Source organism: Cornus florida, unplaced genomic scaffold, assembly GCF_030987335.1.
Source record: "Cornus florida cultivar Cherokee Brave unplaced genomic scaffold, ASM3098733v1 CherokeeBrave_3.0.0_Hap2_Chr10, whole genome shotgun sequence".
In the NCBI taxonomy this organism is placed as follows: Eukaryota; Viridiplantae; Streptophyta; class Magnoliopsida; order Cornales; family Cornaceae; genus Cornus; species Cornus florida.
Genome location: NW_026775580.1, coordinates 80,823,720 through 80,895,808, shown reverse-complemented (window position 1 = coordinate 80,895,808; position 72,089 = coordinate 80,823,720). Strand labels below are relative to the sequence as shown.

The following is a 72,089-nucleotide window of genomic DNA, read 5'->3' as shown; positions in this document are numbered from 1 at the left end:
AAAATAAAATAAATAAAACCCCTTTATTAAAACATGAACTAAAATTTCTAAATTAATTCATGTAATTTATCCAATTAATTTATTTAACGAACCTATAATTAATCTAGCATGCATAGAGTATGAATCAAAGGAGAAGAGAAGAATTAGAACTTGCCTTTAGGGATTTGATAAAAAAAACCCTAGCCTCCTTCTTCCTTTTTCAACCCTAGCCTCCTTCTTCCTTTTTCTCTTCCTTCTTCTTCCTTTTTTTCTCTCTCTAGAATATATTACGTGATTTATGTTCTAACCCCTTTTACAACCCTATAGTTATATATTTATAGGCAACTAAAATAACCCTAAAATCCTTTTCCCAATCCAAGTCAAACTAATAATAAAAATAAAATGAAATGTAAATACTAAAAAGGTAACTAAAATATATCTTTACGTATAATCTATGTGTAATCCCTATATAAATATACACATCAGATTATTCCTAAATGACTTTCCTTATATATAAAAATAAAACAATTAAATTCCCAAACAAATACACATCATCATATATAATTTAATTTACATAAATAAATCAAGTACACATACTTTTAGCACACCATTTAATTTAAACAACCAATTCAATTAACACATAAACAAATACTTAAATTAATTAAACAAGTAAACAATTAGCCAAGAAATCAAAGAAATAATTAAAACGCAATTAAAATAATTTAAATAATACCGAGACTATCCTTTCAAAATTAGGGGTATTACAGAAATTAACTTTAATTTTTTTCCCGAAAGTTTAAACAAACGCACATGCATCTACAATATTGGCCCTAGCAGGGCTTGACCACTTAACAGACGGGAGAAAGTTCATACCATCCAGGCTAATGCCATTGGTATAATTGTCTGAGACAAATATTTCACAATTGGACAAGCAGGCTCCATAAGTTTCAACAAAGAGACAGTGATTGGATTACAAACTAATTTGGCATAAAAATGTTATAAATATACAGAGTCATTAAACACAAGTAAGTGACTCAATGTATTGACCAACACAACGGCATAGAATTACATCTTTTGCATTGTGGGGAAGATTTGCAGGTATTGTATCAAGAAGCTCCTTGATAGTCATATCACTAAGATCATACAAGATAAATTTACCAGGTATTGATAGCACAAGTTTTATCTTGCCTTCCTTTTCCTCAAGAAGAGAAAATATACTAAATCCTTTGGGAGTCATCAATGGAAACGGACTAGTAGTAGGTGCATCAAGATCAATCCGATACTTGGAAAACCATTTCGAGTAGTCTCCCTCCATCTCCAACACATCAAATATAGTCCTTTGAGGCTCATATATCTCAATAAGGTGCAAATGTCCTCCGGATTGTCCGAAATACTTGATTATCCTCTTGCTTCTCCCATCTGTGATTGGAGTAGAGGGCATTGCTTTAAAGCACTCATTATCCACATCAAAGCACAAGAAAGGCTGAGACTTAAAAACCCAATGAATCGCACCATTCCAATACACCCCTTTCTTGAAATTATACCATATATCTTGTTCACCCACCAGACACTCACCGGAGTGTCTCCACAGCTGGGTTTCTGATGTGTATATTGAAAAATGAAACATTCGAGACTGATTATACAACAGCCAAACGCAAACAACTCTGTAGTGAGGTGACTTTGACGGATCAAAAGCTAAATTGAAAGCCGCAACATGAGATGGATGATCTCTAACTAGCAGGGGAAGTTCTACAGACTGATTGATTGTTGGGTCACAGATGAAACAACTCACATCATAATCAACCTTCGCTTGGACACAAAATAAGCCATTGCAAGAATGCACGTTGCGTACCTCGGAAAATTTGCCGAAGAAATCCAGAAAATGGAAGGGTATGGTGGTGGTTTGGTTTAGTTGGGTGTTGAGAGGAATGAAGCCGAACTCGACAAATGGGAGTTTTTTGTAATAGAAGAGGGCGGTGGCGACCGAGTAAGGGTTCCGGCGGGAGTGACGGCGGTGGAATTGGGGGTTGGAGATGAGGAGGCCCCGGATGACATAGGCCAGATCCGACTCGCAAACATAGCATTCAGTCCGTACAGCTGGGCCAGCCCATAGAAGGACACTGCCATATGGGCCGAACGAGAGTAAGCCCATCAAAGGTGACCAAGGCTTACGAAGGAATAGGCCCAGATCCAGCAATCAGTAAATATCTTCTAAATATCTATAAATAGGAGATGGAATGAAATGGAGGGGGATCTTTTTGGGTTGAGGTGTAAGAATTCTAGAGAGAGAAAGGATAGAAGGAGTTTTTTGCATCTTCAATTGGCGCCGTCTGTGGGAATCGAACCCACGACCACGTGGTTAAAAGCCACGTGCTCTACCGGCTGAGCACCCGGCCCAGAGACCCGGGTCTTTCTAATGAGAGGCTCCTCCTCAGGATCGATTTCACTGTCAGGATGAGGCCTTTTGCCTCGTTCTTTGTCCCGACCGCCCCCCGCAGCAGCAGGAGCTATGGTAGCTAGGGAGGGCGCGTTCTGGTTGGCAGCAGGGGCGCTGGCAACAGGGTTAGTAGCCACTGCGCTCGGGACAGTGTCAGATATGGTGGCAGAAGAAGAAGCTGATGCTGGAGAGGAGGTCGCCCCAGCAGCAGGAGTGGCTGGGGGAGTATTTTTCCTCCTGCCAAAAGAGGGAATCTGAAGTCTGCTCATGTTGTAGCCGAGTGATGAGAGCGCAAAGAGGTTGTCTGAAGTGAGGAGATCTGAGCAGGAAGGAATATCGTTCAGGACGTATCTCTTCAAGTAGTTACTCCTATCCCTGCAAACACTATAGCTCAAGTCATCACAAGGTATTCCTAAGGAGCGGCATAAGAAAGTGCAAAAACGAGGAACGCATGTTTCACAGGGGCAGTCATGTTTATGGGATTTGAATTTTTTATAGGAGGAGACAGAGCAGACACCAAAGGCGCTCGGGATTGGGTAACCCTCTGCAGCCGGCGAAGACCAAGCCCCACTAATGCCCACTATGCTATCTCTCCAACCCTTTTCAGATTTAATTGTGTCAGTACATATGGACATCTTCTCGAACGGGTAGAGGTGGTAGAAGGGCTCGTTAGTACGGATCTTACTCACCTTATAGCACAGAAGGAGGTCTATGAGGTCGAGGTCCAGATTTCTGTCACGCATCAACAAGAGCATAACAGATATGATTCTAAAGAAGTTGGGGTTGACCTGCAGAGGGGATATCCCCACTCTATTGAAGACATAACTAAAGAAAGGGTGCAGAGGGAACCTAACAACATTCAATTGAAGGTTCGTGAATAAGACTTCGCCGGGCAGGAGGCCGGCGCCGGTCGTAATATTAACGTCTTGGGGGCAAACCCTAACTTCGATGTTGTCAGGAAGTCTAAGTCTCATACGAAGAACATCCAGATCTACAACCATGGTGGAAGTGCTAGAAGAATCTACAAGAGGGTAAATGGAAGCCTGCCGAAAGTAAAAAGAACTAAACTAACCTCGGAGGACTGCAAGATCGCTGGAAGAATGACTCTTGAGGGATTTCACCAGAGAAAGCTTAGCACTGTTCTAGAAAAGAGAGAGACTTGGCTGATGATGGAGACGGTAAAGGGAAGTGAAGTGGAATTCTAGAGCATTATAAAGGCGAGGGGGCCCGAGGGCCGAAGCGTCGGGAAGGCGAGAAATCCCTCGAGCCCCGGAATATTGATTCTGGATCTGGCCGTCCGCTCCCCCACGTGGTTATCTCGAGCCGTCAACGTCATGATGAGACGCCATCAATAATTACCCCTTATTAAATAAGGGGCAATTATGGGGGCAGTTGAGGAGGCCCCGGATGACATGGGCCAGATCCGACTCGCAAACATAGCATTCAGTCCGTACAGCTGGGCCAGCCCATAGAAGGACACTGCCATATGGGCCGAACGAGAGTAAGCCCATCAAAGGTGACCAAGGCTTACGAAGGAATAGGCCCAGATCCAGCAATCAGTAAATATCTTGTAAATATCTTGTAAATATCTATAAATAGGAGATGGAATGAAATGGAGGGGGATCTTTTTGGGTTGAGGTGTAAGAATTCTAGAGAGAGAAAGGATAGAAGGAGTTTCTTGCATCTTCAGGAGATGAGATAGAGCCAGTGTTTCGATACACATTTGAACCTTAGGAGGCACCTTGGAGGTAAATGGAGGAGGATTTCCACTAAGAGGTCTTCATTGCCGGCTATCACATCAACCAACGGCGTGTTCTTGATTCTTTTGCTGGAGGTCATCGCTGGAACTTCAATAGCTGAGGAGAAATGGGATCAGCCAAATTTTTATGCATACACAAAACACTGGCGTAACAAGGTTGGTATACCACTAGGTCAAATTTTTTTGGCCAAATTACACATAGGACCCTCAAGTTTTCAACTTGTACATGTAAATAAAAGATGGCTACAATATAACATAAAGGCCCAAATTAACTGGTTTATGATTAGTAGATTGATATGAATTTATACTTTTATTCTCAGAGTTAAACTATTTGTTTAATGAAAAAATCTAAAAACTTTTGTGTATTGTTAAAGTTACGGTTTTGCCCCTAAAACTCCATCACAACCGATAGAGACCAAATTGTAAAAACTACAAAACTATCTACAACAAAACCAATTACAGACCCAAATCCAACCACAGAGCCATAAATCATTCCAACCTCATCACAGCCGAGTGGCCCGAGTCCTCTGTTCCAAGCTCGCCGGTCTGTCACCGCCATCACTGCACAGCTTTCCACCATCCGAGCTCAACCTCGCTCATCGCATCCGAGCTCGCTGCCACCTCCATCATAGCTGACATCCGCCATAGCCAAGCTCATCCCATCCGAGCTCGCCACCGCTTCCATCACTGCTGACATCCTCCATGGTCGATCCCATCAAAGCCGAGCTCGTCGCCATCATCCTTAAGCTTACAACTGAAGCCGCAACCAGCCCATCGCCGTCACAGCCAGCCCATATCCACCTCGGTGTGCACAAGCTGCCGTCACCAAAGCCAGATTCGTCTCACCGTGCACTACTGCAGTTCCCCAATCGCCCCATTTCTGCTATCCGCCCTTAATCTATGACAACTCAAACCCACCATTCAATAGCAATCGCACCACCACCTTACTTTTGGACTTGTATTTCGATACATGGTGTATTTTGGGTATTATAATTGATGATTTGCTTGTAATATTCTTTTTGAGGAGGGAAATGACTTAAGAACTCACCCATCTATCTTTTGGAGTTCTTATAAAATTTCCTCCCTTATCTTTACTAATGTAATCCCATAACATTATTTCTCATTTTGTGGATTGCAATGAAGCCATGGAGGCTATAACTCTTATTTGGATTATATGAATTGTTTAGAAGCAATGTTCATGAAGCTACAGTGAATGCATGTGTTGGAACCCAATTACTAGCATAATTTCATTTGGAGATTTTATTACAAGTTACTATTAATTCTATTATCATTATAATTATATCTATATAGTTAGGTTTTAATAACTTTATTATTACTGTTTGGAGGCTTTGATGCAAATATGTATCACATGGATTATATATATATATAAAACCAAGCCAGGTGGCAGTGGGAGGCTTAGTTTGTGCATTTAATTCATAGGCATTTCCGTGGTTGACTAAGTCAGTCCAAGACCATGATTAAGTCATGTATTGCTTGTTTGCCCGTGTGTTGTATTTGAATCTGTGAATGAGATTCGCATCCCATTTTGGCAGCTTCACTCCCTCGTCCATTATAGGGTGTTGATAGATCATAGGTATATATATATATATTCTTGGTGACCCGAATGGTGAGCCGCACTGTGTTGTCGCCCAGGTGGTGGGGTTGACAACCAGATTTTTATTATTATTTTCATTTACTTATTGTTTATTCGCCCAATTGAATTGGGTTGCACCATCATGGCCTGTTATTGGGTTGTTTATTGTATTAGTTGGGTGACATTCATTTTAGTAACTGGGCAGGGATTTAAGAGTTTAAATAAGTGGGCTTCATTTATTTAATTAGTTAATTATTATTTTTTATTTTAATAGTGAATTTATTTATTTATTTACTTATTTATTTTTATTTTCCTTTCCTTTCTTCACGACTCGAGTAATGGGATTTCGGAGCGTGACAATGTGGTATTAGAGCGTCCGGATTTGAAAACCTAAGGACGATGGGTTGGGTTTATTTTGTGTTCCATGTTTACATGATAATTATTTGTTACGTGCTTATGTGCTTAATTGTTTAAGACATTTTATTTTACAACTTAGCATGATTTACATATTTGTTCGTATTATCATGCATTGCGTTTCATGCCTCCATTGAGTGAGTTGCATGGGATTATGAGCACTTTTATTTTATTATTGACTTACATCTATATTCATATGTTTCCATTGTACTTATAGAACCATGCCGCCTAAACGTGAGACTGGAAAGACTTTGCATCCTAACCTTGGGGAGCATATGGATGAGACACAACTTCTTAGGGATATGGTTCACTCCAGGAGGGATAGGAGCAGAGGCGTGGGTGTTGACCCACCACCTCCTTTTAATGGCACACAGGTGATGATAGAGATGACACGTGGATTTACAGTGGCCATTGAGGAGATGGTTCGAAGAGTTACCGCAGGATTGAGGCCTCCAGAGCTGGTAGTGGCTAACCTGGCTATGGATTACCTTGTGACGTTTCAGAGGCTAAAGCTTGAGCCATTTGCAGGGGGTTTTGATCCACTAGTTGTAGAGTTTTGGCTTGATCAGGCGGTTAAGAAGCTTAACGGTATAGCGGTGCCCACAGATCGGTTGAGGATATTTCTAGCATCTTTCTCATTCACAGGTGATGCCGAGGTTTGGTGGAGATCTATCACCAACACCCATGATATTGAGACGATGACTTGGGTCTTCCAGGGGCTCTTTTATGAAAAGTATTTCCCAAGGACCGCAATGAGGGAAATGAGAAAGAAGTTCAATGGCCTCTACCAAGGGAGTATGAGTGTCATAGAGTATGAGAACAAGTTTACGTCTCTTTCTCGTTACGCACCGGACTTGGTGCGGACCGATGAAGACAGGGCCTTGAAGTTTCAGGACGACCTACACCTTGACATTAGGCCCCGAGTTTCAGTCTTGAATTTGAGGGTCTATAATGAGGTAGTGAGGTGGGCATTGTTTGTGGAGGGACAGGGACTCACAGCGGATTAGGGAGCCCAAGAGGCATTTCAGGGGTGAGGCTTCATCTTCAGGGAGTCAGTTGAAAAGGAATAGAGGCAAATGAGGAGGAAATGATAGTTCATACTCACGGGGGTCCCAACAACAGGCACGTCATGCACCCACAGTTCTCTTATCTTTGGGATCCACACGTGAGGTGGTCTGCCACCATTGTCATCAGTCAGGACATATTAGGCCACGTTGCCCACAGCTTCAGACACTTACCGCACAGTCTTTTGCTACTTCGACTGGACTTCCGAATGTTTGATTCAGTTGTGGTCAGACGAGACATTTCAAGAGGGAGTGCCCATAGAGGGGGAGTGGATCACGTGGTGGTACAGGATCACAGTTCAGGCAGTCACAGTCATCCGTGGTCTAGTTTGGATCCAGGGTTCCTCAGACACCATAGCCTGCAGCTTCAGTTCAGGGCTCATGACCTGCTAGGGGCTCTACACCTAGTATGTCTTCACAGTAGTCAGGGTATCAGGGTGGTGGACATTAGGGTTCAGGAGTACAAGGCAGAGTTTTTGCTCTTCCTCAAGCGAGTACTTCAGTGGGACCTTCAGTTGTTCGAGGTATATTTCCTATGTTCAGTTCTTGGGCTAGAGTTTTGATTGACTCAGGTGCATCATATTTATTCATTCCATCATCATTTGCACATTTATTGGGGTTGGAGATCACTTCCTTGGATGGGGTTCTTTGTGTTGACACACCGGTTGGGGGACTAGTTAAGTTGGATAGGATTTGTGGGGGTTGTGCTATTGAGATAGCCGGACTGACATTGTGGTTCGACTTCATTCCTCTTAAGATGACGGGTTTTGCCGTCATTCTTGGGATGGATTGGTTGTCTTTTTTTCGAGCCACCATTGATTGCTTCCGAGGGAAGGTGACCGTATGTACTCCCAATGGAGATTGTTTTTGTTTTATGGGAGATTGGAATGATTCACACACTTTGACCGTTTATGGTATTGGTGATTGGGGTCGTCACAGGTTCTACTTGGTCAGCCTTATAGCTGAGGAAGAATGGAGTCTGGGTGATAATTTTCCAGCGATGGTTGGTGAGTTCGTTGATATCTTTTCAGAGGAATTGACAGAGTTGCCTCCCATGCGGGATGTTATGTTCACCATTGACGTCATACCCGGTACTGCGCCTATCTCTATGGCGCCTTATCGCATGGCACCGGCGGAGTTAAATGAATTGAAGAGCCAGTTGAATGATTTGAAAGCAAAAGGCTTTATTCACCCTAATGCTTCACAGTGGGGAGCACCGGTCCTTTTTGCGAAGAAGAAGGATGGTTCTTTGTGACTTTGCATCGACTATCGTAAGTTGAACCATGCTACGATCAAGAACAAGTATCATTTGCCGAGGATAAATGACTTGTTTGATCAATTGAAGGGAGCTAAGTATTTTTCGAAGATAGATTTGAGGTCAGGCTACTATCAGTTGAGAGTCAGGGATGAAGATATCCTTAAGACCGCTTTTCGTATACAGTATGGCCATTACGAGTTCCTTGTGATGCCATTTGGTTTGACCAATGCTCTAGCAGCTTTTATGGACTTGATGAACTGTGTATTTAGTGCTTATTATAATACCCCTCGGATCCGAGACATGGGTTGATCAGGCCTAGGCCCAAACCCGAGGGAAATCAAACAATTAAAGTATTTTAAAACGAACACAGATGAAAAAATGAAATAAGAATAACTATTAAAAACTGAACAGAATACTAATATAAAATCCTCAATAGCCTGATAAAACTTAATAAAATCCAACTTCCAAAACTTTCATGAATTACAACTCGGGAATCCATCTAGTGGACCCCTAAATAAAAATCTCAACTGAAACGTAAACAACTGATATAAAACTAAATACTAAAATATGGAAGGACATCCTACGTCGTCGGTGGAATGAATGATAATCCCTGCACAGCACGATCAAGCCTAAGATTGGAACCGTCCAATACCTGAAAAATAAGAGTGGGTCAGGCCCACGAACAAGTTCTAATCTAACTGCAATCCATACAGTGACTCGATACGCAGATACACCTAAATACCTCACAATATCTATCTAGTCCATATATAAATATATCCACACTAGAGGACCTTCACTGGACTATAATGGGGTCTCAACCTGAGTAGAAGGCAACATGCAAAAACGCACCCAAAGGTGGGCATGAATACCTAGACCTAACAGGGTACACCTCAACCATCATATCCAGCTATGCATCCCAATGCATATACGCTCCCTAACCAACGACTCTGAGACTCATGCCCATATCGTGGTGCTATAACATATATATAAAGTCCGTCTAACCCAAGGTATGGCATTTTATTGTTTATTGAATTGACATAAGAATCCAGTTTAGTCATTCAACTTAATCAGTCGATCTGACTTAAACACAACCAACATTTAATTTAGGTAGTCATTCAACTTAATCAGTCGATCCGACTACACACAAACACAATTAATCCAGATAGTCTTTCAACTTAATCAGTCGATCTGACTAAACAAGGTTTAGGATTCAATATTTTACAATCCATCCCTTTCATCCGATAGGTTAGGTATTAGCATTTTGAGCTAAACCGTCTCTAGTATGCCACCGTCCCATACCGGTGCATACAATCCTCCATAACCATATAATTGACAGAATATATTAATTCAACAATTAATATATTCCACATCTATATAATCCAAAACCAATATCCAAGTAATTGCAGGAAAACAGTTAAAGTTCCAGCAATTAAATCCAAGCATTAAACCATATAGTTGTAGATTGTGATTTCATAACTCAACAATTAACATCCAGATATGCATAGATCAAATCTAATATATCATTGACTCTATCACGTATTTAAAATCAATTCTATAATCATATTATAGTCCTGTAAATTGTTAAAATTAATTTAAGCAATTTATTTCCTTCCATCCGGTAACAGCGTACTGAGTTGTATACTTGTACTCTGTTTTATCTTTAGCACAGAGCCCTAGCCTATCCATAAGTCTAATTCATCAATTAAAAGACTTCTCCGTGTATCTAAAATTTAATTTAGAATCCAATTTTAGCACCATAAATTAGCAAATTAGAACTAAACAATGAATTACCTTCCAGCCGTTAACCGCATGTAAAGTGGTTAATTTGCGCACTGTTAATTCCATTAATAAAAAGAGGGTATTTTATGCAATCCAAGACTTTGATTTCATGTTAAAGTATTTGTTTAAAACCCCCATTAAAGTTTCAAAACTTTTCCTGAACCCCAAGTGCCCAAACAATAGCTGAAAACCTACTGAACGCATCAACTGGAAAGAGCCTGCTCTTTTAAAACATTGAGCAGGCTCCAAAATGGAGTTGAGCCGGCTCCTTTAAACCATGGAGCCAGCTCTATTGGGTTAGAGCCGGCTCTATGTAACCTAGAGCCGGCTCCATTGTAGGAGGGAGCCGGCTCCTTCTCCATGGAGCCGGCTTTCTCCCTCTGTGAGAGCCCTTTCCCCCGTCTGAAGTTTCTGCAACCTTCTGCCTCGTCTCCGGCCAGTTACAACCTATCTAATTGGGTTTAAACTTTTCTTAGGAGTCCTAATTATGTTCAGTATAGTCCCCAAGATGGGTTTACAGTAGTTAAAAACAAATATAGAGTCTACAAGTTATACAGATTCCTCATGCTTTAAGAACATAACTAAAACAAATATGGACGAACCATCAATAACAGATTTCCAACACATCTAGGTTATCAACATAGCATCTAAGATACATGTAAAACTCAGTCCAGTATAGTCCCAAGATGTGTTTACAGAAGTTACAAACAAATTACAAATCAACAAGTTCCACAGACCACGCATGCTTATAACACAAGTACTGTAATGAACTTTCAGAAACCCATCATCGAATTAATTCACGGCAAAGATTAGGTTAATTTGACATATAAAACATGCTTGATTCAATTATTATTCCATTAAAACCCTAGAGTATATCTAGGTGCACAGAACACAAGCCAAAGGGAAGGAGAAAGAGAAGAACTTGCCTGTTCAGCCCTTACTTGTTCCGGCAACACAACCCTCTATCCAACCTTCTTCTGGTTCTAGGTAGTCCACCACCACTACACCTCCTTGGTCCTCCCTATTCTTCCCTTGACAAACCTTACAATGCTCTGTCCTTACAAAATCCCTCTCTGTTTTCACTCTGTAACTTTGAGACGTGACAGAGCTTTTGGTAATTTTAAAACCCTAGGCTAAGACACAACAGAGTATTTATAGGCTTACCATTAAAACCCTAATCCGTGTATAATTATAGACAAAGCCCTAATGTAGTCGGCCCATAACAACACCTACGTTTTAAAACAGTGTCGGCTACATACGTGAATTCCATTATACAATTAAAACTATACCCTAATTTAATAACTAAAATCTTTAACTTAACTTCCTTAAATAAATAAAAGCCAAATAAAAATACAACTAAATAATTAAAGACAGAAAATACATATCATAAAAAAAATAATTTACCAAATAAATCAACTAAAATAACAAAATCCAATTAGGTCAAATAAATCAAACAAAATAAGCAATTAAACAATTAATTTAATAAAAATGCACACAAATAATTTAAATTAACAGCAATCAATCAATTAATCAAATAAAAACACAATTTAAACAATTAATTAAATTAAAATACTATTTAAATAATACATTAAATACCAGGAATATCCTTTTAAATCTAGGGGTATTACACTTATCTTGATGAGTTTGTGGTGGTATTTGTTGACGATATACTCGTGTACTCATCTTCGGAAGAGGAGCATGAGTCTCACTTGAGAATAGTGTTGTAGATCCTTAGGGATAACCGGTTTTATGCCAAGTACGAGAAGTGAAGTTCTTTGGACATGTTGTCTCAGGAGGAGGAGTTTCAGTTGATCCTTCGAAGATTGAAGCAGTGATGGATTGGGAGCGTCCGAAGAGTGAATTTGAGATTTAGAGTTTCCTTGGCCTAACCGGCTATTATCGAAGATTCATTCAGGATTTCTCTCGTTTAGCAGCACCTATGACTCGACTTACCCGCAAGGGAATCAAGTTTGTATGGAATGAGGCTTGTGAGCTAGCCTTTCGGGAGTTGAAGACCAGATTAACTACAACTCCAGTTTTGGTGATTCTTGAATGTGGTTTGGGTTATGTGATCTATTGTGACGCTTCGCGAGATGGTTTGGGTTGTGTCTTAATGCAGATAGAACATGTGGTTGCTTATGGGTCTAGACAGTTGAAGACTCACAAGCAGAACTATCCGACTAATGATTTGGAGTTGGTGGTAGTGATTTTCGCATTGAAGGGATGAAGACATTACTTGTACGGGGAAAAGTTTGAGGTTTTCTCTGACCATAAGAGTCTCAAGTATATTTTCTCATAAAAAGACTTGAACATGAGGCAACGACGATGGGTGGAGTATATGGAGGACTATGATTTTAATTTGCAGTATCACTCAGGAAAGGCTAACGTTGTGGCAGATGCCTTGAGTAGGAAGTCACATGGAAACTTGGCTAGCATTGCCATCCGGGAATAGAAAATGATGGAGGATTTTACAAAAATGGGTCTATATTTCAGTGATGATGATACACCGACCACCTTGTTTAGTCTTATGGCTCAACCAACCCTTGTTAGCGGGGTAATTGAGGTAAAAAAGTAGGATAACGCGATGGAGTCTATTCGCACACGGATTTCAGGTGGCGAGTTTGTGGATGGTTGGACATTACATTCAGATGGAGGTCTTAGATTCAAGGGAAAGATGTATGTCCCTTTGCCTTGTCGTGATAGTGTCCTTCAGGACTTTCACCACTCTCGACTTGCAGTTCATCCATGTGGTACCAAGATGTATCACAATTTTAGACGTCAATTTGGTGCAAGGGTATGAAACGGGATGTTGCACAGTTTGTGGCCAAGTGCCTTACTTGTCAACAAGTGAAGGCTGAGCATTAGAGGCCAGCGGGTTTGTTGCAACCATTGCCAGTAGCAGAGTGGAAATAGGGGCATATTACTATAGATTTTGTGACGGGACTTCTGAAGTCAAAGAAGGGGAATGACGCCGTTTGGGTCATAGTCGACAGGTTAACAAAGACAGCTCACTTTTTGCCTATGCAAGTATCTGATGGTGCAGAGAAGCTCAGTAAGCAGTATGTAGGGTAGATTGTCAGGCTCCATGGGGTTCCGGTGTCCATTGTTTCGGACAAAGATCCACGGTTCACTTCACATTTTTGGCAGGGTTTTCAGGAGGCTCTTGACACAGGGCTTCATTTTAGCACGACATTCCATCCTCAGACTGATGGTCAGTCGGAACGTACCATTCAAACATTAGAGGATATGCTATGAGTTTGCATCTTAGATTTTGGAGGCAGTTGGGAAGATCACTTGCCTTTGGTGGAGTTTGCCTATAACAACAGTTATCAGGCCAGCATTGAGATGGCACCTTTTAAGGCATTATATGGCAGATCTTGTAAATCTCCAGTTTGTTGGATCGAGGTGGGAAAGACAACTGCCTTAGGTCTAGACATTGTTATTAAGACCAAGGAGAAAATCAAGTTGATTCGACAGTAGTTGGTCACGGCTCAGAGTAGGTAGAAAAGCTATGCTGACAAGAGGAGGAGACCATTGTCCTTCGAGGTGGGAGACTATGTTTTTCTTAAGATCATTCCACGTAAGGGATTAATGCGTTTTGGGCGAAGTGGAAAGTTGTCTCCTAGGTTCATTGGGCCATTCGAGATCTTGGATTGTGTTGGTGAGGTTGCGTATCGTTTGGCGTTACCCCCACATTTGGATAGGGTTCACAATGTTTTTCATGTTTATATGTTGAGGAAGTATAAGCCAAATCCGTCACACATTTTGAGATGGGCCGACATTGAGGTTGATGAGAATGCGACTTATGAGGAGGGGTGCAAATTCTCGACACTAGGGAATAAGTGTTGAGGAACAAAACCATTCCATTGGTCAAAGTTTTATGGAGGCATCATGGAGTTGAGGAGGCTACCTGGGAACGGGAGGAGGAGGTTCGCTCCAAGTACCCGGATTTGTTTGCGACTTGAGGTATGACCTGATTTCGGGGACGAAATCCCTTTAAGTTGGGGAGGTTGTGATGACCAAGTCTTATTTATTTATTTATTTATTATCTTTTTATTTATTTTTTAATTGGATTTTGTTATGGTGTGGGGCCTAGGTTGACTAGTGGGTAAGATATGTGTGAATGGGAATGTACGTGATATGTATATATGTGTTTGTATAGAGAGAGAAAATGGAATAAAAGCCAAAAATCCTTTCATTCTCCTACTTCACCGACACACTATCTTCTCTCTCCCATTCTTTTATTTTTTATTTTACTTCAACCATTTCTCCACCATTTCACCTCCAACCTTTGGGATTTTGAGCTTGCATAGAAGGAAAATTGACGGGGACTAAGAGAGGAACAAAACCCCTCAATTAATTTCGGATTTGGAGCACATTTTTCCTTTGGAGTAGCTAGGGTTTGCTCCTAGCTTGAGGTAGGGATGTATTGTGCTTATAATCTAGGAGTTCTTGGAATTTTATGACCATTGTGTAAGTTATGCATACGCTTGTGTGTGGGGGTTTAATTAGAGAGCTTATATAATGATTTAATTACATGTCTATAATGTTTTATTGAGTTTTTATATTTATTTTCATATGTAATATGTTATTTGTTCTATTGTTGATATTATGGATGTTAATTAAAGTCCTACATCTTAATGTGTACAATTTCTTGTAATTAAAGTGCCTTATATGTTGTGTTTATTCATAGAATTATCATGTATTTGTTATTTTGTGAAGGTTAATTTTGAAGATATATATTTCTATGATAATGTTAAATTTTTACACACTTGAAATTTGATATAATGATAACATGAATTTAAATGACTTTAAAATACCCAATTTGTTGACATTGCATCAAAGAGTATGCCATTATAGTGATTTGGGCCATAGGACATGGATTGTGTGATTAGTATAATTTATGTGCGCATGTGAAGTGCAATTTGGGCATATAATGGTATATGGATTATTTTGTAGACTTGTTTGTTGATTTTGGGAGATACTCAGGGGTTGTTACTTTGAGAATGTGAGGGCTTGACGCTCGCGGGTGAAACATGAGTTTCTCCACTTTATATTGGCCAATCGGTTAGTTTTCGGCGGACTAGTAATCCGAAAACGACTATTTTTATTTAGGCGCATAGCATGGCTATGTGACCGGGAGTGTGGGTGGGTTCCGAGTTATCCTGCTAATTGATTTTGACTTTTATTTTCAAGTTGGTATTTATGTGTTATTACAACTTGTGGATTTATGTACATTACACTATATTATTTATGTTTGTCTTGATGTATGAATTAATATTATTTATGCTAGACTAGGATGATCCTATTTAGGTTCCTCTTGAGACTAGACGTTAGGGGGCATGTTTCTTGTATTGTATGGCCATGCAATGTTTGTAGAATTTTGAGAAACCTAGTTTAGATTCATGAGACATTCGTACGGAGCAATTCGTTACTCACCCCGTTGATTCTTATATTTTTCAAGAAAGGGCATTGCCCAAGAGGAGGTTCCTCATCCCTAATTTGATTGGGATCTTGACAACATTTTTGAGCTACTTGTGATAATTGTAACATTTATTGTGTAGCTTACTTTTGGACTTGTATTTTGATACATGGTGTATTTTGGGTATTATAATTGATGATTTGCTTGTAATATTCTTTTTAAGCAGGGAAATGACTTAAGAACTCACCCATCTATCTTTTGGAGTTCTTATAGAATTTCCTCCCTTATCTTTACTAATGTAGTCCCATAACATTATTTCTCATTTTGTGGATTGTAATGAAGCCATGGAGGCTATAACTCTTATTTGGATTATATGAATTGTTTAGAAGCAATGTTCACGAAGCTAATGCATGTGTTGGAACCCAATTACCAGCATAATTTCAGTTGGAGATTTTATTACAAGTTACTATTAATTCTATTATCATTATAATTATATGTATATAGTTAGGTTTTAATAACTTTATTATTACTGTTTGGAGGCTTTGATGCAAATATGTATCACATGGATTATATATATATATGTATAAAACCAAGTCAGGTGGCAGTGGGAGTCTTAGTTTGTGCATTTAATTCATAGGCATTTCCGTGGTTGACTAAGTCAGTCCAAGACCATGATTAAGTCATGTATTGCTTGTTTGCCTGTGTGTTGTATTTGAATCTGTGAATGAGATTCGTATACCATTTTGGCACCTCACTCCCTCGTCCATTATAGGGTGTTGACAGATCATAGGTATATATATATATATATATGTATATGTATATATATATATGTATATGTATTCTTGGTGACCCGAATGGTGAGCCGCACTGTGCTGTTGCCCAGGTGGTGGGGTTGACAACCAGATTTTTATTATTATTTTCATTTACTTATTATTTATTCGCCCAATTGAATTGGGTTGCACCATCATGGCCTGTTATTGAGTTGTTTATTGTATTAGTTGGGTGACATACATTTTAGTAACTGGGCAGGGATTTAAGAGTTTAAATAAGTGGGCTTCATTTATTTAATTAGTTAATTATTATTTTTATTTTAATAGTGAATTTATTTATTTATTTATTTACTTATTTATTTTTATTTTCCTTTCTTTTCTTCGCGACCCAAGTTATGGGATTTTGGGGCGTGACAAGCTTTTCTTAAATTTCCCCGGTGACTTCACTACCGTCGCTGTCCTGATGCAGTATATGCCCGACGGTGGGTAGGTGATTTTCTTTTAGATCTTCTCTCTCTATATTTTTTATCCTATTCCCTTAGGGCTTCTTTACTAACAGTAATGATTCTTGATTTTTACTATCAATTTCTAAAATTGAGAATCAAAAGTAAAAATCATGTTTAATAAAATACTTTTACTTTTTTTGTTTTAAGAAAGTACTTTCAAATTTTGTAAAGGGAAGAGAAAGTGAGAAATCCTCACTTTCTCTTTTTTCTACACTGTTCATAGAAATTACTTTCTATACTGTAGCATTATTTAAAAAAAAAAAAAAACACCGTCTCACTCTTCCTCTTCGCTTCTCGTATTCTTCACACTGCAACAATGGTGAGAGGCTCATCTCAAATCCCAATCATCATCCTCATCGACCACCAGACCCGGTCCCGTTAGCATGGCACCTCCGCGGCGGACTCAAGATCTCGCCCACTGTCGTTCTCGTCATGAGCCTCTGCTTCATCGGCTTCGTCACCGCCCTCCACGTTTCCGACAAGCTCTACCGCGACTGATATGGTGCCGGAGCTTAGTTTTCCAGATTCTGATTAACCGAATCAGGATTGTCTGTCGGATTCTTCATGATTGGTAATTGAAATGCCACGAAAAAACGTCATAGTGATGATATATATATATATATATATATATATATATATATATATATATATATATACTCTAAAAGTAACAGATTTCAACTGGAAATGAAAAGGTCTCATGCAGGTGTCTTAACAAAAACGAATTATTGACTAAAAGCTCAATTCAAAGTTTTGGTAGTGCGATTCCACCAATTCAATGAATGGAAGAGCTTTGCCTCTTACTTATATATATATATATATATATATATATATATATATATATATATATATATATAACATTGATTATCAATTTAGAAAACAAAATCAAAATTTTAATTATTAAACTTGCTTTTTAATTTCTTGCTTTGAAAATATTGAAAGCATAAAAAATTAGTAAACATAATTCTACTTTATATTTCAGCTTCAGAAATTAAAACATGATTTTACTTTTGAAGAAAGCAAAAATAAGAATGTGAAAGCGTTAGTAATCGGGCCCTTTGTGTATGCTGTGGTATGTGTGGATGATGCAGTATATGTGTGTTTGATTGAGCCCATTTCAATTAATTTATGGAAAGTAAAAATAGATGTGGTTAATAATAACGTTGGGAGTGGTGATGGTGGTGTAGGAGGTTGCACTGACAATGGTGGGAGGGAACATGGATGATTTTCCGGTGACTTGGCTTGGTGTCGTCCCAACTTCTTCATCTCTTTGGAAACGCATGATTCGATTGATGTGTTTAGAGAGAGAAAAGAGGAGTGATGTGGTAGGGAAGCGATGGGGGTGTACTCAAGGGCAAAAATAAAACTTCCCAATATACAATATCTTTTATTTTTTTCATTAAAAATAAATACTTTAATTTTAAGGTCAAAAGTGTAAATTTATATTATTTTTTGTGGTCAAATGCTCAATATGGACCTTTCTATAATATTGCTATAACTTCTATCTACATGCACAATATAGAAACCTGGTGATTTGTGTAATTTGCCCAATTTTTTTTTACTACGTATTTGTTTTTTCGCGTATATCTTTTAGTCATTGTAAAAACCCTTATTTAACCAAAAAAACAAAATTGTAAAAACCTTTCCCGACAAAATTATAAAAACAGCCTTATCTATTCCCTATAAGGCTATACCTTTATTATTACCAAATATAATCTTTTTTTATAATAAAGAAATTATTTTAATAAATTTACTATTAATTCTATATCAATCGGTCCCCTACACTATATAAACAAAATTATTTTATATCCACTACGCTATGCTCTCTCTATATATTATTACTAATTTTAACAAAATACTTGCGGAAAGCAGTATATAAAATTTATATATATGTAACATATATAAATATATTGACTAACTAATAGTTATTAAACTCATACTATTATTTTACTATTTGAACTAAATAAATATTCTCAGTCTATTTATTCTCTCTAATTCTCTTGACTTTACACTTTGAAAAACAAAACCAAATTTAGGATATTTGAAAATTGTATTTTTCTTAAAAACATATTCTCTGTTATAAATTTTCTTTTCGGTAAGTACCTTTGTTGATGTGAAGTTCTATGATATGAGGAAATAATTCAATAACAATGAGAATATAAAGAAATAGAGGCCTAAGTAGATTACCTTTGTTGATGTCAAGTTATGTTATTTAATTTATTTCCCTTCTCTCTCACACACACAAAAGGTATGGGTGTCGCAGAGTGTGGACGAGAGAAACGGGAGGGCAGAGGAGAGAGAAACGGGAGGCAGGGTTTGGTGCTCACAAAAATGTTAAAGCTAATGATTGTAGAGAACTCATAGAGAAGATCACTCACAGAATCTCTCATTGGACTGCAAGATCACTCTTTTATGCAGGTAGATTGTAGCTTGTTAGATCCGTCCTTGTATCTACACAGCTCTATTGGTCCAGCATCTTCATTCTTCCAAAGAGTATTATCAATGAACTTAATAGGATTTTCAGATCCTTCTTATGGTATGGCCCAGAGATGAAATCCAATGGAGGAAAGGTTAATTGGGAAGCAGTGTGTAAGCCTAAGGCTAAAGGGGGTCTGGGTCTGCCAAACCTAGAAATTTCTAACCGTGCAGCTGTCCTTAGATATATTTGGGATCTTCACACTGATAATACAGATAGAATCTGGTTGAATTGGTGTCGAATTCACCTAATCAAAGGTAAGAATCTCTGGTCATTGAAAATTCCACACTCATACTCTTGGAGTTGGAGGAAAATTCTGCAACTCAGACACCAGGCAAGGCATTTTATCAAACATCTTATTGGGGATGGGAATGATACCTCATTTTGGTTGGATAATTGGTCCTCTGGAGGGCCTCTATGCCTCCGATTTTCTCCTTCCATCCTCTCCTCATCGGGTATCCATGAACACACAAAAGTTTCTCACTTTATTGGCAACAACTCTTGGAGCTTTCCACCCCATTTATCCTTAGCTATCCCTGAGCTCCTCTCCCTACAGCAACCTGTTCCTTTCAGGAAGGACAAATTGATTTGGTTGGTGTCTCCTTCTGGTTCATTCAGCTTGAAGTATACTATTTTCCACCTATCTCATCATGGTCCTGCAGTTCATCCCGAGAATGAGATTTATCATATGGTTGGCTGTTCAAGGCAGACTCCCAACTCTTGACTGCAGAGCCATGGCTAACCATGAAAACTTTTGTACCCTTTGCAATTCTGATATGGAGTCTCATTCTCATCTATTCTTCAACTTTAACTTCTCTTCCCCTCTTTGGAAATTCGTCCAAGATAGATGCAGGTTCTACAAAGCTTTTCAGAGTTAGGAAGATTTGATTCTATGGATAAGTGTTCGATGGAGATCAAACTCACCAATCAACACTCTAAGGAAAGTATGTTTTTCAGCATTGGTTTACCACACATGGGAAGAGAGGAACAACCGCATATTCAGAAGGAATCCAACTTCGCAGAGCAGGGTTCTAGAGGCTTCTAGATCGATTCTGAGCAATTGGAATCTTTCGCCTTCTTTTTGCAGGCCCCCTCCGAGGCCACCAGATTGATTTTCATGGAGTGTATATGTAACGACCCACTCTACCACATGGTATGATATTGTCCGCTTTGGGCCTGAGCCCGTACGGTTTTGCTCTTGGGTTTCATCCCAAAAGGCCTCATACCAATTGGAGATGACACACTTACATATAAGCACTTCACCTTTCCTCAACCCAGGCGATGTGGGACTGTGCACCCGTAGCTCGCCAGTGTGGTAGCCTGACAATGTCTCTCGCATCCGCCCACGGCACACCCGCCCACAGGGTCATCACAATCCACCCCCCTTGGAGGCCCGACGTCCCCGTCGGCACACTTCCGGCTGGGTCAGGCTCTGATACCATTTGTAACGACCCACTCCACCACATGGTATGATATTGTCCGCTTTGGGCCTGAGCCCGCACGTTTTTGCTCTTGGGTTTCATCCCAAAAGGCCTCATACCAATTGGAGATGACACACTTACATATAAGCACTTCACCTTTCCTCAACCCAGGCGATGTGGGACTGTGCACCCGTAGCTCGCCAGTGTGGTAGCCTGACAATGTCTCTCGCATCCGCCCACGGCACACCCGCCCACAGGGTCATCACAGTATATCCCCATCATAGTATGGTTTGCTCACCGGAACTGTGTTTGAGATTTCTTGTATCGGCTTTCTGCTTCATGAAGTTCTCTTTGCTTTGGGTTGGCCTTAGCTCTGGGCTTTGGATTGGGTTTGCCTTCGGGCTTGTAATTTGCCTCTAGTGGGCTGTTTGGGCTAAAGGCCTTTCTTGTATCTTTTTCTCTATCTATTCAATTCGCTTAATTTTTCAAAAAAAAAAAAACGTTACTCTCAATAGCTTTATTCTTATGTTTATGTACATACTACATATATTTACAAAAAAAATTATTTGGCAGGATTTGGTGCTCACAAATTGCAAGAGTTAGAAATTTTTTAATATAGTCATACATAAATAGGACAGTGAAACTAAAAATTACTGTTCGGATTATTAAAAGTTTAAACAACCAATCCATTCAAATTACGATTGACAGCAACTATAAATAGTAGGGCGAAAATAAGAAACTATGCATGTAATTTATTCAAACATGTACGAAAATCACAAAGGCAGATTCAATAAGAAAGAAAGAATGTACAGAAATATCATCAAACCAAAGCGAGAGTCTCCGTGAATATATAAGCTTCAAAACGTTCAAATTGCAAAGAACCCTTTTCCTGAAATTTTCCAGGTGCTGCCAAATTATGAAGCTCCTTAAAAGTATTATCCTTAAACTTATAAGATCAGACCGTACTGGGTACGCGCAACAGGAGCGAGGACTCATCTTCATCATCTTCTCGAACAACACAAAGAATAGAGTAAGTATAATTCCTACTAGGAGAGCCAGGGTCTCTCCGATCCATCTCTGGAAATGCATTTATAATTCTAGCAAGATCAACATGATACTTCACAAACCAGTTAGAGTAGCCCCTCTTCATCTCAAAAACATCAAATTGCATTTTCCAAGACCCATAACTTACTATAAAATGCAAATGGCCATTAGACTCACCGAAGTACCTGAACCTGCTCTGCTCCCAACCCGCATAAGTAAATGGAATCATTGGAATTGTTTCACGTCAATGTCGAAGCGAAAAGAAGCCCCACCGGGACTAATCCAATGAATCGAGCCGTTACAAAAAAACCCCATCACCGTTCCAGATATCATATGAGATCTCAAATGAATCTCCATATGACCTCCAGGACCGAGTCTCTGATGAATATACATCGATACGGTACTTATATATAGAAAGCAAATAACTGTATAATGAATGGATTTCAATGGATCAAAAACCAATCCAGTTCCAGAACAAGTGGAAGATTCAGTTCCAGTGAGAGGAGGAAGCGTCGAGTATTTATTGGCGCTGGGATTGTATATATAATATTCAAGAGTTTTTTCTCGGATTAATTTTCGGAAAGTACAACAGAGAAACAAGCCATTGCAAGACTATTAAGATTTTGATACCTGAAGGATCGTCCACGAAATTGAGATACCTGAAGGGAGCTCCAGAGAGATTGCTGTTGCTGATCGAAACTTACTCGAATTCGGACTTGATGGCGTGGAGGCCAGAGGAGAGCGGAGGGTGTGAGGTGTGGGTGTCGCAGAGTGTGGAGGAGAGAGAAATGGGATGCAGAGATGAGAGAGAACCAGTGTTTGGACACAGATTCCAATCTGATGAGAGACTTGACCGGCATGCAGATGAGGATCTCCGACAATAGGCCATTGTTGTTGGCAATTTTGATGGGTGCTGCCGACAGCATTTGGTGGCAGTACTCCTCTGGTGAGGAGATTTGGTTGTCGCTGCCTGTGATCGGTAAGAATTTTTTTTTTCTTTCCGAAGCTGATCGGCAGCATAATGTTGCCGACTAAGTGAGGAGAGTTGGTTGCAAACCCACTCGGTTGAAGTATAATTACTACTTTATTTAAAGACGTTTAATCTGTATTGAATCACCATTTAGCAGGCTCCTCGGACTACGGTCTCTTTCTTGGCCGGCCGTTTCCAGCACTCTGCCAGATTTTATTTTTAAACTAATGGTACTTGCCAAGATTCAAAAACCAAATGACTTTAACCATTAGAGCAACCATGACTTCTTGATTCTAAAGGGCCAAGCCACATCATTGTTATAATCGTTATTCCATGTTATTGATTATGGTACTCCGTCGTTTGTCTGTTTTTGATAAGAGAGTCCATGGATGATTAGGCCAAAATCGAGTTTTTATACTATATTTTAGGCGGAAACTGTGCATGTGTCTTCCTCTCGATCTTTTATATCACCCGGTGGACAATTGCACAGTAGTTATTTCAACCAAATCACCAAGCTTATGAAAATTTATACAAAGACCAAACAAATACATATGACTGAACAAGCGCAGCAACAAAATAAAACTCACCAGTCTCACCCATCATCCTCACCTTAATGCACTGGCAATTTATCATTTGAAGAAGAGACAAAAAATGCCCTATACTTTTTGTCTTCCTGATCTAGTACCATATAACTAGTACAGAGACTCCAACATTCTGCAACCTGAGGTCGAAATACTAATCTGCAGTGTCACTCGTCAAAGGATGCAATAAAAAATACAGGACATGGAACAGTTTCGATGCTGGCCTGCATTGGCACTTTTAAAAAGAGGAGAAAATGAAACAGGTTCCTAGTAAGAAATGAAATGATTTTGGCAATCAATTTGGTAGAGACAGACTTAAATGTCTACACGCAGATATCAAAGTCTACCAATGTATATAGTACATCACAACTTCACTCAACCAAGTCGCTGCAGGTCACGCTTTAAGTTATCTGTAAATGTATATAAAGTTACAGTTATTAAAGTGAATGTAAGTATCAATTTCAAATCATTATTAAAGTTAGAGTTAATTAAATGTCTACATATAGCATGCCAAGATTCAGTCTAATAGAAAAGAGTCTTACAAAATACCACAATTAATTATATCTTTTAGTTTTAGTATTGTGTGATGCAACTCAAGCTCCAGGAAATTCCTAGCAGGAATGATGACTAAAGTACCTAAGAGTGAAACTGAGATTCTCTTTTACTTTTATTGTTCATTTTTACAATTCAAATCCACAAATTGTAATATCTCCACTAAATTTTAGCTTCCTGCTGAAGGAAACTGGAAAGTATAAAACTTATCATCGGATCAGACCAACTATTTTTTGAAAAGTACAGCAGAGCAACATGCCGGGCAAAACTGTAAGATTTTGATACCTAAAGATCGTCCACGAAATTGAGAGATCTGAAGGGGGCTCGAGAAAGATCGAATGAAACAAACTCAAATTTGGACTAGGGGCACAGAGGAGGGGTTTTTCCGAAGGAAGAGGCCATGGGCTCTGCGGTTTGGGGGTGTCGCAGAGTGTGGAGGAGAGAGAAATGGGAGTCAGAGATGAGATGAGAGAGAACCAGTGTTTGGGCACAGATTTGAGTCTGATCAGACACTTGACGAGCGTGCAAATGAGAATCTCTGTCGAGAAGTTGTCGTTGCCAGCAATTGTGGTGGCCGTTGACGCGGCGTTTGGTGGCAGTCCTCCTTTGGTGAGGATATTTCGTTGTTGGTGCCTATGGTGGCTAACATTTTTGTAGAGTCCCGAGGAGTTAAGACTACTCTACTACCATTATACCCCAATCCGAGTCAAATGGCAACCATAAAATACTTTACACTATTTGTCTTCCTGATCTAGAATTTTACAACTACGACAAAGAGTGTAACATTCTGCTCTTCAGGTTGAAATTCGTTGGTCCTAAAGCAATATAAGGGAATTTGGCTTAGTTCTATAGACCAATACCAAGATCTACCCAACAAATCACGAATAACTTTAACTCAAACCCTTATTTCGTGCAAGGTTTAAAACTTCAACCTATAAACAACATTTGTTCAAAAGAGAAAATTATATAGGGAGCTCCTCATAGTTCATTAAGTCCAAATAGGAAATAATATGATACATTGATTTTTTTTTTTTTTTTTTCTGTGACATGATACATAAAATTTCAATCATATTAGAACTTCACATACTACAATAAAAATAAGGTATTAGATCCAAAAAAAAAATTGGAAAATCAAAATCATGTATACTTGAACCTTCAACACCACCTGAAAAATATATATATATATATATATATATATATATATATTGCAGCAACTCGTCAAAGGATACAGTAGAACAGGGTATGGAACATCATGGATGCTGGCCTTCAATGACACTTATCAGAAGGAGGAGACAGTGAAACAAGTTCCCAATAGGAAAGGAAATGATTTCGGTAATCGATTTTAAAGAGATGACTTTAATGTCTGCACACACACGGTAAAGTTTACAAACTATATGTATCACAACTTCACTCAAATAAGTTGTTGTAGGTCAGGCTTTAACCCATCTGTATGTGTATATATATCAAGTCATAATTTTTCTTTTTCTTTTTTAGCAAGTATGAATTTCAAATCATATCAGAGATAGAATTACTTAAATGTCTAGTTATATGCAGTGATTCAATTTATAGAAAAAAGTTTTAGAGAACATCACTATTAATTATGTTTTTTTTATGTATTATGAGATGCCATTCAAATTCCAGGAACGATATATCAAAAAGGACCCTAAGAGTGAAACTGAGATTCTCTTTCTATTACTGTTTATTTTAGAAGCCAAACCCCAATTTGATTAAACTTTGTTTTGGCCCTATAACCCTATTCAACAAGGCTAAGACATTTCTCCTTCAATAATTCGACATACACCAAAAGAACCAAAAACAACCAAAGCCACTTTTCAAGTAGACTGTCCACAATTCAAACCCAGAAATTTCAATATCTCCACTAAATTTTAGCTGCAAAACCCAACAATAATCAGCCTTGAAAAGCAACATTGTCCTATGCTACATAGGCTTCATAAATAGAAAAATTGAAGGAAAAATACTTAAGTGTCGGTCCTGCTGAAGGAAACTTGAAAGTCGGAAACTATGATTTATCTGTTCCGCTAATATGCAATCACACAAATGTTGTGGTTGTGATAACCAAAAACAACTTGATTCTCAGCATAATCTAGCTAAAAGGAATTTCATCATTGATGCAACCCAATTCTAAAGAGGTGGGAGAAGATAAAGCAACAGAACTCACACATATAACAGCATTTCCCGTCCCCCATGAGAAATATGGGAAACAAAGAAACAGCTTGGTACTTAACAATACAAGTTGGACACCCTTAAAGTTGCAAACATTTTGAAGGAGAGGGAAAACTACAAAAACAGGAGGCATGTATGCAAGAACTTAAAGATATAAACACGCACAAACACTTTAAAGCCTAACTAACAACTTCACTCGAGTAAGAAAACATAGACTTCGTCAAGTGTGGCAGAACAAGCTCGAGGCATCAAAAGGTGTCTCACCCTAAGCTAGCAAATATGGTTCAACCAAATAGACACACTTAACACTACCAAAATCCAGTCAGGCATATATCATGAAGATTGAAATTACTTTCTTTTCAAGTGTTTAACAAATTTAATAATTTCCAGCACCAACATTGAATAATACATTCAATGACGTAGTGCTAATTTAAGATCTCGACATACCAATTGGATTACATCTAATATCATTGATAAAAGTACCATTATTGGCACGAAATGATGCCAGAGGCAGCCATAAATATCTATCTTGAGTGATACATTGACAGAAATATAATCAAACTGAAGCAAGAGTCTCTGTGTATAAATAAGCATCAAAACATCCAAATTGCAACGAACCCTTTTTGTGAAATTTTCCAGGTGCCAAATTATGAAGCTCCTTGAAAGTATTATCCTTAAGTTTATAAGATAGGACCTTACCGGGTACGTGCAACAGCAGCGATGACTCATTTTCATCCTCTTCTCGAACAAGATTAAGTATTGAGTAAGCATAATAATTCATACAACGAATGTCACGGCGGCTCCTATCCATCTTTGGAAATGCATTTACAATTCCAACAAGATCAACACGATACTTCACAAACCATTTAGAGTAGTCTCTCTCCATCTCAAAAACATCAAATTGTGTTGTCACAGTCCGATAATTCTCTATAAGATGCAAATGGCCATTAGACTCACCAAAGTACCTATACTTCCTCTCCCTCCTCCTACCCCCGGAATCCGGAATCCTCCTACCCCGGGAATCCGGAATCGGCAATGTTTCAAGATACTCATGATCAACATCAAAGCGGAAAGAAGCCCCACTGAGACTAATCCAATGAATTGAGCCGTTACAAAAGACCCCATCTGTGAGCCCCATATAATATGAGGTTTGAAATCTCCCAGATGACCTCCAAGACCGAGTCTCCGATGAATATACATTAATATAGTAATCACATTTACGGTTGTAAAAAACGTTATACTCATCCATACTACTTACGCAAATAACTGTATAATGAATAGATTTCAATGGATCAAAAGCCAAACCATAACCGAAAACAGTAGATTCAGTTCCAGTGAGAGGGGGAAGTGTCGAGTATTGCTTGGTGGTTGGATTGTAAATATAATAATTGTGATTTGTTTTTCCGACACTTTTTCGAAAAGTTGAACAGAGCAACAAGCCATTGCAAGACTGTAAGATTTTGATACCTGAAGGATCGTCCGCGAAATTGAGGGCTCCGGAGAGATTGTGATTGTTGTTGCTGAATGAAACGAACTCGAATTCGGACATGAAGTCGCAGAGGAAAAGGGGGGTTTTTCGGAGGAAGAGGCCTGAGGGTCTCCGTCGCAGAATGCGGTTGAAAGAGAGATGGGAGGCAGAGATGAGAGAAAACCAGTGTTTGGACACAGATTTGAATCTGATCAGAGACTTGAAGGGCGTGCAGACTAGGATCTCCGTCAGGAGGTCATCGTTTCCCGCGATTGTGGTGGAGGCCAACGACGTCGTTTGGTGGCAGTCCTCCTCCGGCGAGGAGATTTCGTTGTCGTTGCCTGTGATTGGCACCATTTTTTGTCGACTAAAGACTATACTACTAGCTCGAGGAAACTGGCCAATGTAAAGTGTTGAAAGCTTGACTGATACCAGGAGGTCAGTCGACCGAGTATGTTAGCATCGGAGTTGTGGACCCCAACTGTACGTGTTGTTTTGGCTACGTTGTTGAGGTGGAGCGTTGACTCGGCCCACTATTTACATACTCCAAAAATGAGACATCTGGTGTCAAAAAAAAAAATGGGGATAAATGATTTTTTTTAGTCCAGTTTGCATTTCTTTAAAAATAAAAAAATATGTTATAATTTTTATATTTATTTATTACTAATACTCCCTATTATATATCATTTGACATAGAAGAAATAAGAATAGAAAACACTGAACAAATTTTTTAATGAATGGCATACAAATATACTTGCACTTTGGAGCTATTCTAAATTTTACTCACTTTGGAGCTATTCTAAATTTTACTCCCTCCGTCCCAAAATATAGTTAGGTGGAAGAAATTTTTTTTTACTTTCACAATAATAAATAATACATCCAATTAGGTACGGCTAATTTAATATCTCGACTTACAAATTGGCATGCATCTAATATCATTGGTAAAACCATGATTATCGACGAGCAATGATGCCATAGGCTGCAACAAATCTCTCTTTTGAGTGACTTGTGTCTCATTGAAGACACGCCTTGTTTCTCATAAAAGGCACCATCAAACAATACACATATTACCTTTAAAAACTTATGTTATAATTAGGGAACAGTTCGGGTTCGGATCGTTAAGAGTTCAGCTTGAATTTGTTCGTTTAGTAAATGAGTCGAGTCTGAACCTAATTTTCAGGTTCGTTTAACAAATGAGGCTAGTTCGAACAATGTTGGGCTCAGTTCGTATAATCTTGTAAACATGGGTTCATTAAGGCTCGTGAACAAAGCTCGGGTTCGTTATATATCTATACATATTTATATATATAAAATAAGGAAAATGATAGGGCCACCGAATGATTTACCCGAATAAGTCCCGAATCTGACGTGTTTTTGTCCACCTCATCTAGTTAAACAATTCTAAAAAAATAATTGTTTAACACATGATAAGTATAGCCAATCACGTCAAATTCGGTGTTAATTCGGGGATTCATGTTCGATTCCTCTATCATTACTCATAAAGTAATAATGATTCAGGATAGTGACTTTGAGAATACATGTGACTTTGAGCTTTGTTTTTGGGCTTATGGGTTAGATTTTGCTGATTGAAGCTGAAAGCATCATTGGGGTGCCTTATTTGGGTTGTATCGTTTAATTTAGCCTTGTCTATATTATGGGCTTGATGTACATTATTCTTATATTTAGGGAAAAGTGCAAAAAATTCCTCTGAACTATTAAAAAATCAGCAATTAACCCCCCTAAATTACAAAAATTGCAACTAACCCCCCTGTACTATGCATTTTTGTTGTAGATTGCCCCATCCGGCAAGGCTCCGGTCGGTAAAGTGACCATGTGATGGTCACGTGACACACAATATAATTTTAATGACTATAACGCCCTTATGAGCATGAAAAGACACTAATGCCTCTAACCATTACACGGTTACACCCAAATCCTTAACGCCCAAACACTGCCTTGTGACTTCTTTATGATCAACACACACACACACACACACACACACACACACACACACATAGTTATAATCACTATTCATCTTCTTCACTATGTTCTCTCTGATACATGTTCATCCCATTAGAAAAATCACGCACTGATGAAAGCAAAAAAGAAATATTAGCCTAAAATTCCCAAACCTTCGGTTGGAATCTCAGGAAATGCATTAACGACTGAGTCTGTTCTTCGTCGATAGCGTCGGGTAATCTTCTAGTAGATATGTGCTACCGTCTTCCAAAACTCTACCGACTTGTTCTGTCCTATAACCAATTCTTCGTCGATAGCGTCGGGTAATCTTCTAGTAGATATGTGCTACCGTCTTCCAAAACTCTACCGACTTGTTCTGTCCTATAACCAATTCGATGGCCAAATTATTTCCATTTTACATGAATTCTCGGAACTTCAAATATTGTCATTGGCATATAACAGATTCAGTGGAGCAATACGAAGAGAGATTAACAACCTAACCATCCTGGAAGAGTGATATCTTAACGTAAACAACTTGAAATGTATGATAGTTGTTTGTGCTTTTGTTTTCCCTTGCTCTATCCATGTGTGCTTGCATATATATATGCAAGGACTTTATCTTATAAAGTGACAAGATTTTGTTAATTTTGGAATTTGTGCTCTGTTAATCACGTATATTAATTAATTACTAGGATGAATAAAGACATAGCCTATCCATCAACATTAGTTTCTATTATGATGTCCCAAATTAAGATAGAGGTAATTTCTCTCAACTACGTACCTTACAGGAAACATTCCTAAATAAATTGGCAAACTTGCTAATCTGAAGATTTTGGTCATTGGGATGAACCAGCTTTCGGGCTCCATACCCACCTCTTTCTTCAACATCTCCTTACTGGAAATAATTGGTTCCGACAATAATAGCCTGTCCGGTAATCTTCCAACGGATATGTGCTATAGTCTTCCAAAACTCTACTGGCTTGATTTGTCCTCTAACCAATTCGATGGCCAAATTCCATTACGTGAATGCTAGGAACTTCAAATCTTGTGGTTGTCAAAAAACAAATTCAATGGAGAAATACCAAGAGAGATTGGGAACTTAACGTTCCTGAAAGAGTTATTTCTTGACCAAAACAACTTGAAAGGTAAGATAGATTTTGCTTCTCTTCTTTACTTTATTCGGCCATGTGCGCTTGCATATATATGCAATGACTTTATCTTATAACAATGTATATATGCAATGACTTTATCTTATAACAATGTATATATGTCGTATATTGATTACTTAGAGGAATAAATGTATGATAGTATGTGGATATATTCAAATGCTTTAAAATCTTATTAAGAAATAATTTGCCGGCAAAATTTGTTCTTTATACTAAAAAATTATTATTTATTTTGCTAATTATCCCACAATTTTTTAAAAAAATAAATTATTTGCAATGTAGTTACCAAACTAGATAGGTTAATTTAGAACTTATGTGCACTCACTCTCCCATAGGGCATTTCTGATTCAGTTTTGGTTTAGCGTATAAAAGCATCCGAAGCATGACATAAAACGATGTAGTTAGATTGAAAAAAAATGTACATGTACGACCAAAATGTTAATTTTAATTTTTGCAGGTGTAATACCACAAGAAATTGAAAAACTTTGCAATCTAGAGTATTTAAATTTAGGTTTCAATAGCTTCAAAGGACCGATTCCAGAAACAATTTTCAACATGTCAAAACTATTGATCATTAATTTTGTGAAAAACCATCTTTCAGGCAAACTTCCGTCAAGTATTAGGTTATCGAATCCTGAAGAATTATACCTTGGTCTAAATAACCTCAATAGAATTATCCCTCACTCTATCTCAAATATGTCCAGACTCATTGTTTTGGATCTTTCCAATAACAATTTCACCCATTCACTTCCCAACTCACTCCGTAACTTGGAACTCCTCGAAATTCTAAACCTCTCAGGAAATAATTTAATCAGTGAATCTCCAAACCCAGAATTGAGCCTTATTACTGCCTTGACGAATTGCCGACGTTTAAAGATTTTGCGGGTAGACGAAAATCCTCTTAATTCCATGCTTCCAGTTTCCATTGGGAATCTCTCCACTTCGCTTCAAAGGATCAGTGCGAGTTATTGTGAAATTAAGGGCAGAATTCCCAACCACATTGGTAACTTGAGCAATTTGGCTTTCCTCGGTCTACATGGTAATGGCTTCACTGGATTTATTCCAACCACAATGAACAAGTTATCAAGGCTTCAAGTTTTAGATCTTGGATTTAACAGGAAACAAGGGTCCATTCCAAATGATCTCTGCCTCTTACACAAATTGGGATCATTAGATCTGGGTGAAAATGACCTTTTTGGTCCAATTCCAGCTTGTCTAGGGAATGTTACATCTCTAAGAGAACTTTTTCTGGATTCCAACAGATTAACCTCAAAAATACCCACAAATCTGTTCAGCCTTGAAGATATTTTGTATTTGAACTTGTCCTCAAATTCTTTAAATGGCTCAATTCCCTCGGAGATTGGAACTTTAAAGGCCGCAATACAAATAGGTTTATCATTGAATAGCTTTTCAGGTAATATCCTTAGCACAATTGGAGGTCTGCAAACCTTAATCAATCTTTCTTTGGCACATAATAATCAATCTTTCTTTGGCACATAATGGATTACAAGGACCTATTCCTATGTCCTTTGGCAACTTGATAAGCTTGGAAAATTTGGATCTATCTTACAACAATCTCTCGGGTGAAATTCCAAAGTCAATAGAGTCACTCTTGTTTCTTAAGTATTTCAATGCATCTTTCAATAGGTTAAGAGGAGAAATTCCCACCACCGGACCATTTGTAAACTTCACAAGTCAATCCTTCATGTCGAATGAAGCATTATGTGGTGTCCGAAAGTTTCAAGTCCCACCATGCCATTCAAGCTCTCTTCAGAGAAGAAGGCCAAAAAAGTTACACCTCAATCGGTCTCGATATCATAATTAATTTCTGCAATATTTGCATCAATGATATCTAATTTACACCTCAATCACAAAAATAAAAATAAAAAATAAAAAATAAAAAATTATTATTCATGCAAGAAAAGAATACAGAGACATTTGTATGCGCGATATATATAGATATCCACTACAATAATAAAGGTCCGGCGACAATAGATCCACCATTGGCGAGCACGACGTCGACCTTGGTCAGATTCCTTATTTCCTCTTTGTGGGTTTTGTATCTCCATGGCCACTGTGAACCCATTTAGAAGGAACCACACATGCACAACCTTATCACAATTTTACAAATCAAAACAACTCAATATCCATATCCGTCTTCATCGCCATCGCCATCGCGAACCCATTTGTGGCACAATCGAAATCAACTCCTCCAGCATCCTGGCCATCCCCACCGATGGCACCATCACCACCGTCCCCACAACTACACCGGCGGAATCACTCCCATGGAAAAACCAAGTCTTCTATTACGTGGAACCCCTAGGCTTCTTCACTTTCACCTTCTCTCTGGAACTGTTATGAACCCACAGGAATGAGGTTTTTATTTATTTTTTATTTTTTCATTTTCTGGTTTGTTAATTTGTTTGACTTTTTTTTTTTTTTTTGGAATATTACAATATTAGTTGTCAAATTCTTATTGGTCCATGAGAATGCACTGTCCACGTCATCCTCTATGTCTTCCATTTAAGTTTATAGCTATGGAAACTAGCTGTTTTAGGAAGGTTAAATATGTTTTTTGATTTTTTCAGTGACCGGTTGTCCTTAACTGCAACAAAATCAAAGTTGAAGTGGGTTTCTTGTAATTCAGGGAGTTAATTGCAAAACCCTAATAGTTCAGGCGGGTTTCTTGCACTTTTCCCTTATATTTATTTTACAAGTTACCTTCTGGATTTTTTATTTTATTTTTTATTTTTTGGTGAAATAAAAATTAATTTTGAAAACAAATTATTTTTTATTTTATTTTTTTAAAAATATTTTTATTAAACGAGCCGAGTTCCGAACCCGAGCAGACCCACATATACAAATGAAGCTAGCCCAAACACACCCAAACTCAACTCGGCTCGATTCATTTGTAACTTAGTTACAACCCTTCATCATATATAAAGTATATAGTTGCGAAATGGCCAAATGATTATATGGACTAGTGTCACCAGGATTAACTAAATGCACTTCTTGTCATATTACTGATAATAGCGATGACATAGTAACATGCTGAAAAGTCTTTGTCGAATTGTAGACTCTCTCCCTCTTTTTGTATATATAAATATATGTAACGACAATACTTAGGTCTTCATCAGTTAATATAACAATAAACAAATAGTCACACCTATTTTAATTACCAAATCAGGTATGATAATTAACCCACCAAATCAGATTTTGTAAGTGAGTTTGTACTCTACCATTTTTTATTTAATAATTAAAGAGAATGCGTCTCTATGTTTTTTTGTTTACATCAACAGTTAGGAAGGATGACATACATCCTCACCGGCAAAGATCTCAATATTGTTTGTAATATATGAACAAAATTCCTCTATTTCTCTCAAATAAAAATAATACATAGTAATAAAAGTGGTCAACACTATACCGGTTGGCTGAGCTGGCGAAAAACATGTAGAGTAGGGGTAACAATTTGTGTTCGTCGGTCATAATCGTATCGTGTCTATATAAGAGTATTCTACTAAATAGGTAAACCCAAATCTGACCCTTTTAATAATAGTATCAAGAACCCTCGATACTAACCCGATTTGTTTATTAAGTTAACGTGTTAACCCGTTTAATGACTTGTTTATGTTATTTATCCAAACTAGATATTTAATATTTAATTAAATAATAAATACTAAAAAAAATTGTCACAATTAACTCAAATATTTAAAATAAGAAAAATAATAATAACGCGTAGTCAAGGTTTATGTTGAAATAACTTAACATATGTAGTCGAGTTTAAACAGGTAACGTATATAGTCATATTAACTATTATAACATGTTGAGTTACACGTGTTGAACTCTCAATCCTAATAAAATGAAAGCAAATAACTGTATAATGAATATATATATATACACATATATACATATTTCATTGGATCATGGATGCGGTAATAATATATAGGCTTATTGGCCTCACCATGAAAGCAAATAACTGTATAATGAATACATTTCATTGGATCAAAAGCCAAACCAGCGCCGAAACAAGTGGAAGATTTAGTTCCGGTGAGTGGTGGAAGTGTTGAGTATTTCTTGGTGGTGGGATTGTATATATAATAATCAGGAATTGATTCTTGGACAAATTTTCGGAAAGTAGAACAGAGAAACAAGCCATTGCAAGACTGTAAGATTTTGATACTTGAAGTATCGTCCACAAAATTGAGAAACCTGAAGGAAGTTCCAGAAAGATTGTTGTTGCTGAATGAAACAAACTCGAATTCGGACTTGGTGGGGCGGAGGCGAGAGAGGGATTTCCGGAGGAAGAGGCCAGAGGGTCTGAGGTTTGGGTGTCGCAGTGTGGAGGAGTGAGATATGGGAGGCAGAGATTAGAGAGAACCAATGTTTGGACACAGATTTGAATCTGATCAGAGACTTGACGGGCGTGCAGATGAGGATCTCTGTCGAGATGTCATAGCCAGCAATTGTAGTGGCCGTTGATGACAGCGTTTGGTGGCAGTCTCCTCTGGTGAGGATATTTCGTTGTTGGCGTCTATGGTGGCTAACATATATTTTTTTTTTCTTGATTACTTAGGAACTCCTCCACGCAGGGCCCCTTAGGGATCCACCGTAGGGTACAAACCTGGGGGGTGGATCCTTGCGCAAGGACACCTCCGGGTGAGTCCGGAAACGCAGGTGGCAAACATTTTTGTAGTCTCTCAAAGAGTATAGACTACTCTACTACTAGTATACCCCAATCCGAGTCGAATGACCATCATAAAAATACTTTATAGTTGTTGTCTTCCTGATCTAGTATTTTACAACTACGACAAAGAGTGTAACATTCTGCTCCAGGTCGAAATTCGTTTGTCCTAAAGCAATATAAGGGAATTTGGCTTAGTTCTATAGACCAATACCAAGATCAACCCAACAAATCATGAATAACTTTAACTCAAACCCTAATTTCATGCAAAGTTCAAAACTTCAACCTCTAAACAACATTTTTTGAAAAGAGAAATTTATATAGGAAGCTCGCCATAGTTCATGAAGTCCAAATAGGAAATTATATGATAGATAGATTTTTTATTTTTTTTCGTGACATGATACATTAAAATTTCAATCATATTAAAACTTCACATACTATAGTAAAAATAAGGAATTAGAAACAATATTTTTTTGGAAAATTAAAATCATGCATACATGAACCTTGTAGGGGATTACTCTCCTTTCAAGCCACCTGTCACATTGAGCGTCACCGAGGCTCACTAGGGTCAAGCACCTCGGCAGCCCAAAGGGCGAGACTCTCACGTATCTCGAGTAGGAAGGTATCAATCACATGAGTCTCATTTACCGCCGTCTTCGAAGGGATGGGCATTTAATGAAATAGTACTTAACCCTAGCATAAAGACTGAGATACCCCTATTGTACTCAGTAGGACTATCAAAGTTACCTAGGAAGATCTCGAGAGACCCTCCCACTTGTAAGAGGGACCTGGGCCTATAAATAAGGGCCGAGGTACACAAGCCCAGTGACCCATTTTTGGCTGGATAATCATTCTGTTGTATTTTGTACTTTGATATCATCTTGGTAGCCGCAAAGATTTCAGCTTTCTGAATGTCAGTGAGAACATTATCCCACCATCCTTTAAGGATTCCTGTAAAACCAGCAACAACAAACTTAGCAATGGTTGGGTCAGTATTGTGGTTGATTTTACAGACTTGGCTATACATCAAGATTTGATGAATAACCTCGTAAATCTGGTTTAGGAGCAGAAACAACTAAACCACTTCGGTAAATAACATCTTTGAAAATTTTCAAGTGTTTATAATGTTGATCTATTGATTTTGAGAATATGAGAATATCATCAATATAAACAATAGAAAATTCAGTAAAAGGATTAAATATGTCATTCAAAATATGTTGAAATTCTGAAGGGGCATTTTTTAATCCAAATGGCATTACTGTCCATTCATACTGTACTAAAAAACCACCACAAACCTTCAACACCACCTCAATATATATATATATATATATATACTAAGCTGTAGTGCAACTCGTCAAAGGATAAAGTAAGAACATGACATGGAACATCATGGATGCTGGCCTGCAATGACACTCATCAAAAAGAGGAGACAGTGAAACAAGTTCCCAATAAGAAAGGAAATTATTTCGGCAATCAATATTAAAGAGATGACTTGAATGTCTGCACACACACAGTAAAGTCTACAAACGTATATGTATCACAACTTCACTCAAGTAAGTCGTTGTAGGTCAGGCTTTAACTCATCTGTATGTCTATATAACTATATATATAATTATACTTATCAAAAAAAAAAAAAACTATATATATAATTATATATCGAGTCATAGTTTTTCTCTTTCTTTTTCTTTTTCTTTTTTTTTAGTAAGTACGAATTTCAAATCATATTAGAGTTAGTATTACTTAGATGTCTACTTATATGCAGCGATTCAATTTATAGAAAAAAGTTTAGAGAACATCACTATTAATTATATTTCTTTATGTACTGTGAGATGCAATTCAAACTCCAGGAACGATATATAAAAAGGACCCTAAGAGTGAAACTAAGATTCTCTTTCTATTACTGTTTATTTTTATAATTTTCAACCACTTGCTTTAGAAGCCAAACCCCAATCTGATTAAACTTTGTTTTGCCCCTATAACCCTATTCAACAAGGCTAAGACATTCCTCCTTCAATATTTGATATACACCAAAAGAACCAAAAACAACCAAAGCCACTTTTCAAGTAGACTGTCCACAATTCAAACCCAAAAATTTCAATATCTCCACTAAATTTTAGCTGGAAAATTCAACAATTGAAGGAAAAATACTCATTAGTGTCGGTCCTGCTAAAGGAAACTCGAAATTCGGAAACTATGATTTATCTGTTCGGCTAATATGAAATCACACAAATGATATGGTTGTGATAACCAAAACAAGACGATTCTCATCATAATCAAGCAAAAAAGAATTTCATCATTGATGCAATCCAATTCTAAAGAGGTGGGAAAAGGAAGATAAAGCAACAGAGCTCACACAAATATGGAAAACAAAGAAACAGCTTGGTACTTAATGATACAGGTTGGACACCTTAAAGTTGCAAATTTTTTGAGGCAGAGGGAACACTACAAAAACATGAGGCATGTATGCAAGAACTTATATATAAACACGCACAAACGATTTAAAGCCTAACTTACAACTTCACTCGAGTAAGAAAACATGGACTTTGTCAAGTGTGGCAGAAGTAGCTCAATGCATCAAAAGTTGTCTCACCCTAAGCTAGCAAAAATGGTTCAACCAAATAGGCATACTAACACTACCAAAATCCAGTCAGGCATATTACATGAAGATTGAAATTACTTTCTTTTCAAGTGTCTGACAAATTTCATACTTTCCAGCACCAACATTGAATAATGCATCCAATGATGTGATCTGGACATACCAATTGGCATTACGTCTAATATCATTGATAAAACTACCATTATGGCACGACATGATGCCAGAGGCAGCCATCAAAATCTCTGTGTATAAGCATCAAACTGAAGCAAGAGTCTCTGTGTATATATAAGCATCAAAACATCCAAATAGTAAAGAACCCTTTTTATGAAATTTTCCGGGTGCCAAATTATGAAGCTCCTTGAAAGTATTATCCTTAAGTTTATAAGATAAGACCTTACCGGGTACGTGCAACAGCAGCGATGACTCATCTTCATCCTCTTCTCGTACAAGATTAAGTATGGAGTAAGCATCCATCTCTGGAAATGCATTTACAATTCCAACAAGATCAACGCGATACTTCACAAACCATTTAGAGTAGTCCCTCTCAATCTCAAAAACATCAAATTGTGTTCTCACAGTCTGATAATTCTCTATAAGAAATAAATGACCATTAGACTCACCAAAGTACCTATTCTTCCTCTCCCTAATATTCCCCGAAACCGGAATCATCGGCAATCTTTCAAGATACTCATGATCAACATCAAAGCGGAACGAAAGCCCACTAATATTAATCCAATGAATCGAGCCGTTACAAAAGACTCCATTTGCGAGCCCCGAATAGTCTGAGGTTTTGATTTCAAATGGTTTCCCAAGTGACCTCCAAGACCGAGTCTCCAATGAATATACATCAATATAGAGTGTATAGTCGTAAAAAACGGAATACTCTTTCATACACCAAAAGCAAATAACAGTATAATGAATAGATTTCAATGGATCAAAAGCCAAACCATAACCGTAAACAGTAAATTCAGTTCCACTTAGAGGTGGAAGCGTTGAGTATTGCTTGGTTGTTGGATTGTATATATAATAATTGTGAGTTGTTTTTCAGACAATTTTTCTAAAATTTGAACAGAGCAACAAGCCATTGCAAGACTGTAAGATATTGACAACTGAAGGATCGTCCGCTAAATTGAAGGCTCCGGAGAGATTGTGGTTGTTGCTGCTGAATGAAACGAACTCGAATTCGGACGTGTAGTCGCAGGGATAAAGAGGGCTTTTCCGGAGGAAGACGCCGGAGGGTCTGCGTCGCAGAATGCGGTTGAAAGAGAGATGGGAGGCAGATATGAGGGAAAACCAGTGTTTGGACACAGATTTGAATCTGACCAGAGACATGAAGGGCGTGCAGACTAGGATCTCCGTCAAGAGGTCGTCGTTTCCGGCAATTGTGGTGGCGGCGGCCGACGACGGCGTTTGGTTGCAGTCCTCCTCCGGTGAGGAGATTTCGTTGTCGTTGCCGTGATGGCCAACATTTTTGTCGAGTAAAAGACTAGACTATTCCTACTTGGAGTAATATATTTGCCAATGTATTTGGCCACGGCTCTCTCTCTCTCTCTCTCTCTCTCTCTCTCTCTATATATATATATGCGTGCGTGTAAAAGGCTAGACTATTCCTACTTGGAGTAATATATTTGCCAATGTATTTGGCCACGGCTGGCTGGCTCTCTCTCTCTCTCTCTCTCTCTCTCTCTCTCTCTCTCTGCGTGCGTGCGTGAAAGAGAGAGTGCGTGAGAGAGGGAGAGCCGGTTTCATTGATTGAGGGAGTTGGCTCCCTAAGTCACAGAGCTGGCTCCCAAGGTGGGGGAGTCGGCTCCCATTGGTTGAGAGCTTGCTCTCATGCCTAAAGGTGTATTGGACGTGGGTTTAGGTACTGTTTTGATATTTTTGGATTTCTGGACTATTCTGGGTTGATATTAAGAATTCTAAATATTATTTCATGTTATATTAAGCTCCATGGAGCTCCCAAGTCACAGAGCTGACTCCCAAGGTAGGGGAGCTGGCTCTCAACTTTTGAGAGCTTGCTCTCATGCCTAAAGGTGTACTGGACATGGGTTTAGGTACTGTTTTGATATTTTTGGATTCCTGGACTATTCTGGGTTGATATTAAGGATTCTAAATATTATTTCATGTTATATTAAGCCTCATGTTGCATATTTAATGCCTATATGCTAATGGAATTGAACAGTGTGAAAGTTTAAACAAAGTTTGCATACTGTTAATGGATATAAATGATTTAATTGCTTAATCTGATTTTAGTAATTTAAATGACTGGGACATGATTTTTAAATTTGTATTGGATGCATAATAGGGTCATATATATATATATATATATTAGATTTTATTATGATTATTTTGGATTTTAATTAATGAACCATTAAATTCTGTTCTATCCATTACATGGATGTTATTTTGAATTTTAATTTATGAACCATTAAATTCTATTCTATCAATTACATAGATGTTATTTTGGATTTTAATTGATGAACCGTTAAATTTTGTTCTATCAATTACACGGATGTTATTTTGAATTTTAATTGATGAACCATTAAATTCTGTTATGTCATTTACATGGATGTTATTCTGGATTTTAAATTGATGAACTGCTTTATCTATTTTATCAATTATTGGATTGATTGTGGATTATATGCACCGGTATGGGACGGTGGTATATTAGGTATGGATTAGATCAGAACGCTAATTCCTACCCATTCTGGATTTTAATTGATGAACTACTATTCTGTTTTGTCAATTATTGGATTTCTTTTGTGGATTATATGCACCGGTATGGGACGGTGGCATAGTAAGTACGGATTAGATCAAAACGTTTACTCCTACCTATTCTGGATTAAAGAAATTAATTTAATTATAACATTTAAATCCTATTTACATTTCGTATCTTAGCAACGAACAGTTGAGCAGCACTACCTTGAAAAATGAAGGATTTTAAATATATATTATGGTACCGCGATATGAGCTTGAGTCTTAAGATCGACGGTTAGGGAGCGTATATGCATTGGGATGCATAGCTGGCTATGATGGTAGAGGTATACCCTGTTAGGCTTAAATACACATGCCCACTTCAGGTGCGTTTTGCATGTTCCCTTTTATTCAGGTTGAGATTCCCTTTGTAGTCCAGTGAGAGTCCTTTAGTGTGGATATATATATATATATATATATATATATATATATATATATATATATATATATATATATAGTTATGCACTATATAGTTATTGCTCAGTTATTTAGGATGTATCTGCGTATCGGGTCTTTGCTTAAACTATAGTTAAAATAGAACTTGTTTGTGGGCCTGACCCACCATTATTTTTCAGGTATTCGTCAGGAGTAGGGACTGTTCGTGCTGAGCAGGAATTGTCTACTTCACTTAACCGGATTATTTACATTGAATTTTGCTTTATGTTTCAACGTTCTGATGTAGTCACTTGTTCAGTTGGGATTTTCTAGGGGTCCACATAGTATGAATTCCCGAGTTGTATTAGTAATGGAAGATTGTATGTACTAAAATATTTTCTTATTTATAAAAATTTATTCTGATGTTTTTATTAATGGAATATTGTTTTAGTTTTCTTTCAGCAAATTTTATTCATTCCTATTTTATCATATTTGTATTCTGAGTTTGATTATTGCCATTTGTTTTTTATATCCTTGGGTAATCGGGCGTGGGCCTGGCCAACCCGCATCTGAGAATTTGGGGGTATCACAGTTGGTATCAGAGCAATCCAGGTTTAAGTGTCCTTAGGAGTGTCTTTCGTTATATGACTTTCGCGTTGCGTCTTTTAAAACCTAGAGCCCATATTAGGATTCGTAGTATTCTATCTACCGTTCGTTAGGAGGAGCTAATGTCAATTAAATTATGTAGTTACAAAATGGTTGACCCTGGGAGGAGGATGGGGTCCAAGGCGAAAGTGATAAAGACCCAAAAGAGTAAAGGAATACGTTATCGATTTCTTTGTCAGAAGGCAGAACTTGAGATCAAAGTTTTAGTTCCAGGTTGGCATTACTTTAAACGTATAAGCTAAGGAAGGATTTAGGTACATGTGTTAGGTCACCGCATATCGGGGCCAACATGACTTTAGTTAATCTCAAAAAGGAGACAAGCGAAGAGTAGGAATCCGAAGAGGATCCACGTAAAGGAGATTTCAGAGTATCCAAGGAACATGGGTACTAAATCTTGCAGATAATGATCGCGCAAGGGTGATCTTATTTTCGAATAGTATAGTGAATGCTATTAGTAAAATTGGTGTTGATCAATCTACATATAGTTGAACTTTCTTATCATCTCTAAAAGAGATATATAAGAAGAAATCTTCAGGAGTTTGGAGATTTGATGGAGTTCTTATCTGAACGGAATATATGATTTTATATCACGTTCAAGAGTGTATGGGGATTATGTTATAACGTTCTAAGTTGTTTTATAAAGCCACGTTAAATGATTTTCATTCCGCGTATAAGGAGGATGCGGGATTAAGCCTTGATATTTGTTTAGGCAAATTAATGTTGCTTTTAAGCTATGTTTAAAAGATATGTTTAGAGATTGAATGATTACCTACAAAACTATATAAGGAACTTGGTGAAATAATTTTGAAAGTTGAGTTCAAATGAGGTTTTCTTTTCTAGAAAGGACGATGTCTTAAGTAGGATTATATTATATTTTATTTTGTTTTGTCATACGTGTTTTATTTTCATTCATTATTCAGGATTTGGAATGTGGTTTAGTTGGGGACACAAGTATGTGATTAACCAACTACTGTTTTTACACTATGGGGTAATAGCACTATATTACGCTAGGATTTTGAGCATGGGGTCATAGGATTTGGTAGATATACATAATTCTAGCCAATCTATTGAACCTTAACATGCGTCATTATGGTATGTTATTTGGGATGTGATAGTTAAACCATCACTACTAGTCAAATAATCTAATACGATTAGGTTGATATACTTGAACGCCACGATGATTAATCGAAGGTGCTGACTTTGCTGAACATCTTCTTGGGAATTCCAGAAGTTGTCACCAAGTTTGAAGAAGGATTTAGTACTTGTTTAGGTACTTATTGGAATGACACTGACTGAGGATAGTAGACGGACTAAATCTTCATTAGTCTATTCTTAACCAGGACACTATTCATGAGTGTGTTATTTGGAGGAGTTGCCAGGGTTGCATATTAAGGAGGAAGCAAAGTTTCTTTATTTGCACAAATAATATAGAATTTTTTTTTTTTTTGGTTACAGATCACAACAAATAGCTGTTGCTATGACATTTATGACTTATTTGGAGGATGGAAAGATTCTATATTCTTTTGAAGTTAGACAAGAAGTCAGATTGACACTTATTTGTGTTAGAGAAGTATGATGTGTCAACGACATGAAGGTAAGACCGAACACCTAAATAAAGAAAAGGTGCACGGTGTATATAGAAAAGATGTAATTAGTTTGACTTTTGATAAATGGAATTACCAATTGAATTTCCATATCGGTAAGTTTATCACGGATCAGTATGTAAGAATTTAGTTGCAAAGTTAGCTGTTGAGGATGCTCCAATTTAAACAATGAGTACAGACGAAAGCTGGTGGTACCAGACTAACGGTACTTTCTGTAGAAAAATGGGAAGGAGGATGTAAGGACTGAGGTTCACAACCCTTAGTACTTTATCTATCCTGGCGGAAACATAATGTTTCACGGTATGAAACAGATATTTGGAGGACAGGTAGGAGGAGGGACATAGTGATTTTGTCTCCTAGTCTAATATTTATTAGATAGTCGAGATGGACCATCAGAGATCACTAGATCCTTGCAGCCATCTTCTATATTGAAATGGAAATGACAGAGCATTTTTCACGAATTTAGTTGAAGGATTGCTGATTTTCTTTCACAAAGGTTAGGATTCTGGTTGGGATATTTGTTGACTGATAAATTAAATCAGCTTCAATTTTTATCTATTTTGAACTGATAGGATAGGATTTCATCTAAATAGAATGGATCACTAGACGGCTTAGATAGATAGAAGTGGTGATTCACACTTTGCATTAAGTTCCGTCTAGTTGGAGTAAATATGGAAGTGGACGCTCTCAACAACCGATATGCTATTTAAATCTTTCGGTTAGTTGTTGAGTTACCAGTTAAAGTTTTTAGCTTATGTAATAATAACACTTGCTATTACCAAGGAAATTAAAGAGGTCAACTTTAAATATCGAAGCTGACCTTATCGGAGGTGTTACCTTACTCAAATAGAGCTTAAGGTACTGGAGGAGAATTAGTAGTTTCTATAAATGATGTCAGAGTGAATGAGATGTAACATTCGTAAATTTTTCTCGATGTACTCCGACGGTTATAAGGTACATCAACACATCGACTGTCAGTTCTAGAAAACAAGTTTGCTACTTCCTATTGGGAATCAACTGTCAGTTCTAGAGAACAAGTTTGCCACTTCCTATTGGGAATAGGACTACTCAGGACTGGATAGTCGGTATGAATTATCGACATTGAATTGGAATTTTGATTCCATATAGGTTAAAGAATGGTGGATTGAACAGGTTTTCTTATGGACATTATTCGAGTAGTGTTCACTTTGGAGCTTCATAACAGTTCTACCTCGCACTGATAGTAGTATGATAACATGTGGATGTCCATTATGATGGATGAAAATATCTATTTAGAAGGAGGTTTATGGGGATTTTGGAGCAGAAGTTATGTTTCATATCTCTAAACGGAAGATTTGATCGACACATTAAATTTGATCATGGAGGATATTCTTAGGACCTATATCCTAGGTTCTTATGGATAATTGGAAGTGTTTACTTCATTTTTCGGAGTATTTATCTATCATATAGTTGGCACAAGGAGGTTGGTGTGACAACGATTGAGGTTTTGTAAATTATTTAGTGGAGACCTCTAATTTATTGGTTTTAAATGAAAGTAAGGGTTGTACAATCCGACCTTGACTTCATTTAAGGAAACAGCGGAGAAAAATACTCTCCTTTGTAATGGATTATGAGCAGTTTGGTGGCGTCAGTAGAATTTTGTAAATAGTGAACTCGCCCACTAGAGTTTTCTATTAAGAAACGGTTGTTTGGGATGTCTTCCATTTTGGAAGCAAGGAGTTTTTGGAGAAAAGTTAGTCTTATATCTTAAATTGCCTTTTCACGGAATATGTTTATAATTTTGTGTAGTAGCCTATAATTTAGCGTTACCAAAACATTAGCGTTGGGTGCATAGAAGTTTTGCAAATCTATGCTATCGAATTTGGAGGAATATGGATTTGTACCCTGGTATAAATATTGGGTACGGATGATTTGTTGTTACTTACAACCTATGTGTCGTATATTTTTGTATTTCTTAAATATAGGAACCCATTAAGTTCTAGGAGGAGTTGGGATTCAGTGGAGCCCAAACACAGAGGCAGTGTCCACAACGGAATGGAATTGAAAAGAATTCAGAGTTTCGTGAATTCCGTGGACGAAATTCCTTTTGTTAGGGGGAAGAATGTAACACCCCAAGTTTTTAAAAGGATATAATTGGAATTTAATTTTTATTTTCTTATGTATTTTAATGGATTATGTGGCTATGTGGTTATGTGGCTTGATGGTATGTGTTTAATTAAATTAATTGTCTAATTAATTATTTGGCTAGTTGTAATTTTTTAAGTGTTTAATATTAATTGTTTAATTGTTTCTTTATATAATTGTTTAGCTTGGTTTATTTGTTTTAAATTGAAATTATTTTGTATAATTGTTTAAATTGCTTTACTTGTTTAATTGAAAGTAGATGTTTATATTATTTTTATTTTTAAACGGAGTTGGAATTGGATAGGATCAATGGACTATTTGGATAGTGTAAATGGGTACAGTTTTTACCCATGGATGGATATACATGTATATATGGGTGTATATGTATTTTGGGTTAGTTTAATAATTAGAAATTATTAATAATTAAATTAGCTTCATTATTTTTTTTTATATATATGTAATATCAAGTTTTAGGGTTTTAGATATATTCATTAAAATTGCTACGTATATGTATTTTATATTTTATTTCTTTGTTTTCTTTGCCGACTCCTCACATGAATAAAATTAGGTTAAAACTATTTTGCCTATATATATATATATCGTATTATGTCTGTTTAGGGTTTAAAAACACAAACAAACAGTGGGGTTTGAGAGAAAACAGAGAGAACGAGTTAGGGTTTGGCCAAGAACAAGGGTTGAACCGAGGAGGGGTATTGGACGCTTGCTTGTGGGCTGAACCAGAAGCAATAAAGGAGTTAAGAACAGTCTCAAATTGCCAAAAAAATTAGGTAGAAGACGTTAGGGTTTCAATACGAAACCTAGAGGCAAGTTCTATTTCTTGCTATTTTCCTTTGATCTGTGTTCTGTGCATGCCTAGGTAGTCTCCAGAAACTAAACGGATATTAATATTGATTAAGTATGCATGTTAATACAGCTTTTAAATTGTAATATATGTGTTGAATGATTGAAATTGATTTACTGTATAACTTGTTTCAATTCTGTTTTAAATTTCTTTTAACGATGCGTACTGGGTTTTATAATTTTCTGGATGAGTTGGGACATAGTTGGACCTCTAGGAACTTAAACTAAGACATTACAGAGGGTTTTTAACATCGTCGGAGATGAAGACGATGACAGAAAGCAGAGACAGAGCCGGCTCCCAAGGGAATGGAACCTGCTCCCTAAGATTTTTGGCCACGGCTTTCTGTGAGAGAAAGAGCCCGCTCCACAGATTGAGGGAGCCAGCTGCTCCCTCAGTCACAGAGCCGGCTCCCAAGGTAGGGGAACCGGCTCCTATTGGTTGAGAGCTGGCTCTCATGCCTAAAGGTGTACTGGACGTGGGTTTAGGTATTGTTTTGATATTTTTGGGGTTCTTGGACTATTCTGGGTTGATATTAAGGATTCTAAATATTATTTCATGTTATATTAAGCCCCATGTTGCATATTTAATGTCTATATGCTAATGGAATTGAACAGTATGAAAGTTTAAACAAAGTTTGCATGCTTTAAACGAATAGAGAGAATTTAATTGCTTAATCTGATTTTAGCAATTTAAATGACTGGGACATGATTTTTAAATCTGTATTGGATGCATTATAGGGTCATATATATATTAGATTTTATTATGATTATTCTGGATTTTAATTGATGAACCATTAAATTATGTTCTATCAATTACACGAATGTTATTTTGGATTTTAATTGATGAACCATTAAATTATGTTCTATCAATTACATGGATGTTATTTTGGATTTTAATTGATAAACCATTAAATTATGTTCTATCAATTACATGGATGTTATTCTGGATTTTAAATTGATGAACTATTTTATCTATTTTATCAATTATTGGATTAATTGTGGATTATATGCACCGGTATGGGACGGTGGCATATTAGGTACGGATTAGATCAGAATGCTAATTCCTACCCATTCTGAATTTTGATTGATGAACTGCTTATTCTGTTTTGTCAATTATTGGATTTATTTTGTGGATTATATGCACCAGTATGGGACGGTGGTATATTAGGTACGTATTAGATCAAAACATTAACTCCTACCTATTCTGGATTAAAGAAATGGATTTAATTATAACATTTAAATCCTATCTATATTTCGTGTCATGGCAACGAATAGTTGAGCAGCACTACCTTGAAAAATGAAGGATTTTAAATATATATTATGGTACCGCGATATGAGCTTGAGTCTCAGGATCGATGGTTAGGGAGCGTATATGCATTGGGATGCATAGCTGGCTATGATGGTTGAGGTATACCCTGTTAGGCTTAGGTACATATACCCACTTCAGGTGCGTTTTGCATGTTGTCTTCTATTCAGGTTGAGACCCCCTTTGTAGTCCAGTAAGAGTCCTTTAGTGTGGATATATATATATACAGTTATGGACTATATAGTTATTGCTGAGTTATCTAGGATGTATCTGCGTATTGGGTCTCTGCTTGAACTGTAGTTAGAATATAACTTATTTGTGGGCCTGACCCACCATTATTTTTCATGTATACGTCAAGAGTAGGGATTGTTCGTGCTGAGTAGGGATTGTCTACTTCACTCTACCGGATTATTTACATAGAAATTTGTTTTATGTTTCAACGTTCTGATGTAGTCACTTGTTCAGTTGGGATTTTCTAGAGGTCCACATAGTATGGATTCTTGAGTTGTATTAATAATGGAGGATTAGATGTACCAGAATATTTTCTTATTTATAAAAATTTATTCTGAAGTTTTCATTAATAGATTATCGTTTTAGTTTTCTTTCAGCAAATTTTATTCATTCCTATTTTATCATATTTGTATTCTATGTTCAATTATTGCCATTTATTTTTGATATTCCCGAGTAATCGGGCGTGAGCCTAGCCAACCCGCATCTGGAAATCCGGGGGTATCACAGTATCGTCCACCAGTATTTGTGGATTATCATCCACCTCTCTAACTCGGCCCTGTCCTAGTGAAATCATATCCGGCTGAGATGGCTCTTCACCTACTGGCTCCCCAGCTTCATTCGGATCCATCACTTCACGTAGTTTTTAAGCGCGGTATTACAAAAACAACTAAATGATCAAAATAAGGATACATGGAGTAGCTCAATCCACAAGCTACGGTGATCACACTATACATTCGATAAGAACTAAAACATTTAGAAACATAGGAATGATCAAACTCCTCACTCGGTCAAAACCTTCCGTAACTCAACACACAACACTGCCCCAAAACCTCAAACTCGTCAACAACAAAACAAACTAGTCACGCAAACATCCACTCCCTAATGGATGAACGACCACAACATAAACATAACGTATAACTACTTACCAAAACAGGATCATAACTATCGTCCTCAAATAAAAGTTGTCACATCCTATAATATATATTTTACATAACTCGTGCTCAATTACTTGCAATAAGAACTTGTACAACATGCTTTTAATAATAATAAAACACTTAACAATTAAGCACGTAATCAACAAGCATGCTTTCATCAACAGTAACAATTAACCAATAAGCACATAACAAATCAAACATGTTCCAAACAATTTTAGTCATATAATCAGTTGCATATAAATATTCAACATCAAACTGTTGATCATGCTTTTATGTTCTACGAATAATAAACTCAATGAGTAGTAAACACATAGATATCTACCAAACATGGCCATGAAATAAACATATTAACATTTAAACACATGGTAATAAGTCATACTTTAAAACTAAACAAGCAATAGTCGTATAAGTACGCAATACAGTTAAACCCAACTCTAACATAACCTGGGTTAACCCACCTGTCGTCCTTAGGTTTTCAAACCTAAAGCTTTGATACCAAATTTATAACGATCCGAACCCGGGGGTCCGAATAGCTAACCGGATTCTTAACCAAACCCGATGATATACTAGGGGTAAAATGGTCATTTTACTTTATAAGAGGTTAATCCATCCTTAAACTAATCAAATGAGGTTTAAAACAATCATTTTAGTCATTCCATGACATTTTAAGAGGTTCTACGGTCATTGGATGTGATTTCCCAAAAGCGCTCTTACCTAGTTCAAGGGAATTCCTAACACTGTTCACTAAAATAGCAATAACTCTCAACATGAATAGAATTTGAGGATAAGGTTGGTCTCATTGGAAAGCTAACTTAAAATTCTTGAAAATGGGCTCAAGAATGACCCTATTTGGGTTTGGAACAAAGAAGTTATAGCCAAACAAAGTCAGGCGGTCAAAGTTGACACAGTGTCAAGGCAAAAATATACACTGGAAGGCTGGAACCGGTTCCCAAATCTTGGTACCGGTTCTACATAGATAGAAAGTCACAATGCGAACCAAAAACATCCTTGAACCGGTTCTATAAGGGCTGAACCGGTTCCCGAAGTCCAAAAACCTGAAAATAGCCCAGAAAAGCCTAAAACTAAGCATTTGTGTATATGAGTAATCCCTTGATCCCTTGATGACTTTATTTAAAGTCTAAACCTATCCCAATTCATGCATTCAAAGTGTGTAAAACATAATTAAACTCTCGTGCCCTCCATTAAACTAAATACGAGTCTAATACATTGTTTAAAAATTGAATTATACAAATATCATTTTATACAATTTCAAAAGGATTAAATACAAGTAAAGAGGCCTCCATGGCCAAAATTTACATGGCTTTAATATGAATAAAATGAAATGAATTCTTAACTACATCAATGTCCATGGATGCATAGCATTCACCGGCTCACCTTCGGATTTCCTGAAAAATGTTAATAATGATGGGTGAGCTCAACAGCTTAGTAGAAAAAACCTAAATCACATTCCTAAAATCCCGTGAGCCACAACCAAAGAAAGGGAATCAAAGAAAAGGGATCATTGGATTATAATTCATATCAATTATACATAAATTCCACAAATTCACCAACTATTCCATCACACATGAAATGTAAGGTTCACGTCTTTTTTTCCAACCCAACCTCACCAAATCCTTCATAACCTTCACCTTAACTTACAATACAACCTATCCTCTCGCTTCCTAACCTTTTCTTCCATATCAAATCTTCATCCTCTCTACTCACCCCATGTCAAGAGTATGTATGTCATACCACCATTCATCAATACACAAGTCATGGTTTACATCATAGTTATATTAAAACATTCAAATACAAAAATTAATCACATAAATCATACTTTCACATTTTCTCATAAAAAAAATAACATGCTTGGCACAAATACAAGAAAACCATCATATTCTCAACTCAAGTAATTAGATCAAAACTATCTCATGCTTAACATCACAATAAAAAATTTACAACTAAGCATGTTTCACAATATCAAGATATTCATATAAGAAAATACATAGGTCTTACTAAAATAATATGAAATTTGTAATTTAGGCTTCCTCTACCTCAAGATGATTAGCCAAACAAGGCCTTAGTAAGCCCTAGCTTTGAAATCCTCCAAACCCTAGCAATATGGGTGCCAAATGGAAGCTCTCCTTAAACTCATCAACTTCCTCTCTGTGGCATCACCAAAAACACCTTCTAATCTCCCCAAATCCAAGGTTGAAATACATGTGAGATATATTAGGTATAGATATGGAATATAGAGAGAGGAAAATGAAGACAAAGAGGAGGAAAAGGTGATTCCCGAAATGGAAGGGGAGGGGGAAAAAAAAAAGTTGCCTTGCATCTTCCATAGCCAAGGTTATACCAAGTGTCACAATTTGAGTGATTTCTAAATCAAGCTAAGTTACTATAATGCCCTTCCTCTTTCAATGAAATACCATTCTTACGTTACAAATATCTACCTCCAATATATAAATATAGATGTATACATATATGTGAGAAAAGTCCATTATGCCCTTTCTTAAAATGACAAAACCGGAAGAAGTTCCCGTGTTTGGAAAGCGTCCCGACTTCTGAAAAATTCAAAAAATGAAACTGTTACTTCTAATTGACTTAAAATGATTAAAAATATACTTCTAAAACCCTCAACTCAAGAAAATGACCAAAGCGCCCCTCGGGGCCTGTGTGGCACGTAAAACGACGTAAGGATTAAAATAATCCAAATAAAATCCAGAAATTATAAAATAAAAAAAAAATGATTGGTAACATTACAAGCTCGATGAGATTGGAGCATTTCCATTCATGCACTTACTAGCATAATTTTGTTTTAATTTGGTTTATTATGTCAAAACTTGTAGCCTCTAATTGGGATATGTAATAAGTGCTTAAATGCACTCTTTGAGACCTATTTGATATGAATGTGATGATGCCAAGGGCCAATGACCTTATCCTTTATTTTCATGCTATTTGACATTATGCTTAAATATGAGAAATATTGAAAAATGCGAATCTTTAGCATGTTAATTTCAATGTGAATGGTGGGAATTGCATTTTATCACTTCCCCGAGTGCTCTTTTATTATTTGTGACGTGCAGCCAAGGGCCAATTGATTATTTGGATGCATCTTTGGTGATTGACTTCGTAATTTGTTTTAAAAGGGCATTTTCCATGATTTTTGGGTTTGGACATGTCATATTTGGCATTGGGCATATTTGGGGGTCATAGATCATTCCCGCATGTTTTAAATCATTTATTACATTTGCGTGCACAATCGTTTTAGCACATAACTTCATATTTGACCATTTGAGCACATGAAGCAAGTTGTATTTTTAGTTTTTGTCAAAACTGAGCATAAGGGCATTTTGGGGTTTTCATGTCAATAACAAATCTTCCTTTCATCCTGGTTAGCTAGAAAACGTAATTTCAAGGGGGGTTTCTTCTTCGTGTTTTTCCAAAAAAAAGTTCATTTAAGCTTCAAAAATTGCATTTTCCAGTAGCTTCAGTCTTGTTTGGGTCACAATCGGTCGACCGGTTCCCTATTTCAGTGACCGAAGCACATGGCTTCATTTCGGCAGCACCTTCCTTCCATTTTGGTCTACTGATGTGACCATTTCGGCCGACCTAAATGCCCTAGGTTCATTGCTCTCTTCTTTTGGGCCAATCTTGTTACCCGAACTTTAAACAGTCATATATTCTTCATTTCTAACTCAAATGGGGTCATTCTTGAGCCTAAATTCAATAATTTTAAGTTAGATTTCCAATGGAACCAATGCCATTTTCTGAATCAAATCACAGTGAGAGTTATGCATATTTTTGTGGGGCAGTGTTTGATTTTACTTGAACTGGGAATGGCTGTTTTGTGAGATTTTTGGCCAAAGTTCTTGGAACCTCCTGGAATGTTATGAAATGACTAGATTAGGTTGTATGGACCTCATTTGACTTGTTTGGAGTCAAAATTTCCCTTTTTATTTGTAATTTGACCATTTTGCCCTTTGGGGGCATACTTAGTCCATTTTCAGTCTTTTACTTTCGCTTTTGTTTTCGTTGTATTATGTGACTTCATGAAAAGTCACTTGGGTTTCCTAGGGATGTTGTTTATTCCTAAGGACTTTGTCTTCTGCTTTCACTTCCGCATTCTAGATCCATTATCGGATCAACTTTCGGGTCACATTAGCGCATCCGGGTTTGTGAAAAATTCGGAACATCACAGAAAAGGAGGAGCTTGAAGTTTTTTTTTTATTTTTATTTATTGTATTGGGTGTGGGGGTGGTGGTGGTTTTTGAGTGCGACGACTATGGTGGTGGTAGCGATGTGGCGGCCGGGGAGCCTCTTAGAAAATGGCATAATAGGAATAAAAGGGTAAATTAGGGTTTTAAAATTTATTTTATGTCAATTTTGACCAAAAAGTGGTCCGATGGACTTATTTGTACCCTTTTTGAATATTATGGACTGAATATTTTCTAAAAGGATGGACTATTTGTGCACAAAACCTATATTACAGGAAGGTTTTCTACACTTAGCCATTAATTAAAAGAACGCTTAGCGCCTTGATACTATGAAAAGTTTTGAATTTTCTCTTGTGCATTGTTTCATTAATAACAAGACAATATAAGAACTAAATATGAATTGCGCTATGCAGAATCATTGTGGAATTCAATTTTAAAATCATCTAAAGGAGGTGAATAGGTAAAACTTGCTCTTTTATTTGATTTTTTATTTTACCCACAACTAACAATTGAATCAAAAATATGTAGCAAGTAAATAACTTAGAGTTAAAGAACCAGGATTTTAGTGTAAAAACCCAATAGGGAGAAAATCAACCCAATCTAGGAGAGAAATCACGAAGACTACAAGCAAAAAAATCCACTATCACCTTGATTTTGTAACACCTTGTCCAAACGCTCAATTTTAGGCTTATTCCTTAATCTTGGTAGAATATGGATTGTTGGAAGAACACAAACACTCCTCGAATGATGTGTTCCCTTCATAATGTGATTAAATCCTTCTTTCAATGATTTGTGCCTTTGAAAGTTTGCAATTCTGGATCAAACTTTATAAACTGTGCGACCAGTGAGAAAAACTTAGACAAAAACTTTAGGGTGAATTCCACCTACACCCCCTGAACTATGTTAATACTCCACACACACCCCCTCTACGTTTCATAATTTCACTTACCTCCAATGAGGTTTTGGTTTATGCAGCAAATTACCTCCTGCCGTTAAGTAACTGATGATGTCGGCATGAACAATTCTGTACAAGGTCAATTTTGCCCTTCCAATACTTAAAATGACATTTTTAACCTCATTAACCAATGCAAATTTACAAAATTACCTTTAACTTATAAACTCAAAAAGTTTAATCCACGGTCATATTACTGAACCCAGAACACCATTCACCGATTGCTTCAACTTTGTAAGTCACCGGAATTAAGCCCACAGTATTAATCCACGCACCAAAAGATGGTGACCAAACAAGTCGTTGCTCGCCGGACTGAAAAGGGAGGGAATCTTTAGTTCAGTCCAAACGCCGTCGAATCTACAGCTGTGTAGTCACCGTTGAATCTACCGTATGATCTAAAATCCCCTTCTCTGCTGAAAATCTTCTCTGTATCTTTCTAAACTGAAATCCCCTTTCTTGTTGTAGAACCCTCCCTCTCTCAACTGGAAATCTCTCTAGTTGGAATTTTGTTTTTGGAAATAACAATTTTTTTTTGGAAATAACAATCTTCTCTGTATTTTTTTTTTTTTTGGAATTTTGTTTTTGGAAATCTCTCTCTAATTTTTTTTTTTTTTTTTCTTAATTTGATTTGGAAACAAAAAGGAAAAATAACAATGAATGGAATCGGGTTTCCGGCGAGATTAGGTGAGTTCCAGGGGAGGAATTGTCGGCGGTGAGCTGATCGCTTATGAACCTTAAAATCGACGGAGATGGAGTTTTCCAGCAAGGTTATGACTCAAATTGTTGAATGGTGATGACAATCACGCGCCGCCATCGGGTCCGATCTTCTTGTTGTCGATACAACCTCCTCACATGATTCAGATTTTGGGTTGAAGACTTAAATACCTCCTTCGACTTCATCAATCTTCATTCTGTTCTCCCAAACAGACCCTGCAACTACACCGTTTTTTTTTCGCAATTGGATCTTGGGTCTGCTAGTGGTGTTGTTTGCAAAGAGTGATTATGAATGGTGGTTGGTGGTCGGCCGTGGTGGTGGTAGGTGGAGGTGGAGAAATGGCGAGATCGGTTGTTGTGTATTCCATCGGTGGCATAGTTTCTTTGTCACCGACAATAATGAAGAAGAAAGAAAGAAAAAAAAAAAAAGAATATATATATATATATATATATATATATAGTGTGCATATATATATGTGTGTGTGAGAGTAGAGAGAAATTTAATGGTGTTTAGAGGGTGTAAATTCCTTTTCCTTTTTAGTTATAAATTTTAATATATAATTAAAGGGTAAAATAGTAAAATTACATATTCCCATTGGTAAATTAGACCGCGGTTAATGATGTTGTCATCGAACGAAATATGCTGTTGATTCAGGCTTCGAATCCCAAGATAAATAAAAAATACAACAATCAAACAAGTTTTGACATCAAAATCAGATCCAAAGTAAAAGTGATTCAAACACCAAGTGACATATATACAGAACAAAAATTCAAACATGGATGTCACAAAAATATAGAAATAGATCTGGAGGCCCAGAGTCAGAAACTAATAATATCTAGCTAAACAACATATCTAGGTGTTTAATTAACGCATTTCAATATAATTTTGCGCATGACTTGAGATTGGAACCCTGTCAGGATCTCTTGAACTAGCATTATTCAAGAATCGCGAGAATGGAAGTATCTTTCTCCAAACACTTACACGAGTTGGCGTGACGTTGTCTTCTTGTAATGCTTGATGGTGGTGGAGTGAGTGAATGATGAATAGTAGCAAACAGATGGTGGAAGTGGCGATATAGAAGATGTATAGACCCCAGAAGTGCCGGAGGCTCAAGCGACCACTATTTTTGGCAGTTTGGAAGTTTAAACAATCTGGTGATGGAGCGAAGTACTCATCTTCCAATCGTTTCAGAGTGCCATCCTCCAATAATCTGAGAATGCCTGCAGAGACATTGGTAGCTATGGGAGAACCTTTCTGGAAGACCTGCACTTAAAAACATGAGGGTTGTAATACTCGATCAGTTTGCTTAATTAATACAAACATATTTGTTTATCATTTTCATTTGGGTTAATTAGTATGTGATTACTACTTACTGATTTTAGTGATGAAATTAAGATGGTGCATATTCAAGAACCTAAAAGGATTCAAAGATGGTGTTTGCTTTAGTATTGACTATTAACCATCCACAAAATTAAATTCAAGTTGAGTTCAATCCACCACTCACAAAGGCAAATCCTCCGAATCTATATGTTGGTCCTGTGACGGTAAGTTGATCACAGTACCGCTTAACAAGAAGTTTTGCATAAGGGACTTCAAGAAATGCCGCTGAGATACTGCCATTCTTCAAAGCGTCCAGGTACTGAGATAGGGTATCAATGTCATTTCTGATGTTCTCCTTTTTGAAATGAAGTACATTCACCAAGTACTCTCTTACAAGGTCGCTGCCAAAGCAGCCAACTACGGCATTGCTCTTCTTGAGCGAGTCAACATTTGGATCGAGTCTTGAGATGGTAAGCATTGAAGATAGGTTGGCAGTGTAGGTTTGTGTTACGATCAACACCACAAAAAGCCACGCCACCACCACCACTCGAGTAAAGTTACGCTGAATCCTTTCCCCTGCAAAATTTATTGACGGTCTATATGAGAACAAAGGCAAATATCGTTTTCTAACCTCTCCACGTGACCAGAATTAAGATGAAGAATCCTTTGTACGTTCAATGTACAGTCTCCTTGCTCATTATTCTTGTATATATATATAAATCATTGATGTAATATTATAAGGAGATAATTATCGCAATTGTAACCCACCTGTGAATAAAAATTACTGAGCAGACAGCTTAATCGTGACTCTTGCAAGATTTTAAACAACCAACTCTGTTTAATTATAACTCTATCTCTCTGTCTTTCCATATTTATAAACAAATCAAAAGCATGTTTTGTTTTGGTTTGAATAAGCAACTGTTTATTTTTTTATTATTATTATTATTTTTAATAATGAATAAGAACATTTTTTTTGGGGGGTAATTATGACCAAAGAGCTATTTGATAACTCAATTCAGCTTCAATTAAGCGTTGACATTTGATAATATAATTTGAATGTCACTAAAATTGTTAAACGATATTTAAATTGGAATAAAATTTTAAGTGATAAGGACACCACCTATTGAAAATTCAAAAAGATATTAAAAAATATTATCCATGTAGCATGGACATGGGACACTGATGCTTTGACACGTCAAATTTTTAAAAAGTAAGATATGGGTATAACTTGGACATGGTTATATATAAATAAAAAAATTTATTTATATGCATGTATTGAGTATTAGTACTATATAAAAAAAAAAAAAGAGTAGGATATTGTGATCATATATCTATATAATGTCAAATTTTTTTAAAGAAAAGTGTTGAACACTTTATAATGTGTTCATATTATTTGTGTTCGTTTAAGTGTCGGGGAGTGTCGAGAAATTGTCCAAAATAATAATAATAATTTTTTTTTTTTTAACAGACACTTATATGAAGTGTCGGACACGTGTTCGATGAGTGTCGGTGTTCGACACAGACACGACACGAGTACTGCTCAATATCCGTACTTTATAACATATTACAATTGAAAATTAATAGTAAGTAAGTTGAACTTCTTTGATATATTTTTTTTATATATTGCTTACAGACTCAAAATGTAAACAACCGAACTTATTCCTAGTATTTAGTAAGGGCGAATTGCAAAAAAACCCTCAACTTTCACTTCGTTTACAAAAAATCTCCTATAAATATCTTTAGGAATCCCCCCCCCCCCCCCCCCCCCCAAAAACTATCATGAGGGGGTCATTTTAACTAACATTCGTTAGGGTGATTGAGTGAGAAAAAATTTTGGACAAAATTACCCTTAACCTGTAACATCCGTTTGAGTGATATCCATTAGTATTACTAAAGTACCCACCACTCACTTCTCTCTCTTTTTTATTCTTTTTTTTAACTGCATAAAACACTAAAACAAGGCCTCTAATTTTTTCTTTCGAAATGTACTTGCATTTGGAATATATATAGTAATATATATGATAGTTATTTATCAAATGTCATCTTTCGAAAGTTGAACTTCTTTGATATATTTTTTTTATATATTGCTTACAGACTCAAAATGTAAACAACCGAACTTATTCCTAGTATTTAGTAAGGGCGAATTGCAAAAAAACCCTCAACTTTCACTTCGTTTACAAAAAATCTCCTATAAATATCTTTAGGAATTACAAACCCCCCCCCCCCCCCCCCCCCCCAAAAACTATCATGAGGGGGTCATTTTAACTAACATTCGTTAGGGTGATTGAGTGAGAAAAAATTTTGGACAAAATTACCCTTAACCTGTAACATCCGTTTGAGTGATATCCATTAGTATTACTAAAGTACCCACCACTCACTTCTCTCTCTTTTTTATTCTTTTTTTTAACTGCATAAAACACTAAAACAAGGCCTCTAATTTTTTCTTTCGAAATGTACTTGCATTTGGAATATATATAGTAATATATATGATAGTTATTTATCAAATGTCATCTTTCGAAATGTACTTGCATTTGGAATATATATAGTAATATATATGATAGTTATTTATCAAATGTCATCTTAAATTGATTTTGGTGAAAAAAAAAAAACAAAAACAAAAAAAAAACTTGTACCTTGATTTTTTATAAAATAAGATAAAGATAGAGATATATGCAAGAGATTCAAAAATATCAGTACCATGATAGAAAGAAATCGAGATGTTAGTCAGAAAATTTTATCACACAATCACTCTACCAGATGTTAGTTAAAATGACCCCTCATGATAATTAAGGGGGATTAATTGCTAAAGATATTCATAATGGGATTTTTTTATAAATGAGTGAAAGTTGAGGGGTTTTTTTTGCAATTCGCCCATTATTATATTATACCACCAAAGATGTAGAATAGTGATACTTTATGGCGTTCCAAAATATATATATATATATATATATATATATATATATATATATGTATATGTATATATGCTAAGGTGCGTGGCTTTTTATTTTTATATTATAAAATAAAGTCACTCATCAAACCATATTATGATTTGTATTATGAAGACATGATTTTCCTTACTGAAACTATGGGTAAAACAATTTACAAACGTATGATATACATTCAATAAAATGTTTTGGTTCAAAACATATATATAGGCCGAGTAATACTTACTGTGAGCAAAGAAAAGTGAAGAGAAGGTGAACCACAGAATATTGCCAAGCTGGTCCTTCCATGGGCCACGAAATTCAGGATTGGAGCGATGCTCCAATAACCAAACAATGAACATTGTGTACAACAAAATGGCACAAGTCGTTACCCACAATTCCATAGTGAAAGGGGTCAAAAACATCCATGCATTGGGAGCTTGGGGCTTCACTGGAACTACCAGGGACATACCTGCCTCAGTGAATGGTATACTAAAGTCCACGATCTTCCACCGGTCAGCACGCATTGTTATATCACCAACGACAGCGTCAAAAGTCTTCCATCAATTTTTATTCCCCAGTTAGCTATTTGTTAGAAATAAATAATTGAAAATAAGGCTCAATAAAGACTTCATAAACAAGAAGTTGGAGATGGGTTTATTACCTTTTTAGCAACAAAATTAACCATATCGTCGTAGCTGCAGTTGACATCCACAAACTTGTGGTGTAGATAAAAAGTGGGACTCAAAGTCCTCACCACCTCCTCAAATACATCGATGCAAAAACCACTATATATCTTCTCCTCTGGTTTCTTGGTGGATTGTTCTACCTTTACAAACTGGTTAGCATAGATCCACCCTGGAACTGCTATTCTCATTGGTTTTTCAACAGTAGGCATTGCCCATCCTTCATCAGCTTTAACATCTCTGTTTGCACTCATATTGTTGGTTGCTATTTTGTTATTAGTAGCTTCTGTGATGGACATAACTCCCGAGACGGTGAGAACGAGAATAAATGAAGCATGGAATAACAAAGAAAGAGGTACCCTAGTTGTATTGAGGGTAATGAATTTGAAACACCAAGACATCTTTTTCTATAGCAACAATTTCATATCCTTCAGTCTAGAGCTCTCAATGTGAAGGAGGTTAATTCCACCCTTGGTCTTAGACCATCTCTTTTTATAGGGCAAGTGATGAGAGTGGGTGATGTCATCTATCGATGTGAGTCCATTAACACAATAAGTACCTCCTCGGATTCCAGATAATCCCGAGTCTTCCTCCCAACTTGGGTCTTCAACTTTGAGTTTTCAAGTCTTCGATCTTATGTTCGAAGCATGTTGATGACATGGTATATTTGACTGTTAATCACAAAATATGGGCCATTATTGCTGATGTGGCATAACCCGGTGACTGTTTGGCCAAGCCATTATTGATGATGTGGCATTTGCCATGTGAACTCGGGTAAACGACTCTCGGCCCACATGCAACTTCCATTCCATGGTATGAAATGCTTTCGACATAAGAACATTTACACTACCTAATAGACATAAGAAAATCCTTCTAATAGAGTTGAGAATATTTTTTGTATTGAGATTGTATGGGCATTCTTGTCCCTTTAAATATGGTACAAACAACGGTGGAAGAAGTTTTTATAGGAGAACTATATTTGAGTTAAATTGCAAGGGGTTAGTCTAGTTGAAAAGATTTGGGTCCTAGTGTCTCATAAAGTATTAAGTCTGATGATCGATTCTTCTTAAATGTAAACAATTCTTTAAGATTCACGTGCGTAAACATAGTCCTAACTTTACTTGATCTATATTGGAGACATCTTACTTACACGAATTTTGTGAATTAGTCTGGGTAAAATTCCGGACCCCGGATTATCCAAAGAATACTTTTGTTTATTGTTGTTTGCATGAGTCTACAAAATATCTACCAATATATCATCCAACTGCATTGTTGACGCTAAAATCGGCTAGCTAAAGCCGATTCTAAATTTGATATGTGCGGGCATGCCAGAACCAACAATGTGATTCTAGTGTGTTTAGTCAACGGTAGTCTATTTGAAAATATTGACTTTCAGGCGATTATAGGAGAAAGAGAACAAGTAAACTCCTTCGTGAGTTCAAATTGCCTTAGTTAAAAGGACTTTAGTAAGGTGATTAAAATAGTAACAGTCTTAGTTAAAAGGACTTTAGTAAGGTGATTAAAATAGTAACACTTGAGAGAATAAAAAGGGGAGAAGATATAGACATAGAAGGAGATGGAGAAAAAGAGATTGAGAGAAAGAGAGATAGAAAGAAATCGAGAGAGAAGTAGACAGAAATAGCAAGATTGCTATATGGGGGAAGAGCTTAAAAAAGCAATAACATTAATAAAAATATTCTGAGGTGCTAGACCAGCATGCCTCTACAATTATTTATAGAATAATTGTAAGTAAAAAACAAACTCCTATCCAATTATAACTCTACAACAACTAAATATAAATTCAAAATACATTAATCTAGAGATAACCATAAATATTCAACTGAGATCAACTAAAAGATAGGTATTAAAACTATGATCCATATCCATCCCTTAATTCACATACTTATACTGCCTTTGCATGCAATTTGAATCCACTAAAAAATATATCCCCATTTTAATCCAAGCCTACCTCCACGTCACTGCCACATTTTTGCCAAATGTTGGTCCAAGTTACTACCTCATCACACCCCAAGCAATTTACCAAAATGTGTGTCAACATGCATATAATGAAATAAGTAGCAGTGTTTACCGTACTCCTCAATAATAATACGAGGGTGACAATTCATGCTCATGAGTCGTGTTTGTATCGTATCGATATAAGGGTATTATACTAAATATATAAATCCAAACCCAACCCATTTAATAATCATGTCAAGAATTCTTAATATTAACCCAACCCGTTTATTAATTAGGTAGACTTATTAACTCGTTTAATGACCTGTTTATCAAAACGAAATATTTAAATACTAAATATAAAAAAAAAAAAAATTGTCATAATTAACTCACATATTCAAAATAAAAAGAAAAATTATAAGGCATAAATAAGGCATATGTTGAAATGACTTAATTAACTACAGAAATTGGATTTAAACAGGTAACATATTATATAGGTCATATTTATAATTATAACATGTTGAGTTAAATGGGTCATAAACGGGTTACATAGATTGAATCCCTCAACCATAATTCGACACGATTAAATAAATCGATTAATCGTGTCAATCATTTTATGACTCAAATCCATTTATGCCAAACTTAAATCTTTTTAACTCGTATCGCGTCGTATCGTAATTTACCACAATACATCTTTTGTTAAACTAAGCTTTCACTTATCCGGACCGTCGAAAAGCTACTTTAAAGCCAATGCTGGAAACCATTTATTGGGCCTATTCTAACGGGTCATCGACAAATCATCCATGCATATATTGGAATGGTACGTAGCTTTTCGGGCAAAAGTGGATAATAATACAATGCAACTTTTTGATAAAGGAAGTCTACGATGCAAATTGCTTTAAATTGTTTAGCTTTTTACATAGCTTTCCGGGCAAAAGTGGATAATATTACAATGCAACTTTTTGATAAAGGAAGTCTACGATGCAAATTGCTCTAAATCGTTTAGCTTTTTACAATCTCAAATATACTTGCTAGCAAATTGCTTTAACCTTACCTTCCGAAAAAAATAAATAAATAAATAAATAAATGGTTTAACCTACTTCCCTTCAACATTGAGTTATTATTCTATGAGAAATTTTCGTATGATTTTAAATTTTATTCATATTTTACATTAATGTCATTTAATAGAGGGTTACTCCTTCCGTCTCACAAAAAAAAAAAAAAAAAAAAAAAATGTCCACCATTTTTTTTTTTTTTTTTTGTCCCAAAATAGATGTATTCTTTAAAAAGTCAAAGTATTATATTTTTGTAACATTACCAATTTAACATTCTTGCATTGAACTTAAGTAAACAATCACATCCATGTGAATCCACTATAAATATTTTGATAATTCATTCATTATTACTATAATTAAAAAATATTAAAACTTATCCTCTTAAAAAGTTAGATTCCTATATGTTAAAAAATAAATAAATAAAATAAAATAAATAAAAAATAAAAATTAACTAATATATGAACCGCTATTCAGAAAACAATTTTAAAATTTAAAATTTCAACTTTAATCAAAGCCTCTATTGAGCTCAAATCTCTATCATTAAAATAATGTTTTTTCTTTTAGCAAGTAAATTTGAGATTGTAAAAAGCTAAACAATTTGAAGCAATTTGCTATCATAGACTTCCTTTATCAAAGCCAAATCCTCCGAATCTATATGTTGGTCCGGTGACCGTAAGTTGATCGCAATACTGATTGACAAGAGTTTTTGCATAAGAGGTTTCAAGAAATGCAGCTGAGATACTACCATTCTTGAGAGCGCCCAGATAGTGAGATTGGGTGGCGACAAAATTAACTACATTGTTCTTGCAAACAACCTAAAACAAAATATAAAAAATTTATAAAAAAAGTCATAATTTTTCACTTTTAAAGATCAATAAGTTTTATTAATTTTTCAAATGTTTTCATGGCTTCAATTCTGAATATCTTAAATTGTCAATTTTGTCCTTTGTAATTTCTGATAATAACTTTTTTACTTTTATTTTCTTTTAGTTCATTAATAGTTTCAATACTTAAATGTATCTTTTATATATTTGCAAGCTTTAACTAATTAAGGAATATTACATTTTAAAATTAAAATTAAAATTTATTAATTGTAAATTCAATTAAAAGATCTTAATTGTGTATAATCCACATTGAAATTGACACAAAATTATTTTTAAAAATAGTAAAATTTCTGTAATTTTGAAAATTAGATTATTTATGTAGCAATTAAAGTCTATAAAATAACAAAAATTCCATTTTCTATTATTTTTTTAAAACAAATTTAAATTTAGAAGAAATTTTTTTTGGATTGCATATAGAAATTGTATTTGCAGAATTTTATTAAAATTAATTTAGTATGGATATAACTATAGAAATTGAATTCTTTTGAGAAAGCAAGACTTTAATATGTTACTTTAAAAAGTATAACATGTTGGTAGCTAAAGAGATGATGACTTTTCTCCAAAAAAAAAAAAAAAAGAAAAAAAAAAGAGGGGGGGGGGGGGGGGGGGTGGGGGTGTTGGGGTTTGGAGATGGGTTTATTACCTTGTTAGCGACAAAATTTACTCTATCATCGTAGTTGCAATCGACCTCCACAAACTTGTGGTGCAGATAAAAAGTGGTACCCAAGCTGTACTGACCAGTTTGAAACACTAAGGCATCTTTTGTGTTATAATTACATTGTATATGCATTTCTCTCCATCCAAATATGATATAAACAAAAGACAAAGTAACCTATAAGCAAAAAGTTGATTTGACGATAATGACACAAAAACTTATATATCTTTTATGATGATCCGAAATAATATAATAAGATAAAGTAACCTATAAACAAAAAGTTGATTTGACAATAATGACACAAAAACTAATATATCCTTTCATGATTATTCCAGAATCATATAATAGGATAAAGTAACCTATAAACAAAAAATTGATTTGACAATAATGACACAAAAACTTATATATCCCTCTTCATGATTATTCCGGAATCGTATAATATCTTTTTGTTTATTTGTGTGAGAGGAACTTTACTTGATTTTCTTTAACTAAAAAAAAAAAAAAGAAACTTTACTTGATTTTGACCTCCAATTTGACCAAGAAAATGAAAGATTACTTTTGCAAACATGGTGCTCCCCGCAAAATTGCCAATAATAATAACACAATGCATCTTATGATAAAGTCAATCTTTTGAACCTAATAGCATTAGTCACGGTTCGTTTAATCCGTATAGATATTGTTTACTTTACACACTTTATTTTTAGTAATTACAATTTACTCAAAATATATATACATAGTTAAAGAGTGCTTACACGTATAAATGACAAAAACTTTTTCCCTTAGATTTCCAAAAAAAAAAAAAAGTATAATTTTCTTATTAAAAGTATAATTTTCTTATTCTTATTAAAGTTTTTGTCATTTATATATATATTCTTAAAACTGAACCAGCTACTATTCTCAAACCATATAAATGGAGACAAAATTCCAAAAGTGACAAATGGGGGCGGGGACAAAAAGAAAGAAAAACCAAAAGTGGGAGGAGAAGGTGCAGAGTTAGACAAAGAAAAAACTTCCAAATATGATATTAAGGGCTAGCCAGTTTGTATAAGAGAACTTTTCTTGGTTTTGATCTCCAATTTTGAAAATGCCCAAATAAGAAAATCATGCCACCTAGGATTGTTTATTTATGTATTATTTTTTTTTATCGGAGTTAGGGGTTGATAAAAAAATTTCTTTAGAGATATGAAAATGCCGGTTATGATTTTCAACTCTAAGGATAGCCAAGAATGCAAATATTAGGTTTGTTTTGGATTGTCTAACCACAAAATTAATGAAAGAATATATTTTGTCATGAAATTGGTGAACTGACTAAAGTTTTCAATGTACAGGCTGAAAAGAGGGAGAAATTCAACCAAACAAAAATAGGGATAAATTAATGTCATCTATTTTTTTCTTTATGCTCTGGGATAGAAAATTAGATGGAATGGGGGGGGATGTTTTGTTTGATTGAATAGAGTGGATAGTAAAAATGATGGATGATGCAACACTTTTCTTTATTTGGTTGGAATAAAGGGAAAAAGAATTTTTTTAGTCTTATTACTAATTTATCTTTATTATATACAATTATATAAAAAAATGTATTTATTTCAATTTTTTGACCAGGTTAAAAAAGAAAATTATAAATTTGTTGGTAGTTATCATTTTGCTTTCTTATCTCTTCTTCCAAATTTGGACGAATAGAAAAATAAAAAATACAAAACAAGGAGGGATCCAACTTCCTCCATCTCTTCACTAAAAATAAAAATAAAAATAAAAATCTTCTATGGGATCCAACTTCCTCCATCTCTTCACTAAAAATAAAAATAAAAATAAAAATCTTCTATCTCATCTCTCATTCATCCCTTCTCAATTTTTACGCCCAACCAAACAAACCACTAAAGATGTCCCATCTATCTTTCATTTATTCTTCAACTCAAGCTAATTTAATTAAGTATTTTTTAATTACGTTGAGATAGGAGAGGTTATACGACCCAATAGTAATAGGTTGATTAGCATCTAGGTTTTTCCATGGTGCATCATTTTGGTAAAGGAAATCTATGATAAACGTGGGCTCGCCACCCATGACAATGAGATCAATTTATTTTACTTTGTTTAGTCTTTAAGAGTGCCTTGCATCGTTTAAATGTAAAGAATGTTATTTAGACCTAAAATTTTAATTAAAAAATCTAATTAGGGATAAAAAAATTTTTAAAAAAAATTCACAAATTGTTGTGTGGGTCAAAAAAATATTTACCCAATCATGCATACATATATTAAAAAGTAGTGGTGTTTTTCGCACAAACGATAACGAGGGTGGGCTCGCACCCTTTTCAACGACAGCAATTCATATTACTTTGTATCATTTTAAAGGAATTGTTTGCTAATTGCTTTGTGGGGTCCACAATTTGTTTACCAATCATCCAATTGAAATTGAAATAGTAGTGTTCTCGGCAAATGTCAATAATAATATTTAGGGTAAAGTACAGTCACACCAGCTGAGGTTTGGCAAAAGAATACTAAAAGGAAACTTACCTGTTTTTTTGGACAAAGACACTCCTTGATGGTTCAAAAAAGGACAAAAATACCCCTTTACATGAAAAATTGACCAAATTACCCTTTGACCATTTAGGAGACTTTTTTAACATTACAATTTAATAAATTGGACCAATCTACCCTCATGAACAATTTATGCATAAAAAAAAAAATTAAAAAAAAAAAAGTTTATACTGTTCACTTTTTTTTTTTTTTTTATTTACTTTATAAATATCCCAACTTCTTAAAAATGTAGACATCTAAAATAATTTTTTGATCCAATACATATATTTCAAATAAATTATATTTTGTTATTACTTCTTTTCTTTTTCTTTTTCTTTTTTATTTTTAAATTAAGATGCTTAATTCTTTTATCTAAAAAAATTAAACCAATTTCTTTTCCTTAAAAATAAAAAATACGGTACCAGTATAACTTTATGCATCTTAAATTATATATCAAATATTATGCATTTCCCAACATAAAAGAAAATACTACATCTCTTCTTATCTCAAATGCATTCTCATGTTTTTTAAAATTATAAATTTTTCCTCATGCTTATGATTTTGATGCTTTGATCCACATACAAAAAGTTACAAAGAATTAAGTTTCACATATCAATTTTTTTTCTATCCCAATGAGAAAGGGGGGAAAAAAAACACACAAGTTATAGTTTTCAACATATTTGTCAACCCCTTTTCTGCGTACATGTTAATATATTGTTCAATGAAGGGATAAAGGAATATACAAAATCCAATGAGTTTGGGGGTGGTTTTGAGGTTTTGAATTAGTATGAAGTTAGTGGTGGTGTGTGCATTTGTTCAGCTTCAAGGAGGTACCAAGCAACGGAAAACAAGTTTTTAACTTCTTCTTTTTTATGCATAAATTGTTCATGAGGGTAGATTGGTCCAATTTATTATATTGTAAAGTTAAAAAGTCTCCTAAAAGGTTAAAGGGTAATTTGGTCAATTTCTCATGTAAAGGGGTGTCTTTATCCATTTTTGAACCTTCCAGGGGTGTCTTTGTCCAAAAAATAGGTAAGTTTCTTCCGAGTATCCTTTTGCCAAACCTCAGGGGGTGCGGCTGTACTTTGCCCTAATATTTAATACAATCCAACCCGCAATTTAACAAAATAAATACTAATAATACTACTGTAAACAAATTAAGTGATGAGAATGGAAGCATGACCTCTCTCTGATCATCTTTACTATTTATTTAAATTTTATTCATACTTTACCCGGGTATATATGCTCAAGAATAAATGCATTTTTTATTATGGTGCTATTTTGAATTTTTTTTAATGATAAAATATATATATTTATATATATATATATATATATATATATATATATATATATATATAAGTAAGAAAGTACAGGCCCATGAAAGTGGGAAAGTATTACATGCGGAAGCCGAAACAAATGCGAACAAACAAACAGGCCAACTCCATGCCCAAGATCAGCTCAGTGCATTGCTGAGAAAATTGTAACGGCTACCCAAATCGTTTTACTAACCCACCAATGGTCCAGCTAAAATCTCTATCATTAAAATTAAGTATTCTTTTTGTAATGTTTCCCATTTTCGCCATTTTTCATTTTCTAAAATTTTTGAATTTTTTGAGGGCATTTTTGTCTTTTCTTGTTTTGCGGATAATCCTAAGAAAGCAACGTACTCCCAAAAGGTTAAGTGTTACGAGTATTAGATACGGATGAAAATTAATTCGGTATAAATTGGTAGGTATGCAGCACTATTAAATCGTTACAGTTATATCAGAGTCAAATTTAACTCTTGATTCGGTGTTGATTCGGTGTCACGCTAAGCGTTCGAGCCGAAAGGCATCCGGGTGAGCCACCCTGTTAGGCAGTGGCCCGACCGCAACGAAGGCATTACGAATTCGGATAGCGAAAAATGTTACAAAGGTCATTTGTCTTTAAGAGAAATGAACAAGCACCAACTCATTATAATAGGAGTACACTTTATGGATATGGATACTGTTGAGGGTGAAATCCACGCAGTCCGATACGACACCATTTTCCTGCAAAGAAGAGAGTAGAAGATCAATGAATCTTGACGGCACCGGTGTAGTGCCTGCCAAGAGCTCTTCGACTATCAAGTTAGTCACCAGAGGTCTAAAAGAAAGGCAAGGATTTAATAATAGTTTTTTCGTCGTACCTTATTCCCGAGTCGTCTTCCTATTTATCGTCACTTCCCTTATTCTTGATAAGAGAATATCATAATCCTTATCCCATAGAACTTATCCGATAGAAATCTTATCCTTGATAAGATTTGTCATTATCTCATGGAACTTATCCAATAGAAATCGTTATCCTTGATAACGAAATATTATCTTTCGAAAGTAGAAGAGATCTGGCGGCTGGTCAACACTTAATTGTCTCTATCATTAGGTCAAGTTAGGTTAGGTTTATTTTTCCCTATCAGTTGCCCCCATTCCCAAGCTTGCTCATCTAGCTTTAGAAATGTAAAAGTTCACATGAACAGTACTTCTTCTTCTTCTTTCTTTCTTTCTTCTTTTTTTTTTTTTTTTTCAAACCCTTGGGAACTCTTCCCTTGGTAATGTTTCATCAGGTACTCTTCCCTTGGGTATCTTCCCTTGGGTACACTTCCCTGAGGTAATGTTACTGTGGGTAATGTTCCCTTGGGTAATGTTCCCTTGGATAATGTTACCGTATGTAATCTTCTCTTTAGTATAGGATATTTATTTACTATCCCTTATAGTATAAGGATATTGATTATGGGATTCATTCAACCCGGGTCCTTTTAGTACAGGACATTTATTTACTATCCCTTATAGTACAAAGATATTGATTACGGGATTCATTCAGCCCGAATCCTTTTAGTACAAGACATTTATTTACTATCCTTTATAGTACGGGAATATTGATTACGGGATTCATTCAGCCCGGATCATTTTAGTACAGGATATTTATTTACTATCCCTTATAGTACGGGGATATTGATTACGGAATTCATTTAGCCTGGATCCTTTTAGTACAGGACATTTATTTACTATCCCTTATAGTATGGGGATATTAATTACGGGATTCATTCAGCCCGAGTCCTTTTAATACAGGACATTTATTTATTATCCCTTATAGTACGAGGATATTGATTACGGGATTCATTCAGCCCGGGTTCTTATAATACAAGACACTCATTATCATCCCATGTAATACGGGGATATTACAAGTATAAAGATAATTGACCAAGAGTTAATGTAACTAAAAGGAATTTTATGAAAGACCATCATTGCCTCAAGGCTTATTGAAAACAAAATAACACGTGAGGGAGCTACCCTCCATTTAAAATGATTAACTGAGATGCCGTCAGTCTTTATTTTGAATGACTTGAGAAAGTTAATTCCAGCTGTGTGACAATTGTTAGTCAGTATACTCATCTGAGTCATCCTCATTGTTTTGGCTGAAGAATGATCTCTTATAGCGGGTAACATTTCCATCCTAGTGAGAGGGGTCAACCTTTTCTTATCCTCTTCTTCCTTTCCTATCCGTGTATTCATGGCGTCTTTAGCGTTCATATGTTTCTGCGCTCTGATCAATAACTCTGCCATGCTGGTGGGAGGTTCTTTAGATAAGGCGAACAAGAATATGGAGGATTGGAGTCCTTCTATGAAAGCGGTCAAAGCCACCTTGTCGTCCACCTCTTCTACCTGCAACATCTCTGTGTTGAATCGGGTGATGTATTCTCGGATCAACTCTCCCTTCTATTGCTTCACAGTAAGTAGGTAGGTGGTCGGCCTCCTATGCCTCTGACCTGCAATGAAGTGGCTTACAAACTGCTTACTCAGTTCTTCGAAGGTGTTGATGGTTCCTGACTTCGGCTTATTGAACCAAACTTTTGCCGATCCCTTAAGTGTAGTGGGAAAAGCTCGGCACATGATTTCATCTGGCACGGCGTGTAAATGCATAAGAGCTTGAAAAGTCTCCAGGTGATTGAGGGGATCTTTGGTCCCATCGAAACTTTCGAATGAGGGCATCATGAACTTGCTAGGCAAGGGGCATTTCATAACGGCGGGGCTAAACGGCAAGTTGGTCCTTTGGACCAGGTCATCTATGATGGCAGGACCTTTCCCTTTTCATAGCTTACATTACATCTTCTATTTTCGCCTTAAGATCCTCGATCTGCAGGTCGAAATAGGTAACTTTCACTGTCTTTTCCTTAACACATAATGTTGTGCTTGTCTGAGACTGGGGATTCCGCGGAGGCGGAGTAAAAGGTTCTCTATGTCAGTTTTCGACTTAGCTTTGTTCTGCCTCGAACTCGTGAGGAGGATCGTTTTCTCGGTCCTCCTCGTTTTCTCCCCCATTATTCAAATTGGGAAGATATGGGTCAAACAATTCTTGTTGAGGTGGTGGTCCCGCTGGGATAAGATGTTGCAGGATCTCTGCATTTTGTCGGATCAACTGGTCTATACCCTGATTCAGAGTTTGGACCTGTAATTCGAACGCTGCAAGCCGTTCCTGGTCATTTGGGACGTCTGGGTGTTCACCCGACCCTTTTCTTTGACTGGATCCCTGCAACGATGTTTCATTTCCAGTTACCATATCGGATCGCAAGTGCATGTACCCAACCGAGTAATTTATTGATTTAAGGGAATCGTCGATTCCCACAAACGGGGCCAACTGTTGAGGGTGAAATCCACGCAGTCCGATACGACATCGTTTTCCTACAAAGAAGAGAGTAGAAGATCGATGAATCTTGACGGCACCAGTGTGGTGCCTGCCAAGAGCTCTCTGACGATCAAGTTAGTCACCGGAGGTCTAAAAGAAAGGCAGGAATTTAATAATAGTTTTTTCGTCGTCCCTTATTCCCGAGTCGTCTTTCTATTTATCGTCACTTCCCTTATTCTTGATAAGGGAATATCATAATCCTTATCCCATGGAACTTATCCCATGGAAATATTATCCTTGATAAGATTTGTCATTATCACATGGAACTTATCCAATGGAAATCGTTATCCTTGATAACGAAATATTATCTTTCAAAAGTAGAAAAGATCTGGCGGCTGGTCAACACTTAGTTGCCTCTATCGTTAGGTCAATATAGGTTGAGTTTATTTTCCCCTATCAGGTTAGGTTTATTTTTTTCTTTTTTTTTTGCCCCTGGCACAGTTCCCGCGGGTATTGTTCATTGAACAGTAGAATTTTTTTTTCTTTTTTTTTATTTTTATTTTTTACCCTTGGGTACTCTTCCCTTGGGTGATATTCCCATGAGTAATCTTCCCTTGGATACTCTGCCCCTGGGTAA

The 72,089-nt window shown here is 36.3% G+C and overlaps 6 protein-coding genes and 1 non-coding gene across 8 annotated transcripts; 2 read left to right on the top strand and 5 right to left on the bottom strand.

The window, feature by feature from the left end:
- Positions 1-790: 790 nt before the first annotated feature.
- LOC132277958 (F-box protein At5g07610-like) lies at positions 791-4,278 on the bottom strand. The gene is made up of 2 exons (XM_059779795.1): positions 4,122-4,278; positions 791-2,099 (listed from the first exon to the last, which is right to left on the bottom strand). Exons 1-2 carry the CDS (start codon positions 4,253-4,255, stop codon positions 995-997), a joined length of 1,239 nt encoding a protein of 412 aa, XP_059635778.1. The 5' UTR covers positions 4,256-4,278; the 3' UTR covers positions 791-994.
- TRNAK-UUU (transfer RNA lysine (anticodon UUU)) lies at positions 2,304-2,374 on the bottom strand. Its single transcript has one exon. It is a non-coding gene; the product is annotated as a tRNA-Lys (tRNA).
- Positions 4,279-19,528: 15,250 nt separating the features above from the next.
- On the top strand, positions 19,529-20,179 carry LOC132277957 (uncharacterized). The gene has a single exon (XM_059779794.1). The coding sequence runs from the start codon at positions 19,529-19,531 to the stop codon at positions 20,177-20,179; it is 651 nt and encodes a 216-aa protein (XP_059635777.1).
- A 6,359-nt stretch (positions 20,180-26,538) lies between these two features.
- On the bottom strand, positions 26,539-28,113 carry LOC132279147 (F-box protein At5g07610-like). Its single transcript, XM_059781079.1, has one exon. It carries the CDS (start codon positions 28,030-28,032, stop codon positions 26,764-26,766), a length of 1,269 nt encoding a protein of 422 aa, XP_059637062.1. The 5' UTR covers positions 28,033-28,113; the 3' UTR covers positions 26,539-26,763.
- A 3,383-nt stretch (positions 28,114-31,496) lies between these two features.
- Positions 31,497-32,300, top strand: LOC132277956 (receptor kinase-like protein Xa21). Its single transcript, XM_059779793.1, has one exon. It carries the CDS (start codon positions 31,497-31,499, stop codon positions 32,298-32,300), a length of 804 nt encoding a protein of 267 aa, XP_059635776.1.
- Positions 32,301-32,930: 630 nt separating this feature from the next.
- LOC132277955 (F-box protein At5g07610-like) lies at positions 32,931-38,968 on the bottom strand. Its single transcript, XM_059779791.1, has 3 exons — positions 38,476-38,968; positions 38,190-38,319; positions 32,931-33,063 (listed from the first exon to the last, which is right to left on the bottom strand). Exons 1-3 carry the CDS (start codon positions 38,966-38,968, stop codon positions 32,931-32,933), a joined length of 756 nt encoding a protein of 251 aa, XP_059635774.1.
- Positions 38,969-55,535: 16,567 nt separating this feature from the next.
- On the bottom strand, positions 55,536-60,233 carry LOC132279153 (glutamate receptor 2.8-like). Of its 2 annotated transcripts, none has more exons than XM_059781082.1 (4): positions 59,729-60,233; positions 59,312-59,621; positions 56,325-56,716; positions 55,536-56,083 (listed from the first exon to the last, which is right to left on the bottom strand). In XM_059781082.1, the coding sequence occupies exons 1-4, from the start codon at positions 60,149-60,151 to the stop codon at positions 55,685-55,687; spliced, it is 1,524 nt and encodes a 507-aa protein (XP_059637065.1). In that variant the 5' UTR covers positions 60,152-60,233; the 3' UTR covers positions 55,536-55,684. The 2 variants fall into 2 exon arrangements, with proteins under 2 accessions (XP_059637065.1, XP_059637066.1); XM_059781083.1 differs by having other exon boundaries at positions 59,537-59,621.
- Between the last annotated feature and the right edge of the window lie 11,856 nt (positions 60,234-72,089).

Excerpts from the sequence above, each read along its gene's own strand:
- LOC132277958 (XM_059779795.1), bottom strand. The coding sequence starts at position 4,255 with ATGACCTCCAGCAAAAGAATCAAGAACACGCCGTTGGTTGATGTGATA. Across the intron at positions 2,100-4,121 it reads AAATGTGTATCGAAACACTG|TGTCCTTCTATGGGCTGGCC; the intron begins GCTCTATCTCAT and ends CCCATATGGCAG.
- LOC132277957 (XM_059779794.1), top strand. The coding sequence starts at position 19,529 with ATGAAATCCAATGGAGGAAAGGTTAATTGGGAAGCAGTGTGTAAGCCT.
- LOC132279147 (XM_059781079.1), bottom strand. The coding sequence starts at position 28,032 with ATGGTGCCAATCACAGGCAACGACAACGAAATCTCCTCGCCGGAGGAG.
- LOC132277956 (XM_059779793.1), top strand. The coding sequence starts at position 31,497 with ATGTCCAGACTCATTGTTTTGGATCTTTCCAATAACAATTTCACCCAT.
- LOC132277955 (XM_059779791.1), bottom strand. The coding sequence starts at position 38,968 with ATGAAAGAGTATTCCGTTTTTTACGACTATACACTCTATATTGATGTA. Across the intron at positions 38,320-38,475 it reads GCTGCTGTTGCACGTACCCG|AGATTTTGATGGCTGCCTCT; the intron begins GTAAGGTCTTAT and ends GCTTATACACAG. Across the intron at positions 33,064-38,189 it reads TTCAATGTTGGTGCTGGAAA|TTGTGGGGACGGTGGTGATG; the intron begins GTATGAAATTTG and ends CCGCCGGTGTAG.
- LOC132279153 (XM_059781082.1), bottom strand. The coding sequence starts at position 60,151 with ATGTCTTGGTGTTTCAAATTCATTACCCTCAATACAACTAGGGTACCT. Across the intron at positions 59,622-59,728 it reads TTAATTTTGTTGCTAAAAAG|ACTTTTGACGCTGTCGTTGG; the intron begins GTAATAAACCCA and ends AATTGATGGAAG. Across the intron at positions 56,084-56,324 it reads GATTCGGAGGATTTGCCTTT|GTCTTCCAGAAAGGTTCTCC; the intron begins GTGAGTGGTGGA and ends TTTTAAGTGCAG.